Genomic DNA, 72,089 nt, shown 5'->3' on the forward strand with positions numbered 1-72,089 from the left:
TACTGTGTGATTTGACTGCTCCTTAGTGGCCCCTACACGTACTCTCCCTAAGTGTATGCAACAGTCACACGTACACATGGACGCAAAAACATGCGCGACGCCCTAATGCATGCATGTCCGAGCACACGATGGAACACACACGGTCACACTAAGTGCTCAACCTACACGTGCATGCACACACATACTCAGTCAGGGTGAGCTAGTGACCGTATAAACACCGGAAAATATATATATTGAGCGCAATGAGCGTATTATGAAGTCCACTGACCGTATTTTTACAAATATACAGTGACAGACAGTGTATTTATCTCGTTTAAAATTAATCCATATTAACCGGAGAGGAGGCAGTATGGACTAGCATTACTTGCGCGCGGTGGCTCGCGGGACAAGGAGAAACTTTTGACTAATGCAAGCTCTCCCTCGCTCAGGCGGCGGACGTGCAACAGTTAATTCGGTGTCAGATTGCCAGAAGCATACACTATACTACTAGTGCTACTATTGTTCGACTTCCCGAATAGGCGAACAGCCAAGCGCAAAGTTTACTAATATAGTCTATAAAGGTATGTACTATACTAGTACTAGGAACCGGATGGAGGAGCGTCTGCACTCTTATTATAATTTTAAAATGTGATAAAGCAATCTTCAACACATTTGGTTATCTTCGAGGGTTCTCGCATGTGATAATGGAAGTTGATTGCATGGAACACTCGCCATAATTCTCGCTTAATTCTGGCTCATATCCTGTTACAAATAGTAGCGCTCGGTAATATTTCCTCTTTTTTTATTATTCAACATGTAAACAGGTCAACAAACCTTGCGGCGCATCTTCGTGCGAACCGTGCTTGCTGCACTTTGAATGTGGCCGAGAGCTTGCTTGACGAAACACCTCACTTCCTACTTCTTTTTTTGCGGGGTACCTCGCTTCCTAGTGACCAGTGTCTTGGCTGATCGTCCTAAGAATGCTTATATATGAATAAAGTTCTCTCATTTACCCCCAAAAAGGATTGAGCCATATTAACCGGAAAGGAGGGAGTATGGATTAGCACTACTTTTTGGTGTGTCCCGTCAACTCACAGAACAAGGAGAAGCTTGAAGGACAAGGTGAAGCTCGCTTACGCCTTTTGACTAATGCAACATACCCTCGGTGGACATGCATCAGTCCATTCGGTGTCAGATTGTTAGAGACATACACTGTAGTACCCAACATGCGGAGTACCATCATTGTTCGACTTCACGAAGAGGCGAAGAGCCAAGCGCAGTAGTACGAGTAGTACTACTACTAGAACCGCATGGTGGAGCATTTGTACTCTTATTTCTTTTTATCTCTGATAAAGTACACGTTTATTCCGGAGAAGGACGGAAAACGGCAGCCCAACATGGCAACATGTAATGAATGATATCGATCAACCAACCATGCTCGAATATATCTTGGCCTCCATGCAAACCCGTCTGTGTGTTCTCGCTCCTCGTCTCTCTCAAGGAACTGCGGGTTGGCTCTTCGCCGTCAATTGAGATTGGTTTGCTCACACTCCTGTCCCACATGTCAGTGATATGCCAAGAGGAGGTGCGTTGACCGACTGGCCATACGCGTACTTCGTTTTGAACCTTCATACTACCTCTCTCTCAGTTTACAAGGCGTGTGCGTACCCCTATATTGTTAATTTGACCAACCTAATATATGTAATATATTACAAAAACTATACCAATATAAACTTCAGATGTTCTATTTTAAAAAGATATAATTTTTGCGTTATATAGTTCATATTTGGGTGATCAAATTGTCAACCTAGGTATACGCGTAGGACTTGTAAACTGAGATGGAGGGAGTACTACTCCTCCCTCCGTCACAGTTTACAGGACGCGCTTTATTATGATGCATTTCTCTCAATGCATTTTCACCACCAGAGAGACTTTAGACGCGTTTGGTTTAATGCTCAATTAATTAGGGCGTGGTAACCGCAATCAAGTCCACAATTTTCTCTCTATGTAACTACGGAATGGAGTAAATGCATGGATGTGTGTACCCGGGGTGGAAGCACTGCATGCATGTGTGTACGCATTATTCCCTCTACTAGTAATAGACGCCGTGCTATAACTACCAATGCTATTTTTCAGGCCGATCGCTAGTCGCCTTGGTCCCACAGATCTTTTTCCTTTTTCCTGAAGCGCGCTGTATAAACAGTGACGGATGGAGTAGTATGAGCGGATTCAAAGAACAACGTATTAATGGTTGCTTCTTCAGAGCAACTTACAATGGGAAAGGTGGGGCTTACGATTTGACTGCTCATTACTCACTATTAATGCGGCGCAACGACCGGGCCGAGTCTCCCATGCGGTTGTGCACTACCCCCTCGGTTCTTAAATATACTCCGGAGTATATTTGTCTTTCTAGAGATTTCAACGAGTGACTACTCAAATATTTGTCTTTTTAGAGATTTCAAATGGACTGGCACATACGGATGTATATACATATTTTAGAGTGTAGATTCTCTCATTTTGCTCCGTATGTAGTCACTTGTTAAAATCTCTAGAAAGATGAATAGAATATTTAGGAACGGAGGGAGTACACATACGAAGCAAAATGAGTGAATCTACACTCTAAAATATGCCCGTTTGAAATTTGTAAAAAGACAAATATTTAGGAACGAAGGAGTATAATTTTGTGCATGGCACATGGACCCGGATGATGAAGAGGCTTCTGGCAATGCTATCAAGCTTCCATCATTTGTTTACATAATTGACATACTATACAAATAATTTTTCAGCGAGACATGAAATTGTACAATGGTGTGAGCTTTCAGCTTCTGTTTCGCGTGTCTTGCCATCGATGCTCTTTCGGAAACAATAAAAAACTAACTTCCTTGCTAATGCATGTCAATTATTAGCATATCAGAGCTAATAATTACATCACAACTGAAGACAGAGTTGTGAGAAGGTGTTAAATTAAAATTGATCCATGCTTTGATTGGCAGCAACGTCCCCCCAGCTCTGTCTAAATCAACAAGGCATGTTGGGAAAAAAGTAGCTGTCTGGAGCATGCAACATTCCGATCATTTTGTGCAGTTCCACTAAAATAGAGCTGGGCGTCCTTGTTCCAAAGATATTAAGTGTGATTACGATAATAGAGGACTGCCGATGAAACAATAAACACATAAATAGAAGCCGGTCACCTTTGTAGTCTCTTTTAAGACTAACTAGTTGGAGAAGATTAGGCTCGGAGTTGGATGAGGAGGATAGAGCAAAACCAATCTCCCTTTGTGCAGTCGCACTGAAATGTAGAGACGTTGCCCATGTGACATTTTAGTACAACTGCACAAAACACTCTTAAGAAAAAAGTAATTTGTGCAGTTCATCAAAAGGTCGCAATAGCAACAAGGTGAAATGGATAGCCCTGTTTGCAAAAAAGAGGTAGAAAGGAAACAATTACTGGCCAATAACAGTCGATGACACATGCGACGACAAAAAAGAAGCATATTCCTTGCCCTAAGGGAAGATAACAACGCGGTTGTGTTTGTCTAAAACGGTGTGAGGACGAGAATGCAATATGGAAAGTACGCTGGACGAGCTACGTTTTGGGCAAAGAACTATGGAAGATCCACATGCAGCGACGTGGGAAGACGGGAAGTGAAGCAAGGCCGGAGGGCATACCTGGAGGTCGTCGGGATGTAACTAGGTGAGCGGCGGCGGGCGGAATCTGCGAGCAGGTGGCGTAGGCCCTGCCGCACCGGAGCTTGGTTAGAGAGAACGGCGTGTACCGCAGATCGGGACGTGCTGCCTCGGCGCCGTCGAACGGAGAAACTATGCACTTCCTCCCTTTCCCCTGGCAGACGAGATGCGGCTGGATCAGTGACCAACGGTGAGAGAGAGAGAGGCCACTGCACTCCCTTTCCCCCGGCGGACGGGATGCGGCCGGATCAGTGACCAATGGTGAGAGAGAGAGGCCACCGCAGCCTTGTGTGAGATACTCTGAAGAGCGACAAACCAGGCACGCAAGGCTCCATTGTATATAGTGAGCGGACTACCTTTTTCTCCATAAAAATCGTTTTATATTCTGTGTACGTGCCATTGAGCGATATAACTTTATTTAAAAATAACGCGGCAACGCGTCAAGTCGAACTTTGTTTCGTGCAGGCGTGGTACACGACCTCCCTAGGTAAACAACCGCTACTGGCGTTCAAATTAGCACGTGGGCTGCCATTTCATAAAGAAATGAGCTCCACTGTGTACCCGCGCTGGTGTGGCTAGGCACGAAGTGTGAGTACGTGCACGGTGCACCTATTCTCTTCTTGTATACGTACACCACCTACGTGGGGTTGTGTCAGAGAGATACAAACCTAGAGAGATATAGTGTGTGGGTTCTTGAGAGTTTTTTTGGGAGGGGGGGGGGTCAATCAAAAAATGTAACATATGCAATGTGTGTGAAATAGAGTCCTGGATATAACATATATAGAGGGGGCGATCCACGAGAAGAGAGTGGAGGTATCACCAGCTTGAGGTGTCCATAGAATCGAAAAGAGGGATGATGTGTGTGTGTGTGCGCGCGCGATCGATAAAGAGTGCCATCGAATTTGTGTGTGCCCACGTCAAAGATATAGAGTGGCTGGCCTACTGGAACGTGAGAGGGGACATGTGCAGTTTGTCTCTGTGGCATGGATACCTACCTGCAGCGCTCGACTATCGGTGTGTGGTGGGGGAAGAGGGAGGCCCAATTAACTATAGAGGTACAATGGCTGGTATATGTGTGGAGGAGGAGAGAGGCCTACCTCATGTATTAAGGAGATCGATCTGCCTCATGTATTAAGGGAGATCGATCGGCATCCATGCATATGTGCATGAGAGGAATAAGGTTGGGAGAGAGACAGAGCTAGAGTGTTGGAGGGGGTGGTAGTGGAGTTGCTTCTAACAAATGGTGGGATAGGCTTGCTAGACAAACGGAGGGCACGCCTGCAATATCAGTAAGAGAGGAGATGGCTGCTTGTTGTCTGTGCACGTGTGTGTGAGAGACGGGTCAGGAGGCATGCACGAATGATGAGGGGGGACGATGTGGCTGTGGTAAGCAGACATAACTACATAGGAAGATCAATCGCCCTTTGTTAGAGAAAGGAGAGACATAACTTGTGAGGTACATCGATCGATGGAGGGGTAGTTAAAGTCGATCCAGGTATATGTTGGGAGATCGATCTGTATATACATGCATGTAACGCCCCAGATTCGATGCGCTAGGTGTCTGCCAGTTATTCGCCGTCCTTGCCTTGTCATTTGCTTGCGTGTTGCATTTTATCATGTCATCATGTGCATCTCATTTTGCATGCGTGTTCGTCTCACGCACCCGAGCATTTTCCCCGTTGTCCGTTTTGCAATCCGGCACTCCTATGTCCTCCGGTGCTCCCTTTTGCCTCTTTTCGTATGCGGGTGTTAAACTTTCTCGGAATGGCTCGAGGTTTGCCAAGCGGCCTTGGTATAGCACCGGTAGACCGCCTGTCAAGTTTCGTGCCATTTGGAGGTCGTTTGATACTCCAACGGTTAACCGGGTAACCGCAAAAGCCTCTTTTGTGTGCAGCCCAACACCCCTTCCAAAGTGGCCCAAAGCCCAGCAAACTCCCCTCCATGCTCTCGGTCGTTCGATCATGATCGTGTGGGCGAAAACCGCACCCCATTTGGACTCTCCTAGCTCCCTCTACCTATAAAACACCCCCCTCCGAAATTCGGGCGAAACCCTAGTGTACTCCTCCTCTGCGCCACCGGACATGTCCGCCCGCCACCGGACATGGTCCGCCGCCGCCGCCCATCGAATCCCAGCCCGCCACGTGGCACCGCGCCACCCGCCTCCGCCGCCGGCCCGCCAGGCCCGCGCGGGGCCCTCCCGGCCCGCCCGCGCCGCCGCCGCCCGGGCGCCTTGCCCCCGCGCCTGCGCCTCCCGCCGCCCGCCACCGGAGCGCGCCCCCGTGGCCGCCCCGGCGCGCCTCCTCGCCGCGCCCCGCCGCTGGTCGCCCCGGGCCCCGCCTCCTCCGCCGGCCTTCGCTCCCCGCCGCCTCGAGAGTCGCCGACCCCATCCGGCCGAGCTCCCGCCTCGCCCCGTGCCGGCGCCTCCGCCGCTCGCCCGTCACCGCCACCTAGTCCGCCGCCCCGCTCAGCGCCTCGTCGCCGCCCGGCTTCCTCCGGCCAGATCCGGGCCGGAGCCGCCCGGATCCGGTCGCCCTCGTCCGCCCCAGCATCTTCTTCCTCCTCTCCGGCCCTTTTCCGGCGAGGGTCCGGCGAACTCCGACGTGCCTCGACTTCCGTGCCAAAAATCAACCCTAGATCCGGAGGGTAATATTTCACTGTCCCCGAAATATTTTGCATTATCATGCCATGTTCATCGCATCATAACTCCATGCATACTGCTCCGTTTCGTGCGTGTAATATGTCAAATAGTTTGTCTCGACGAGTACTTCATTTCATTCCATTGCATCATGTTCATTTGAGTTCATCTTGATGCCCGAATCATCGTTGCAAGAGTGCATGTTGCGGTTAATCTGCTGAAACTGTTATAACATGCCCTTTTGTCATTTTTGCCATGATTGATGTGTGCATCTTATGAACTTGAGCCCTACATATGTTTTGAACTATGCCATTCCATCTTTACAGGGGTGTATGCCACATATTTTTGTGATCAATGTGATGACTAGCACAAGCATGTAAACTAGGCCTCATGATGTTGCTGATCTTAGTCCCTGTTCTGCTGTTATTTTTATGCCATGTAAACTTGATGCTACAGAGAGATCCATGCTTATTTTGAGATACTTCAGTAAGGATGTTTTGTACATATGGTTATGAGCTATCCATCCATGCCCCTGGTTGCATTTATAGCTTGCTGTAGATTGTTCATATCTTGCTCCAAAGTTGCTAAATGATGTTGTTGTCAGCCTGTTAACATGAAGTTTAGTTTTGCCATGTGATTTCCTAGTGATCCATGCACCCTATGAACTTGTAGTTATCATGATTTGCTTCATAAACATGTCTTCTTACTGTGGGTTGCCTTGCCATGCCATGTATTGCTCTGTGGTGAGTGGTTCAAGCTCACCAACATGCCTACTTATTGTTGTTCCTGCCATGTTTGAATCTGTCATATAACTTGCCATGTTTACATGGGTGCCATCATATTTTATGTTCCTTTTTGGCTCATGGTCAGTAAGGGACTTTTGTTCTATGCAACTAGTAGATTCATGCCATGGCTTTGTTTGCCATGATAAGTTCCTGTAACATGTTGCTTGATAGCTCTAAACATTGCAACCTGATGTTATTTCCTGATAAGTCTGAAACTGTTATTATTTGCAATCTTGCCATGTGTGTTTGAGCATGTTCTACTGATTTCTGGAGATAGCTCAGTGTTCATGTTTTGTTATGCTTTACCTGTACTTCATGCCCATGCCTTTTGTTATTACGTTGAGATGATGTAGCATGTTGTTTTGGTGCTTGCAATATGCCTAGTTGCTGTTTTAGACAGATTGTTATTATAACTTGTTTCATGTGTGTGTGTTGAACCGTTGATCCGTTTTGAGTGTGCTCTATATGAAACTTGCTTGATTTTGCATGTAGTTTCATATTATCATGTTGTATCCTTGTTTGAGGTGTTTGCTTGATGTTTGTATGCATTTTGCATCAATGCCATGTTTAACTTGTTTTGCTCATATCTTCTAGGCCGTAGCTCCAAATCTAATGAACTTTATATGTAACTTGACTGGATTTTCGTGTAGATCATCTTGGTGCATCTTAACTTGCTGTTTAACAACTTGAACATAAGGTTTATTCAGATCTGGACCAATTTCAAAATATGCATATGAGGACTTACCGGAATTGTTATATGTTGTTCCCGGCCTCATTTAAACTTGCTTTGATGTGTTGCTCTTGTTTGCATCGTCTCTAGCTTCATGTAGCTTTGTCATGCATCATGCTTGTTGTGCATCATGTCTTGTCTATGTGTGGTGTGTTTACCATGTTGTGTGTTTCTTCTCGATAGTTCCTGTTTTGTTGCGATCGTGAGGATTCTTTCATCTATGCTTGGTTCGTCTTCGTGGCTTCATCTTCTTCATGGACTCGTTCTTCTTCCTAGCGGGATTTCAGGCAAGGTGACCACTACCCTGGATCTCACTACTATCATTGCTATGCTAGTTGCTTCATTCTATCGCTATGCTGCCTTACCTATCTTTTGCTCCTCAAGCCTCCTAAATTGCCATGAACCTTCTAACCTTTGACACCCTTCCTAGCAAACCGTTTCTTGGCTATGTTACCGCTTTGCTCAGCCCCTCTTATAGCGTTGTTAGTTGCAGGTGAAGTTGAAGATTGCTCCATGGTGGACATGATTTTGTTGGGATATAACAATATCTCTTATTTAATTAATGCATCTATATATTTGGTAAAGGGTGGAAGGCTCGGCCTTATGCCTGGTGTTTTGTTCCACTCTTGCCGCCCTAGTTTCCGTCATACCGGTGTTATGTTCCTGGATTTTGCATTTCTTACGCGGTTGGGTGATTTATGACCCCCTTGACAGTTCGCTTTGAATAAAACTCCTCCAGCAAGGCCCAACCTTGGTTTTACCATTTGCCTCACCACCACCTATATTTCCCTTGGGAGTAATTAACCCAAGGGTCATCTTTATTTTAGCCCCCCCCCCCGGGCCAGTGCTTGTCTAAGTGTTGGTCCGAACCGGGCATACTGCGGGGCCACCTCGGGGCAACTCGAGGGTTGGTTTTACTCGTAGGCTGACCTATCCGGTGTTGCCCTAAGAACGAGATATGCGCAGCTCCTATCGGGATTGTCGGCGCATCGGGCGGCTTTGCTGGTCTTGTTTTACCATTGTCGAAATGTCTTGTAAACCGGGATTCCGAGTCTGATCGGGTCTTCCTGGGAGAAGGAATATCCTTCGTTGATCGCGAGAGCTTATCATGGGCTAAGTTGCGACACCCCTGCAGGGTATAAACTTTCGAGAGCCGTGCCCACGGTTATGGGCAGATGGGAATTTGTTAATGTCCGGTTGTAGATAACTTGACACCAGATCCAAATTAAAACGCATCAACCGCGTGTGTAGCCGTGATGGTCTCTTCTCGGTGGAGTCCGAGAAGTGAACACGGTTTATGTGTTATGTTTGACGTAAGTAGGAGGTCAGGATCACCTCTTGATCATTGCTAGCTTCACGACCGTTCCTTTGCTCTCTTCTCGCTCTTATTTGCGTATGTTAGCCACCATATATGCTTAGTCGCTGCTGCAACCTCACCACTTTACCCCTTCCTTTCCTATTAAGCTTTGCTAGTCTTGATACCCATGGTAATGGGATTGCTGAGTCCTCGTGGCTCACAGATTACTACAACAACAGTTGCAGGTATAGGTTATGCGATGATCATGACGCGAGAGTGATTGTCGGTGTCAAAACCGGTGGATCTCGGGTAGGGGGTCCCGAACTATGCGTCTAGGCGGATGGTAACAGGAGACAAGGGACACGATGTTTTACCCAGGTTCGGGCCCTCTTGATGGAGGTAAAACCCTACGTCCTGCTTGATTGATATTGATATTGTGGATGTTTACAAGAGTGGATCTACCACGAGATCAAGGAGGCTAAACCCTAGAAGCTAGCCTATGGTATGATTGTAATGGTTGTTGTTGGGTCCTACGGACTAGAGCCATCCGGTTTATATAGACACCGGAGAGGGCTAGGGTTACATAGAGTCGGTTACAATGGTAGGAGATCTACGTATCTGTATCGCCAAGCTTGCCTTCCACGCCAAGGAAAGTCCCATCCGGACATGGGACGAAGTCTTCAATCTTGTATCTTCATAGTCTTGGAGTCCGGTCGATGATGATAGTCCGGCCAATGATAGTTCGGCTGATGATGGTAGTCCGGGTATCCGGACACCCCCTAATCCAGGACTCCCTCAGTAGCCCCTGAACCAGGCTTTAATGACGATAAGTCCGGCGCGTATATTGCTTGGCATTGCAAGGCGGGTTCCTCCTCCGAATGATAGAAGATTGTGAACACCAGGATAGTGTCCGGCTCTGCAAAATAAATTCCACATTCCACCGTAGAGAGAATAATATATGCACAAGTTCAATCTGCTGACGTTTTTTGCGGCATGACGTCACGCCACTACCAAGCCATTACTTGAATCGTGCATTTAGCGAAGCGGTTTCCTTGGCACGTCTTGTCGAAGTAGAGATCGTGTTCCCCCTTAATCCGGGATTCTCATCAATACGGCCGTGGGTAACCCAACCACGCCCGTCGCCACGCCCCCTCTATCGAAGGCGAGTCCCAAACGGTCACGGAGACGGCTCTTGGTATTCTCCCTCCTTATAACGGGACCAAGGCTCGTTTCTTTTCTTCACTCCTCCATCGAATCCTTTCCCGCTCCAAGTTCCAGCACCTAGAGCTCCAGATTCGAGCGCTTCGGACCTTCAACGATGTCCGGTTCCGACCTCCAGGGCCGGTGGATGCCGTCCTCCGTCACGGAGGAGGACGTGCTAAAGCTGCGGGAGGCCAAGTACCTGGCTTTATCACAGGTTGCCTGCCGAAGGGCAGGCCATCCCCACCCCTGAGCCCGGCGAGTATGTCGTTTTTGTATCCCACCTCCGTCGGGGTTTAGGCTTCCCGATGGATCCTTTTGTGAGAGGGCTCATGTTCTACTATGGGTTGGAATTCCATGAGTTGGCTCCGGAGTCCATCCTCCATATTTCCGCATTTATCGTTGTCTGCGAAGCCTTCCTCCGCCTGTGGCTGAAGACCTTCAATGTGGCACCGAAGATGATCGGGGGGCGTCAAGCGGAGTGCGGCGGGGCGGCCATAAGTAGGAGGGCCGATGCCCCGTGGCCCGCTGGCTCCTTCCAAGAGGAGCTCAGCCCGTGGCAGCAAGAGTGGTACTATATCATCGTTTCGAGGGGACGCAGACAAAAGCTGCCGCCCTTATTCCGCCCGGGACCTCCACGACGGTTGATGTCATGGGTCAACCAAGGGCTCAACTAGGGGCCGTCAAAGGACGTGCCCCTACTGCAGGGCCGGATTCAAGATCTCCAAACGAGGGAGGTTGATATGGTGGTGGTAATGCAGGTTATGCTGATTAGGCGTCTTCCGCCCTGCAAACGTCGCCCTCTCCGGCTGTGGGAGTTCAATCCGGAGGGCCCACGGATTCTTCAACACTTCATGGGTATGACACCCCTGGAGATGTACAAATTATTCTTCGGATCGCAAGAGGCGCGTCCGGAATTGACCGAGGATGCTGGCCTAAGCTGCAATCGCCCGGATACTCAAGTAAGTAGTTCCAAGTCCGGACATACCGTTTGTTTGCCTTTCGATGATTCACCTTCTGACCAACTTCCTTCTAAACAGGAGTGGATATCGGAAGCAAAATTGATATGGTGTCCGGCCCCCCTCCCCGAGACCGCGCCGGATTCCGTGCTGGTCCGGATGCTTGTGGTTGCACCTCCAGAGGAAGGCGAAGGGGAAAGCAGGAAAGCTACTGCCTCGCCTAAGGAGGCTCTTGAAAGAGGGGGGATCGAAAATCCCTCCCTCCAAGGGGAGAAGAGGACTGCCTCCGAGGACCCGGGGGCAAAAGCCCCTAAATAGGGGAAGAAATCTTCGCCAGAGGGCCCTGCGTCCGGGGAGGCCCCGGCCGCACAATCTCCCTTTGAGAATCAGCCCTCCAACGAGCCGTAAGTAGAAAGAAAGGAGTTTTATAATAAGGGACATCCCTATTTGTGCTTCTGAGGATAACTAAAGTTTTTACCTTGTAGTTCGGATCTCCGTCCTTCGCAAATGAGCTCGTCTTCGGGGGACCTTCGTCCGAAGAAGATGGAGAGCGAGACGCCTCCGTCCGGGGCGCCGTCGGATAGGGCGGACGAGCCTGAAGTGTCGTCACGGAGGGAGCCCCCTGGTTTGGCAAAGCCGGATAGTTTGGCGCCAACTGGTGTACGGCTGAAGGATCTGCTTGAGAAGGCGTCTATCTCAGAAGATCACCACGCATTGATGAGCATGGTGATTGAAAGGATTTCGTCCTCCGAAGGCGGGTTGCATAATGCCGTCAGGAGTTTGCTGGCGGGGTATGAGGTACGTAAAAATGACACACCTTTTAACAGTTTTGCATATAGAATGCGCCCTGCATAGATAGTAGCCCCTGAGACTCGGTAGGTTGTCGAAATCGACAGTGTGCCGAGGATCAAAATCGCAGGTTTAAATTTCCGCCGTGCCGATGCAGGTGGCGGGTCGTCTGGGGGCCAGCCGGACTGATGGAGTTGCTGAACTAAAGCGGCAACTCGCTGTTGCGGATGCGGACATCACTCTGGTCAACAGGCGACTTGATGAGTCGCAAGGTAAGTGTTTCTGTGCGGTCACTTGGTAAGGGGGCCGAAGCCAGCTCCTTACAACATGTGCGTGAAATGCAGATAGTGCCGCTGCTGTGGAGGGCCTTCGGGCCGAACTTGCTCAAGCCAAGGAGCAGGCCAGAAGGAGTAATGCAGCAGCCTCGAGGGCGGCCGAGGAGTTAGCGGCCGAAAGGGCCGCACACTGCCGGAGCAGGGAAGAGATGGCCGAAATGGCCGTGAAGTTAAAAGATGCTACCGACCGCAATGAGGCTCTTGGGAAGGAGCGCCTAGCGGGGCAAGAAGACCTGGAGAAGGCCACCACCGAAGCCAAGGATGCCCGCTCTGCAATGCGGGCTATAAAGGAAGAGCTGCGCCAGGCCGGAGATATTGTAGCTGGCAAGCCTTTTCTGCTGCACCGAAGGTTTACGGATTCAAAGTATGCTCAGCTGGGCCAACTGTGGGGTCTAGAGGACCCTTATATGGACTTAGCAGCGAGTGCGGCGGATGTCGTTGTGCATTTTCAAAGCCAGAAGGATCACAAGACGGAAGAGCTGTTTTGGTCTCAATTCCATAGTCCGGAGCGTTCACTTCCGCTGACCGACCGTTTGGCCAAGTGGGCTGAGCTAAATAGGTTGTCCGGGCTTGCTATGACGGATATAGTGACCCATGTCTGGCCGGATAGGCCCGAGCCGAAGAGTTACTTTGGCTTATTGCAGCGATTTCTTGGAGCGGTACCGCATATTAAGGCGATGAAGCGGTCGGCCTGCATAGAGGGTGCGCGGATGGCACTCGCCCGTGTGAAGACACATTGGACAGAGATGGATGCCACCGCTGTTGCGACCCCGGGTTCGGACGATAACCGGTTACCCGCCGAGCACTATTTTGGCGAAGTGCTGCGTGGTGCTCGTGTAATAGAGTCGCAGTGCTCAAAAAATGTTACGTTCGAATGAACGTTTTTATGATGTAAAACAATATTTATGATGTAAGCGCCTTTTATACTTGTGCATTCAAGTAATAGAGTATCTCCTATGTGGCCGTTCATGTATACGTGTGTATAACCTGAAAGATGGCAGTCGTCGGCTTCAGCCCCCACGCACAAGGTGCGGGGGTGTTCGCAAAAAATAGCGCGTTTTCACACTTAATCCGACGTTTCGGTCCTGTAAAGGAGGTGGTAGCGTAGCAAACGAGGCAACCGGACTATAATGCTTTATCACTTTCACTTAGCCATGGAGTTCGAGGGTGGGGCTACGACATAGCCCCTGGGGGCACCGCGCACTCCGAATTTGGGGCGCATATGTGCCTGACTGGGAAACGGCCCTTAGTCAAAGCGGAGGAATTCTAAACATTCCCATGGTCGATCGAGTGGTTGACCAGTCTCTCGCTGTATCATGACAGTCAGTTTTCGGCTTTCTCTACTGAGGTGCTCGCCCAGCCGAACTGGGGCACAATCGCAGAGTTCTCCTGGTGCCGCGTTAGCCGATGATACGGAACGTAAGGCAGCAAAACACAGGAGCCGGGCAAACCCAACATTTGACCAAAGACATGATTCGAAGCTGATGCATATAAGGCCTAACTCGAGACGCCAAACACTCCCGAAGGTGTTCGGTCTTTACAAAAGCGGGCAAAACAATGCCCTAAGCCCCTTATGTCCAGGTACGGGCAAGTTCTTCTGGCGCGGCCGATGCCAAAACGCCAGTCTCCACTCTGGTTATAATAAGAAACCAGGGGATTATAGCAACAAGAGACAGTAAGAAAGGTTTACGTAGGGTCTTAGTCTGAAAAGAGTCCTTGCAACGGGTCCCTACTGCACGTCTGCGCCTGTGTCTCCGTTGTGCCGTATCCTGGACGGGTGTGCACGTTGTTCATCTGTAAAAAGAGAGGAACTTAGTTTGAAAAGAAATCGTGCGAGAAAGTGCATAAAAATTTGAAATATAGATTAATAAAGCTGAGCCTATGCTAGCTCATCATGGCTTATATGTACAAACCCTTGTGAAGGGGTGTGTGGCTAGGTAGCCCCTAGCTTATTTATTCCGGACTCGTCCAGCCGTGTCCGGGGTCTCAGGCGACCTTTTAATGAAATGATGCCACGTGGACTGGGCATTTTAAGCGTAAGAGACGCGTAATGTGGTATTGCATTGAAGCGGACGAAAGCTTCCCGTCCCAGTGATGCTTGATAGCTACTTTTAAATGGGGTGACATGAAAGGTTAGCTTTTCTCGTCGGAAGTTGTCAGGTGATCCAACACAACTTCTAGTAATAATGAAATTGTGCACCTGGCGTAAGGGCCTGGCACCACTCCTTTGAAGGAAGTGCGGCTATGCCGAATTGTAGTAGGGTCTATCCTAACTTGCGGATTGTGTCCGGATATAGCAGGTTTAAGTCACTGCCGCCGTCCATCAAAACCTGCGTGAATTGCAGTCCGTCTATTATGGGATCCAGTATCAGGGCAGTCTATCCTGCGTTCCGGATACTTCTGGACTAATCCAGGTGGTCGAAAGTGATTGGTTTTGACATCCAATCTCGGTGTTCCGCTGGGGTGGACCGTGCGACACTTGTCTTAGCGAGTGCCGTGTTGGTTTTCCGTACTATCACATGAAGTGAGTTTACTGTTTTGACTTCTTGTGGGAAAGTCTTTTGACTTCCGGTGCTCTGCTGGTGGGGTTCGTCATCGTCCTCGCTTGGCGCATCGAGCCCCTTGTGTCCGGCGTTGAGTCTGCCGTACTGTTTAAAAACCCAACAATTTTGGTTGGTATGGTTTGCAGGCCTTCCGGAGGTACTATGGATTTGACATATCCGATCTAAAATTTTGTTTAAATTTGATAGCTCATCGCTGTTGTCCTTAAGAGGCAGTGTTTTATTGTTTGGCCGCGAGCTTTTGAATCCGGCGTTGACCGCCGTGCCCTTTGGGCTTTTTTCTTTATTCCGGCGCTGATCTTTCCTGCGCTGTGATTTTCCGTTTCCATCTCTGATCTCGGATGTACTCGGGTCACTGGTGCTGCATCTTGCTAGCCAGCTGTCTTCTCCTACGCAAAAGCGCGTCATGAGGCTTGTTAGCGCGGCCATTGTTCTTGGCTTCTCTTGGCCGAGGTGTCTGGCGAGCCATTCGTCTCGGACGTTGTGTTTAAAAGCTGCTAAGGCTTCCGCGTCCGGACAGTCGACTATTTGGTTCTTTTTGGTGAGGAACCTGTTCCAGAATTTGCACGCTGACTCTCTGGGCTGTTGGGTTATATGACTCAGATCTTCTGCATCCGGAGGGCGGACATAAGTCCCTTGAAAATTTGCTCTAAATGCGTCCTCAAGCTCTTCCCAACTTCCAACAGTGTTTTCTGAGAGGCTTTTGAGCCAATGCCGAGCTAGCCCTTTGAGCTTGAGGGGTAGGTATTTTATGGCATGGAGATCATCTCCTCTAGCCATGTGTATGTGTAGTATGTAATCTTCTATCCAGACTCATGGGTCTGTTGTGCCATCGTATGCCTCTATGTTTATGGGTTTGAACCCTGCTGGAAATTCATGATCCAGCACCTCATCGGTAAATCATAGTGGGTGTGCGGCGCCCCTGTATTTGGGTGTGCCGCTGTCTTCGAACACTTGTCGTGTTGTGTTACTTCCTGGGTCCCTCTTTTTTGGCCCGTAGATGGACCTAGTTGGGCCGTCCGTTTTCCCAGGATCATAGGTTGGCTTGTGTGCGGCGTCGCTTGTCGCTTTTGGCCTGTCATCTGGCCGTCTATCCGGCCAGGCGGCCTCTTTATTTTTTGACTGTGAGGGCTCTATGGCTTCCTCGTCGAATTCTGGTAGCAGCTTGCGCTTCGGGTAGCTCTTTGTTTGATGGCCATTGCCATATTTGTCTACGGTCTTGAGTATTTTGCTCCACTTCATTCTGAGGATGTCTTCCGCTGTTTTGAGCTTCCGTTTTTCCTTCTTCAAACTTCTTGCAGTGGCGACGAGTCTTTTGTGAAGGTTCTTATGCTCCGGTAGTGTGTCCGGACTGTTGATTGCTCCGTGAAGGGGTTGATTATCCGGTTCATCCTGTTCAGATGGTTGCTTGGTTGTATGTTCGTCGTCCGCTGGTTTGCCCTGCTCTATCGCTGGGTCGTTAGGAATGCTACTTTGATCGAGGCGGGACTTAGGGCGGCGTCTACGTCGCCGTTTTGGTTGTTTATCGGCGGGATTATCCTCTGCCGCGTCCCGTTGTTCCTCGGTATCGCTTCCCTTTGGGGTGTCCACCATATGTATGTCATGTGACGAGGTGGTCTTCCAGTGTCCTGTAGGCACTGGTTCTTGATAGTCTCCGGCATCGTCGTCCATACCGTCGATGTCTTCGGAGTCGTAGTCGAGTACGTCAGTTAGATCATCGACGGTGGCTACGAAGTGGGTGGTGGGTGGGCCCTGAATTTCTTCGTCGTTCGCATCCCAACCATCCTGGCCGTAGTTCGGCCAGGGCTCTCCGGATAGCGAGAGATGCTTCAGCGAATTTAAGATATCGCAGAAGGGTGAGTGCTGAAAGATGTCCGCAGCGGTGAATTCCATGATCGGCGCCCAGTCGGATTCGACCGGCAGGGGCGCAGGAGGTTCGGAGTCCGACAGGGGGTCCGGCACCTCGGAGTCATGGGCTTTATGCGGGACAAGATAAGTGTTCGGCTCCATCACCATAGAAGTTGCAGCTCCCGAGGCGGTGTCCAGCCATCCGTCCTCGATCTGAGGGATCGGCTCCGGACTATGGGTCAGAGCGGATTCGTGTGCGGCCTCCAAGGTGCTGTCCGGCGGCAGAGTTAGGTCGTGCCCATCGTGACAGCGCGGCACGCTTGGCTGTGGCTCAGATCCATCAAAGATCAAGTCCCCGCGGATATCGGCCGTGAAGTTTAGGCTTCCAAACCTGACCTGACGGCTAGGGGCGTAGCTTTCGATCTGCTCCAGATGGCCAAGTGAGTTGGCCCGTAGTGCGAAGCCGCCGAATACGAAGATCTGTCCGGGGAGAAAAGTCTCACCCAGGACTGCGTCGTTGTCGATTGAAGAGGCCATCAAGCCTATCAGTGACGACACAGAGGAACTCTCAATGAAAGCACCAATGTCGGTGTCAAAACTGGCGGATCTCGGGTAGGGGGTCCCAACTGTGCGTCTAGGCGGATGGTAACAGGAGACAAGGGACACGATGTTTTACCCAGGTTCGGGCCCTCTTGATGGAGGTAAAACCCTACGTCCTGCTTGATTGATATTGATATTGTGGATGTTTACAAGAGTGGATCTACCACGAGATCAAGGAGGCTAAACCCTAGAAGCTAGCCTATGGTATGATTGTAATGGTTGTTGTTGGGTCCTACGGACTAGAGCCATCCAGTTTATATAGACACCGGAGAGGGCTAGGGTTACATAGAGTCGATTACAATGGTAGGAGATCTACGTATCCGTATCGCCAAGCTTGCCTTCCACGCCAAGGAAAGTCCCATCCGGACACGGGACGAAGTCTTCAATCTTGTATCTTCATAGTCTTGGAGTCCGGTCGATGATGATAGTCCGACCGATGATAGTTCGGCTGATGATGGTAGTCCGGCTATCCGGACACCCCCTAATCCAGGACTCCCTCGGTGATGCTTGCTTGCGTTGAGTTCTTCTTCTCCTGCTTCTTTAATCAGGGGATAGGTTCCAGGTCGGCAGCCTGGGCTAGCAGGGTGGATGTCGTTTGAGTTTCTGTTTGTGTTCCATCCGTAGTCGGATGTTGATCTCTTGTAAGATGATGTTGTATTCGTGTGGCATTGTATGCCTTTTGTATGTATCCCCATCTATTATGTAATGTTGATGTAATGATATCCACCTTGCAAAAGCGTTTCAATATGCGGGTCTATCCTTGGTGGGACCTTCGAGTTCCTTTTTGGATAGGGTCGCATATTGGGCGTGACAATGCATGTGTGTGTTAGAAGCAAACGAGGCACGAGGAGAAGGATAGAGATAGAGGGATGCATGTAGGAGGTGGTACGAGAGGCATACTATATCGAGCGGGGAGGAGTGTGCGAGTACGAGAATGATGAAAAGAGTGGTGGGAGTGAGGCATGGACGGTGACAAGAGAAGGGGGGAAGCTTGTGTTTGTGCTAGGCACACCTGGCTAGAGAGGCATATCGATCGATGTGTGCCATAAAGAAGGAGCTGGGGGGCCTACACACACCATGGGTGAACGACCTAAAGTGAAAAGACGAATTTGCATGATGGAGCTAGAGAGTGCTGAGGGAGGGTGAGAGGGATGCGGGCGTGTGCATGCACAAGAGAAAGTTAGCGCTAGCTACAAAGATAAGAGGGTTGTGTGGGTGTAAAAGACGAATAAAAATCATATATACTTCATTATAAAAAGCGAATTCGGATATTTGAAGAATTTATCATAGTGTTTTAAACCGACGTATGTGTGAATATATATAACGGTGATACACATGGTGTGTTTATGAACATGTTATACTACATTTAATATATTTTATCTCTACTCTTATAAAAAACGGAGTTGTTGATGATGGTGTGCCTGCCATCCTACATTATAGGCCGTCCGATTTATATCTGGCGGATAGCAAGGAAATTATGATGGTTGAAGTTGGCAACAATCATGATTGTAGATTCTTATTGAAATAGAAAAACGAATTCAAATTTAGTTCGAATTGCAGCGGTAGTATAGACATTTGGAATGCACTAAAATGTTGGTATGAGTAGGTTACATGCATTATACAACAAAGCGAAAAAAATCAATCGGACATAACATGGATTCATACTCCCTCCTTCCATCTATATAGGGCGTAATGAGATTTTTAAGACCGCCTTTGACTATTGACAAGATTAATAGTACATGACATGCACAATGTGAAAATTATATCATTGAAAGAACCTTTCACAGGCGAAGTTAATGGTGTGCTTTGTGTAAGTTGCATGTCATATATCATTGCTCTAATATTTGGTCAAAGTTAGCATCAAAAAACGCATTAGGCCCTATATAGATGGAAGGAGGGAGTAGCTTTGAATAGCATTTGTATAGTAAAACGGGGCAAGACTCTCTCTTTGTGTGGTGTGAATAGTTTTATTTTTTTCGTTTTCTTTTTGGTTGAGGGAAGTGCGAATTGACTTGGTACGTACAAGTACAATATTACTATGCAGTAAAAAAAGGTACAATATTACTACACGTTAGGCTTGTCCCTAAAATTCAACCCGTGTCTTGTTATATCCCAAAAATTCAGATATCGTGCTCCCAAAACTGGCGCCTTCACAACCCGCGCCTTGCTATCCCGAAATTACAACGCGCGCGAAAACTCCCTCCAGCTGCCAAATCCCGACACGCAAAATTCCCCTTCTAACCCTCAGCCGAAAGGGCCGCTAGTTCAAATCAGTGCGGGGTACTTTTGTAACACACTCTACATTTTGGACAAGCACGTCCCTAAGTCATGCTTCACCCCCTCCCATCGCCCCCTTTTCGCCATTCGAAATCCCAGGCCGCCATAACCTCTCCGCTCCAGCCGCGAAACACCACCCTCCTCCGTCCGCCACGTCACCGCTGCCCAGCCGGAGCCTCTTCCCCGACGACGTCGTCCACCGCAACAGCTCGACGTCCCTCATCCACCTCCCCGGATGAGGATCCATCGTCCATCTCCCCGTCCCACCGGTTCAGCCGCCCCGTCCTCCACCTCCAAGGAGCTGCTCCGATGATCGCCTCATCTATCGCGGCTGCTCCATCCCCACAGCGCCGCCTTAACCTGCTCCACCAAAACCGCAGCATCCTCACCGACTCCTCGGACGAAGCCGAGGCCTACTCGGCGCCACCAAAGAGGTTGTACACTCATCGCATTGCACCTTCTCCTTAACTCGACCTCCCGGCGCTGACGGTGCTCCATCCCGCACCCCCATGGAGCGGCTACCTTGAAGCCAACGCTGCAGGCGACATCTCCACGGCGGCTCTCCCCCAGTGCGAGGCCCCTTCGGCGGCGGCATCCATACCAGCCGAATTTGCTCCTGCTACTACTCCGGCTCTCACTCGCTCGCTCGCGCTGCTGCTGCTGCTCCGGCTCTTGCTCGCTCGCTCGTGCTGCTGCTACTGCTCCGGCTCTCGCTCGATCGCTCGCTCGCCCAGCTACTGCTGCTGCTCTCCCCCTCGCTCGTGCTGCTGCTCTGCTCCGATTAAGCCACACTTCAGTCGACTGAATCGACTTTTGGGTCAGTCGATTTTCAGGGGTTGGGGGGGGGGGGGTTCGCCGGAGTTAAGGAAGAACCACCCGCAGCGGGGACGGGGGCTCGCCGGAGAGGTACGCCACTATCTATCTTAGGGTTCAGAGTGGGGGGCGGGGGGCCTAGAGGGCTGGCCGGGGCAGCGGTGGCGAGTTGTTTCGGGGTGGCAAGGCGGCGCTGGGGCCTGCGGTTCGGCCGGTGGTGGCAGGCGGCTCACGGGTGTGCAGGTTGAAAATGAACTGCAGGCCCTCCGTAAACTACATGTCAAGTGTCTCTCTGCTACCATTGCGTTCAGTTTCGACAGTAGCATTCAGATTCCATAGTTAATTTCAGTTTCGACAGTTAAGTTCAGAGTCAACAGTTTTTACCTCATCTGTTGTAGTCAGGTGGTTTTTGGTGATATTAATTTTACATCCATTTTTCATCATCTATTGGAGATGCTATTAGAATCCCACTTGAGATTGACGATGTCTATCTTGTGCTGCTTCAGCCTTGACATCTTACGGCTCACCGGAGCTGCTCCAACGACAGAACGATCTATCACAACAGAGCAGTGCCCTGGACGCCGTCTACAGATTCCTCAGATCTTCCTCCACACCTCCGACAGCCACCTCTGCCTCAACTACTTCAGTGACCAACCCAATGATGCTGAGGTCGACATGGCTACGGCAAAGATGTTGTACACTTGTTGCATCACTTATTACTATACATTCATGTCGATCCATTAGGGCTATTTTGGTTTAACGGAAAAACGTCGATCCACTGGTTGTTACCATCACTCTAAATTTCTGCATGCTCTCTTACATAATCTCACCATATTTTTTTCGTATGCATGTCAGATATTGTACACAGTCATGCTGAACATGTAGAGAAAAAGAGAAGAGTTTTGCGCGGCAATACAATGTCATGCAGACATCGCTTCATGGTGGGTTCAATGGCAAACCCTCCCCACCCCTCTCCAGATTGTAGTCCAGAGGAAGATATCTGTTCTGAGGCGTATTCAGACGCCGCTGACCACTCCTATTTACCCCCAAGGTGTTTGCTCTACCTTGGCATGATGATGTTAGTCATATCATGCATATGTTGCCTTGCAGTGCCTACTTTTGACATCATATATGTCATCTGCTTAGTTTAGACATGTTTTGTAATGCCATCTATTTAGTTTCTATATCATATATAGGAATTATGTAGTCTCATGTCTTTTAGCCAGCCATAATATATGTGAAATGTGCAATGCCATCCTGTTTAACCAGGCATCATATATTTGAATGATATCTTGCCCATCCTTTTCTTCATTACATTTCCATTTGTCGACAATATTTGTACATTAAACTACTCTTCCTGTGAATCAGCCATTTGGGTGGGAGATGGAAAAATCTGGAGTGAAAACAAGGCCTTCAGAGCAGACATTGCTACCTGTCGAAGCAGATCTCTTGTTGGGTCCCGATAGCTCCTCAGAGATGGATTCAGAGACAAATGATCGGCCCTATTCCCCCCACTGAGGTGTATGCTCTAACTTGGCACGGTTATACTGCTCATATCATGCATACGGTGTCTTGCATTGCATACTTTAGACATCATATACACAATATTCAATACCATGTTCTTAGTTCAGACATCATATCGAATGCCCTCTGTTTAGCATATAAATCACATATGTGAATTAAATGATACGATCCTGATTACTTAGATAACATGTAGGTGAATTATGTCATGCGATCCTGTTTAGTTATTCATCATATCTTTAAATTATGTTATGCTATGCTATCCAATTTAGATAGACATCATATATGTGAAATTATGTCATGCTATCCGTTTTAGTTAAACAATATACATGTCAACTATTTCATGCCCTCTTTTTTCCACACTATCTATTGCATCTGTCTCTCATACAATGTGTGTATATTCAACTATGTTTCCTGTTTATCAGCCATTTGAATTGGAGCGGGTGATGCCAGTATCTAGCGGAATAAAAACACGGTCTTCAAATAAAACCGTGCTACCTCTTGGTGGAGATAGCACCCCGGTTGTACATACACAAGAACCATCCCTACCACACATAACCCAAACTCTTGCAGATTATACCCCTACTGCGATGGACAGAGAACCAGCTTCACCCAATCTAACCCCAACCCCAGCCGATAGTAACCCAGTTTCTGTTGACACATCACCATCTCCACCACAGAGCTCCCAAACAACAGCAGTTAGTAAGGCAGCTCCAGTGCCCAAAGGGCCAGTACTATCACGGTGAACCCCAACTCCACCAGTTAGTACGCCTATTCTTGTGGAGGAAGCACAACCAGCCAGTCGTAGTTTAGCATCTATCGTATTTGATGTTGTTAAATCGTATGTGCGTATCTTCCCATCTTAGAAATATTATACTAAAGATGAAGGAAAATGCCAACTGCAGGTGTTTGTCCAGTAGTTATGTGTAAGTAATGTTATTCATGGCAATTACTTTGCTTCGTCCCATACATCTTACCTTCATGATGGTTATAATACATCAAATTTTCCCATTTTTCTTTATAGAGAAGGACTGATTTGGAAACTCAGGATGAGGTAACCTGTGCTAATACCCCTGCTATCTTCAAGAATGCTTGGTGGCAGTATCGGAATTACCTGAAGAAAACGTACTTCACCGGCAAAGAAACTCATCAAATTCCCTTATGTTCTCCTGAGACACATTTACTGGACGATGACTGAGAACGCCTTGTTCTGTACTGGTCCCGAACCAAGAATGTGATAAGATCTATGAGCTCATTTTCTATTTTTAAGTATTTTATTCTTGCGTCTTACTGTACTCTGTTCATGTAGAACAAGTGCCTAAACCTGAAGAACAATTGTTCTAATTTAATATTCCATTGCTATCATAGTTCAAAAAAGCGCTAGGCGTTAATTGTGCGTTTTGCCACCGCCTTGCGCTTTACTGACCAAAGCGCATGCTTATGCGCAGTTATGCACGGATTATGCGTAGTTATGCGCAATGCGTTTTGCCAACACCTAGAGCCTAGGCGCGCTTAAGCGCTCGCTTAGGCGCACCTTTTTTAACTATGATTGCTTTGCTCTTGTATCACTGTATTTACTGATACGAACTTATTTTTAAATTGAAGGATCCAATCGAAACTCCAATGGCACAACAGGTATGTTCACGCATGTTTCTTTAACAGGTTTGTTCTTATCAATAGCTCTGTTGATTTCAATTTCAATTGTGTATATAGTTGACTTTCATATCATGCACATTACTAGCATCACAACAGAGCCAATAGTGTTGTTGTACATGTAGACCCGTGGTACCCATCTGAAATCTTGTTGTGCCGTGTAGTTTTCCATGCTTTGTATTCTTTCACTGCTGCTTTGTCTTGAACTGATATGATTTGAACCGTGTCTCTATTTTGATTTGGCAAGACAATGCAGTGACCATAGGACATAGATATATGTTTGTTTGATGCTTTTATTATGTACTAGTACTTGGCAATAGAAGACTTGGTAGTTTAATCCTGTCCACCTTACTAATGAACTGGTTCACCGAAATGAGTTTTATATACTAGTACATGCTAAACTTGTTATGTGTCTGCTTGTTTCTTCTTTTAGAATGCTGACGGAATATTGGGGAAGAGTGCCTTATTAAGCAATGGTAAAGGAAGTAATGCAGATAAGGTTCAGGATAGTGACACATCCTTGTTGGTCTCCAACAAAGCTGATAAAACAACTAAGGAAGACTATCTTGAAGACAACGAGACAACCCCAAAGTCCTGTCTTGGTTTAGTGTTCGAGTTACTGGCCACTACCACATGCACAAGCTATTCAAACTCACTGTCTAAATTAGTTCGGTTTCTTGAGTCTCAACTACAAGCTGAAAGACATTGATCAGCTGTGCTGTGATAAGAAGCGGAAGGACTGCAGAAGTCCCTGGAGCATTCAGATGCATACTTTCTGGTGCAAGAGCAAGCGTTGGAGGATTTTAGCGCCAAATAGGACAAAGCTAATCAGCTTGCTAAGCTTATTGCCAGCATGGTGGATACCCAGGATAACGTTTCTTGAGCTCTTCTGAAGTTGTTTCAGTTATGCTCTTGTTTTGCTGCCGCGTTTATTTGCACTGGTGGCCAATTTTGACGGCCAAGTGTATGTAATATGCTGCTTTGTTTCCTATATTTGCACTGGTGGCGAACTTTGATGCCCAGTGGATGTAATATGTGTAATAGCGGTAATAGGCTAGCCTTAATTGCTTGCTTATTTATTTCCTTATTGTCTTGTTTAGTTGTTTGCTTGTAGTCACTGCAGTTCTTTTTCTGTGTTTTTCTAGTGGCCACAATAGCCTATTTTTGGTAACTAGGCCAAAATAATCATGGCAACACACGGACTCTTGTAACCATGGGCCTCCTGCAGGCCGTATGATTCATGGGCCTTCGTTCGGCCGTAGGACCATTGGCCTTCTATACGGGCAGTAGGATCCATCAGCCTTCTATACGGGCCTTAGGGATCAATGGGCCTTCTACGGGTCGTAGGGTCCATGGGCCTTCTACGGACCGTACTATCCATGGGCCTCATACGGGCCGTAGGATCCATGGGCCTTCTACGGGGCGTATCATCATTTTGCCAATCATGGGCCGTACTATTCATGGACCATAATGGGCCGTTAATAGGCCGTATTTGATAACTCTATGAAAACAGCCCAACGTTTTTTTTGACATGAAAATGGCCCAACGTATTAACGGTCCGCAAACGGGCCGACTGTAATGATGGGCTGAATTTGGCCCACAAGCAGAAAAGGACAGTAACGGGCCGTATGTAACCGAATGCTGCAAATGAGCCCAAGAATCAATGGGCCCTGAGAAGGCCGAAAGATAACTTGGGCTGGAAACGGCCCAATGGAATAACGGGCCGTTAATGGGTATAAAGTGATACACTGTTCATTACGGGCCAATTTCACCACGGGCCGTTAATGGGCCAAGAGTTACAAAGGTCCTCATATGGGTCGAAGGAAGTCATGGGTCACACATGGGCCGGAAGTTAAAACGGGCTAAATCATATTGGACGGCCCAGATGACGCTACTGGGCCTAATTCGGATAGGGCGTAACGGGCCCTCGGTTAGCGGACTGTAAATGGGCTATAAGCGAATAGGCCGTTAACAGGCTTTCCGTGGGTCGGCCCGCCACCTTTTGACCAAGTCAAACGGGCCAGCCTTTTCACTGGAATGGGCCTCTGTTGGGCCATGCCACGTGTCGCCGTATCATAGGCGCCTTCGGTCCAATGAGCGGATGACATCTGTCCCAACGGTGAGCCGACACGTGTTTGCTCCAGCCAATGATGATTTTACACGTGGAAAATCTCCATTGGTCGGGGCTGTTAACGGGTTATCGGATCCAAAACCCGACCCGATAGCTTAACAGTGTTCCATTACGGTGGATGCCACGTGTCGGTCACCCTTGACGAAAGCAGTTCTGTGACACGCGATTTATCGTCATGGAAGTGGACACTTCCGTGATGATAATTTTGGTAATGTCATGGAACACTTCTACGACAACACAAGTATGACTATCTTGATTCTATCATAAATTTGTCATTGATGTACATGCATGACAAAAAACGCGACCTACTGTCACAAACACGTATCATCACGGAAGTGTATTTTTTTTGTAGTGATAGGTATGAAACTCATTTGAGCGAGAGTAGTACTAGGATGGGTGACCTCCTGGGAAGCCCTCGTTAAAGAGTTTCATATCTAAGGGTTGTGATAGACTTGGCGAGCCAACGTAAAACTAGCCAGTCTTTTGGGTATGAAACCCATTTGAGCGAGAGTAGTACTAAAATAGGTGACCTCCTGGGAAGTCCTCGTGAAAGAGTTTCATATCTAGCCTACCCCAATTTTTTTGGGATAAAAGGCTTCGTAAGTAAGTAAGTATTCATGTGGAATGGATATGAGCTAACATATCCTAATACCCGGTATCTGGACTACCATCACTTAATGAAATTGATTTGATCCAACTTTTACCGATGTCCAGTTGTCCACATACATGAGTACCATCAGGCATCATACCAAGCATGTTCTTTTCTGGGCATTGCATTCTTGGTTAACTGAACTCTTCTTTTTCTCATTCCTATCATTTAGTGACATGAATGTTTTCTATGAGAAGATGCATGTTTTTCAGTCTTCTTGGTTAAATGAACCTCTCTTTCTTCAAGTTTGGCCATAATGAATATTTATCCATGCTGACTTATAATTGCAAATGCTTTGCGCATAATCGAGCAGAAGCTGCATTGCATTGTCTCGTGGGAGAACAACAAAAAGAAACTAGGGACGAAATTAGAAGACAACAGGATGGTACATTCAAACATACAACCCGTTACTCATCATGGGAGAGCCGGTTGGGGTGTCGAGCAGTCGGTGCCTTCGTCCTCTTCCCTTGGCAGTACTATGTGTGCACCATTAACAAGACATTTGCCAAGCAACGCCATAGGATGGTACATTCAAACATACAACCCGTTACTCATCATGACAATATATTCTGTTCTGCCATGCCCTCACTCATTTTCTCTCTCAGGTGCAGTACGGAGAGAACAACCTGAAGAAATACATCCACCAAGATGATGATACCCGCACATTCAAGCTTGGATACGGCACTGTGGGTTGCGACTGTCGCTTCATGCTTAGAATCAACGAAAGGGCCACCATCATGACGAATTGATTATGGTTTCACAACCACGCGAACATCCAGGATTGTGTCTCTAGACGCACCACCGTCAACTGCAGCTACCATCTATACTGATCCATGTATCGTGTTTAGTTTCTCTTAAGACTTGATTTGCTTGCGTTCTGATAATCCAACGAACTATTCCTCTCTTTGGAGATCGCCCCTTTTTTGGAGGATATTAGACTTTGATTTCAACCGCTCATCGTGCTCTTTCACAGTCATCCACCTCTCTGGTAATATAGACCTATTAGTTGGCTCTGCTCGCTCTGCTTGACGAGTGAATAATTTGTTCCTGCAGTTCCATTCCATGTGTTCTTTTAAAAAAATTGACACTCATTTCGACTGCATATACAAGTTAACAAATGCGCTAGCAAGATTAGTGCGCATAATCACACAGAAGGCGCACCCAGGGTGCGCCCCAGCCACTAGTATTGATCTTTATTAGTTGCTGCCTCACTAAAACCGTCTAGGTAAACTCCCCTTCGAGTTAAAACCCTGATAAGAAAAAGGAGTACAAAGCTACTTATTCGGAAAAGAAAATTACAAAGGTTACAATTATTCTTCTGGTTGTTCATCGTCTAGATAAAGATTTCTGAACGTGGATGACAGATCTTTGTTCTCTGTAGTGTGTTGGGAGAGCAGAGACTAGAAGCTTGCCCTGTCCATTCGACTTCTCCTTCTGCCATTGCTGGCATCGGTCGATCTTTTTCCAGTTTGATCTTTTGCTGCTATAAAGGTTCAGTTCGATCTCCTTGGAGGTGTTTGTTCCTACTGTTTGGAAGAAAAAGACTGCTCCCTGGAGTGTCAAGGGTTTGTAATTCTCTCGTGTCCATAGCGCTTGCAAACTCAATCCATAGCGCTTCAGATAGCCTGGAGGGTCTGAACAAGCTACAACAGCGTTCCGGCATTGGAGGTAAAAAAAAAGTTGTGACGTTTTCTTTTTCTCTCGTGTCAATAAGTTTCAGAGATTTTTTCCATGTTCCATTGGAGTAACTTTTAATGCAATAATCTGAATGTGCTTGGCCCCCCCTCCCCTAAAGCGCAGCGATCCCTATCCTAAAGACTGACTAGGAATTTAAGCAAAGACAGCATAGTCCTGGGAGTCTCACAAGCCGGGCTCTCCAGAGGAAGACCTGGAAGTAAATCATATACACACAAGTTCAGACCAAGGACACAAAATACAGTGATCAAAGTGAGTTCAGCACAAAAGTTTACCAATATAGTGACACATTCCAGGAAATCATAGTTTGCACTTACCAAAATACAGTGACCAAAGTGAATTCAGCACAAAAGTTTACCGACCGAGGCATTTTACTCTATGTGAAAGTACACCATTACAACTAGTGAACTACGCTTTCGAGGCAAGCTTGGTGATGAGCTCATTCAGAACGGATGGGTCAGTGGCAGATATGTGCTGCCAGTCGCTGGTCGCCATGACTCCTGCCAAGATTGCAGCAGATTGGACTTTGAGGAACTCCAGGCAGGCCTCCTTGAGTCCGCGGCAATGGTGGTGTGCTGCCAGACCAAGGATGGACGTCACCGAGCTCAAATCTATGTACTCCGACAGCCTCTCTTCACACATCGACTTGAGCCGCTGGAGATCAAACCTATCCGCTGCGATAAGCAAGTGTTGCAGCCACGTAACCTCATCGGCTCCACCTTCTGCTTCTGCTTCTCCTCCCACCTTTGTCATCTTTTTTTGATAAAACACCGTTGTCATCTTGGGCATCAAATCGGTGTAGATGAAACCAAGCAAGGCGTTGAATACGTTGGGTTCCATGTCTTGTATCTGTATGGCACCCGCCGTGGTCCCCTCCTTCATGGGGCCGAAGAGCTCCGCCATGAAGACGGTGGAACGAGCCGCGAGAATGTTTCGGTGAGCAGCAAAACTCTCATGGCCTACCTCAAACATCACATCGGCGCCAACCTTGGTCGCAAAGAGATGGTTCAGATGCTCGCATAAGTTAGATGGCGGCACCTCAATGAAGGTAGCTGAGACGGCTTCGGCGATGATAAAGTCGCACCGGATGGTGAAACAATCATCCTTGAGATGCTCTGACTTCTCAAGGTCCTCCTGTTTTATGAATTGACTTCGACCCCAGCCATCGTTGTGTGCACAGAAGTCACGTGCTTTCCTTGCACGGATGTGTGCAGGTTGCTGCTTGTCAACCTCATCAATTAAGCTAAACTGGCGCTGCACCTTCACAGGCCGTGCAACATCCTGATCAAGGATGAAAAAAATGGACATGAAGCCGGCAGCATCCATGACATCACCGTTGGGATAGAGTTCCAGAGCCCATTGATATCCTCCAGCTCGGAAGGAGCAACCCTTGATTCTCTCTCCATTGGGCAGCAGGTTTTTGGTGCGGGAGTAACCTTGTACCACAAGCAGGTGATACCACCAACTGCCACTGCTGTCCGTGCCGGAGTAAATGGCCGATGCCGTGGACGGCTGCAGCAGCTTGCCGTCTGCAACGACGGATACACCAGCAAACGACATGATTTCAGCGATCTTGTGGGCTAGCGCTGTGGCAATGAGTTTTGCCGTCCTCTTCCCAATCCGAATACGGCTCAGGTTCTATCCCAACGTTTACCAGATGGAGGGTGTCGGCACGGAACAGCAGGTTAAGTTGAGGAAGGTGAGGCGGGCGGCGAGCCGGTGGCAGGGGAGGACGCAACAAGGGAGGGTTTGCGTTGAGTGGGTGGGGGGAGATTGACGGAGGGGGAGGCGAGGGGGGCGGGAGGGCTTTCGACCGGCTAGTCGGCGGAGGGGAGAGCGGCCGGCGCTGGGGACTAATCGACGGCGAGACGGCGATCGGTGAGGCGGAGGCGTGAGAGCAAGACGGGGAACAAGACGAGCGATTTGGCTAGGTTTTATTTTTTCTTTTGAGACAAGCCAAGCAAGTAGCTAGGTTAAATATAGTGGCGCGGCCCACGAAAATTCCCTGCGTGGGCTGAAAAGTATACCCGGCTGGCCTAAATTTTACCGTGATCTTGGATTACCCACCCACCCAGGCCAACCTTTCGGTGACTCTTTTTTATATACTAAAACACTAGCAAACATGCCCGTGCGTTGCAACGGGAGAAAATAAGTTGACGTGCTTCGTTGCGAAGTAAATGCCAATGATCCTAATTAGGTTAGTCAGATAGGAGATAATTTGATGATGACAAAAATGATGGATCAATTAAGCAATGGAATTCTTTGTGGGTATAGTTCGAAACACATGAATCCTAGTCAATTAATCGGGTGAGCAACTATGTCTTTAGATTACCGTACTGATAATAAAAATATAATACACGCAGTGCTTATTCTGATTTACTGACATCAGACAACAAAAATGTGGTATACTTTGTCAGGCGTCTAAGCATATATGCTTTTGTCGTGTGTGATAACCATAAAGTCCTTGCCGCAAAAATGTTCTAAGTTCATGTTCTGTTACGATATATGCAACAATTGAATCTTTGCTTAGTATATCGCGCCTCAATTCACGGTTAGACGTAATTTGCTTTATTTAAGCTTTTATTTAGTTCTAGCTGCATATTTACATGTTGGTTTATTATTTAATCATATGAACCGGCATAGCAATGCCTAGAGACGATTTATTTTTGTAGGGCGTGTAGGCTATATGGTTTTGACGTATATATTTAAACTTGTGTATATATATTAGTCTTCCAATTTCCGTGTCCTGGTAGTCGGTCTAGTCGGCTAGTATGAGTTCGTGAGAGACACATCCAATCTTGTAACAAAAATATCAAGCATCAAATCCTACTACATGTGCACACAGGTTCGGAGGACAAACACATGCATGCACGCCAACACAGTTCGGGTGCGTGATAGACTCGGAGATGTTTACCCGTCTGTGAATGATCCAAACCCAATCAACTCCAAATAAAACTAAATGCATTTACCAGTGGATGGACATGTGTGCAGGCTGACACGTTATGTCCCAAAGTTTCACGTTCGCTGATTGCTTTTTTCCGTTGACATGGGCGATGACAGTTTCCATCGGCGATGCAAGCACTGATGCTTCGATAGGCTGCCGCCAGCTGCACAAGTCGGCCAGCAATTTCATGCGCCTCCCCTCTTTGATTGGTCCTCTCCAATTGGTAATGGATACATTCGGCAGGTCTCGCCCTCTTTTTTGGTTGCTTGGCTTGTTTGATTCTTGCACCTTGAGAACGTATTTAAATTGCTAGAACTTAATGTAAAAAAGCAGGGTGGGACTATTAATTACTAACATCCAAAATTTTAGGACATAGAGCGACGTTTTTAGCGGCCCATAACAGAAATTAAAATTTAGGCCCATGTAACTTACCAAGCTACAAGGAACGTGCGAAACAGAACAAGCGAGGACGACGTACGAAACTGAACTGGTGCGATGGACAATTAGTACCACCTCGTTTGTATTACGATTTTGTCCATAACAGAAATTAAAATTTTGGCCCATGTAACTTACCAAGCTACAAGGAACGTGCGAAACAGAACAAGCGAGGACGACGTACGAAACTAAACTGGTGCGACGGACAATTAGTACCACCTCATTTGTATTACGATTTTGTCCATACAAATCGTAAAAGCGTATTGTGACGGTGAATCCGGGGACTCAATCCGTGCTTTATTATTAGGGAGAGATATGCCCGTGCTTTACAACGAAAGAAGAAAATACCGCACGTCCTAACCCAATAACCATGACAAAGATCATAATAGGTCTTGCTGATGCGTCTCTCTCTCAGCATAAGATAAGAAATCTATTTTTTTTCATACAAGATTTTGTGAGGTGTACATGCACGGTTCCCGACGGTTTCTTTCGTCTCCAATTTGGCTTTGATGGGTGTTCATTGCAATGTGGGTTGGTATCGGTATGAAAGTAAGATGGATCGTGCGCTATTGATTAAGGTTGCACCCTAAATAGCATTTAAAGAAATAATTAACACATAAAATAACTTCATATTCCACATATTTTCCAATCAAATTTCATATATAACATGTTAAAATTGAAGTTAGGGTTTAAAAGATATGGGTATTTTAAAATGTATTATTTGTTCTGATGGACTACATGTTAATTATAGAAACGACAGGTTTTTTTTGTAAAAATGCCAGTAGTGAACAGGCAGAAGTAATCCGTACTTTATTAGTAGGTAATAGATAAAAGAACTTCAGGCCTCTCTCCAAAAAAGAAAATAGAGCCACCTTTGAGTCATTATATGTCTTCATCGACCCCTGAAAAAATTAATCGAATTAAAGGTGCTTTTTTTATTGTAACTAAAACCCTATTACAATTAGCCAACATGCTATTTCGGTGGAATGATATGATAATTGTTTTGATTATAAAGGTGGAAAATCCCGAAATTATTACCCAATATGACCCATTTAAATGATGTTGGAGTACCTGCATGTCATACCCTGTGTTTTGCATGACCTAACAAAGACTAATAAAGACCAGTAATTAGGGGAAACACTGTGTTATCACACGGCTGGTACAAAGCAAACATCAGACTAATTGCTTGACGTTGGGTTTTATTGAGTGCTTCATTGGGGGTTTAATTCATAAAGACCCAAATTGTCCCCATTGATCATGCCATGTGGGTAAACCCTAAAAATATCATGTTTTTTAATTATTTTGGGCAAAAAGAAATTAAACCCATTTTCTTTTGCAAAACTCCAAAATAGAGCACTGAACAAAAAGTGTTTATTTTTCCAAAACAAAATTTTATTAAAAAAAAATCTCAGGTTTACTATATATAACACCACTATTTCCTTCAAAGATAATAGTTTAAAAGTTACTTAAGTATTTATTTTAAATTCTTTTGAATAGTACCGAAATGCCTTTTAATAGGAAAAATATACTTTTTTTGTTTAAACTTCCCCAAAATTTACCTCTTTGGACAATTTTGGTCATCCTGTAAACTTTTCACCACATGGTCATGTGCATTATATTTCTCAAAATACCATCAAACACCTTCTGGACTTTTCTAGGGTTTGAAATTTTGCTACATGCAAGCTCTTCAATAAATTCCCAAAAAATCTCATAGCCTCACTTTTTTTATACCTTCACTCCAATAAAGTTTCACTAAGTGAATCATGGCATAACTATTTTAAATCTAGAGCAAACACCTTCTTAAAAAAATTCTAGATCATTGTTTTTACCATGTAACATTCTCCAATTTACACCAAATTTTTACCACAACCTCACCTCCACTCTCTCTTCACTCCTCTTGGCCAACCTCAATGATTGCAGGGATAAAATCCAAGCTTTTTAACCCCATGGACAGTAATGGCATAGCTCTCTCTCCCTTCATTTTCTTATCCAGCTAGCTCCCCTTCTAGACATTTATAGGAGTTACATGAATAGTTTGTTTGACACACATGAACAAATGCAAATATTCTACTAGTAAGAAGTACACAAATAAAAATATTCAACATGATAAAAAACTATGTTCCACATATATAAAGTCCATTATTTTATATAAATAATAAAGAAATACTATAAAATAAAAAATATTGTTAGGAAAATAATTTATTCATATTTTATTAATATAATTTAAAAACTTATATGTTTTAAGATTAACGAAAAATAAATTAAAATATAATGAAGACTAGAGGACCATCCAATAAGAAACATAAAGAACATATAAAATTCAAAAGTATAAGAAGTATTAAAATAAAGTAAAAAGGAATAAAAATACAAATACAAAAGGAAAACCCCATGCTATTTGAAATACATTTTTGAATTCACAGATTTTTTGTGATTTTTTTGTTCGAAAGTCGACAGTTGACCGGTTAACCGTGACCAGCAGTGAACCCAGGCGACCAGTCAAAGAGCAGCAAATCGAACGCACGCGTTTTGGGCCGCGGCCAATAGCCTGCCTGCTTGAGCGCCAGGACCCCTAGTTGACGCCAAAGGCGCTGACTAGGAGCTCCCTGTTTCAGACCCCGTGTGTTGACCATATACAACCTGTTATTTACACATCGCTAAAAAAAATGTTCGTTACACTCAAAATTGGCATCACACGTTTAGGTGTTTATATGAAAAGGCCAAATGTTGTATATTATGTACTTACAAAAAAATATTGAAAAAAACATTTAAATACTTGGGGAGGGAGAAGTCTTCTTTCTCTTGGGAAAGTCGGGGGACCAAGATATATAACCAAGCTATCCACTCCACATGATAGCTTAACTTAGACAAACATGCAGAAGGAAACACTAGACCGGAAGAACCAGATCGAAGGAGACACCATCTCCCACATGCCTCCCACCAAAACAAATAAGTATCATCGGAAGTAGGTCGAGCCGAAGAGACCTTAATTACTCTACATCGACACCATCATGTCACCACCATAGAGCAGAGACAAGCCCTAAATTTATTCCTAATCCCACTTGACCGAAGCCATGGCTCCCCACCCCCTATCGTCGCCAGAGTGACAAACGGAGGAAGAAGGGGGCCCTCTGACTCGGTAGATAAGTTGTAGCCGCCTGTCTCCCAGGTCAGAGAGAGGGATAGCGAAAAGAATGACAATGAATGTCGCTTGCCCATGGAGTTCATAGTCGGCGTGTGTTGCTGCAGAGTGTCCATTGTCCCTTGATTGTCACTTTTCCTACCACTTAAAAAATCACACATTGTTTTACGAGATTATCACCTTTTCAACCACTTAGAAAATTGCATAGCTATCGAGTGTTTCCTCTGGTCTCCGCATATCTAAATGTCTCCCAAGTGTTCCATATAATTTTCTACCACTTGAAAAATTAGCTGCAGAACACTCAGGTGAGCTCTGGACCCTAGAAATTTATGGTATCGGCTGCTTCTATATTAGAGACTAGGTGACACCCTGTGTGTTCCTGCGGAAGTATGTGCAAACAATTCGGTGTGGATATGAGATTTTTTTTTAGCAAAAAGGAAGAGATGTACCTAATCCAAATAAAATGCATGTTTCAATCATGCTAATCATGTGTTACACATAGACAAACTCAATATATAGTTCCTTGGAAAATATTCCCTCCGTAAACTAATATAAGAGCGCTTAGATCACTACTTTAGTTATCTAAACGCTTATATTATTTTACAGAGGGAGTAAATAGCAACAACCCTTGATGTGCGAAGAAAGAATATGATTAAATTGTAAGAAGATAATGACTTCTCTGGTTGTTTGGTGAAAATAGTTAACAATTCTGTAATTCGGGATCACCTCTGGCCTTACGAGGAAGCAGGTACAATACAAAAAGATGTCAACGCGGGGGGGGGGGGGGGGGGGGGGGCTGCTTACAAAAGAGAGAATGAAATTAAGAATTGGCATATATACCAGAAAATCTGGAGTGCAGCGTACATTGAGCCAAAAAGATACAAATGACCCTACAACTCACGAGTAACAATTCCATAAAGAAAGAATAATCAAAAGCTTATGAAAATGCTTTGATTCGCATCATGGTAATCTGATGGGAAGGAATATGCATGACAGAGCAGTGGAGTGTAGCGTACATTGAGCCAAAAGGATGCAAATGACCCCACAACTCACGAGTAACAATTCCATAAAGAAAGAATAATCAAAAGCTTATGAAAATGCTTTGATTCACATCATGGTAATCTGATGGGAAAGAATATGCATGACAGAGCAGTGGAACCTGAAGAATAATATAAGGTCAAGTTCAGAATAATACACACCTTTACTTTGCACCATACCTTATAGTACAAAAACAATTTCAAATTGATTTTACCTTGGTAAAAACAATACGGTTGCGGAAAGTCAATATTTGTGAGATATTTATTCCTCAGAAGCTAGATCTGCAACCTCAACATGGCAACATGTCAGAGTTGTATCGACACCATCTTCTTTGCATGCCCTTTCAATGCTCAAGGCGATTCAGAGAGAAAAAAAAAACAGAAAATACTATGATCATGACTTCCTTTTGGGGATTAAAACCCGACATCCAAGAAGTGTTAGTTATTTTGTTGCAGTTGAATACCAGAGGAACACATGTGAAAACTAATCATAGAAGTAGTAACATTCTTAACTCCACTGAACTTCTTACAACATTCTTTTTAGCAAAGCTCACATTCAATCTAGTGCTTGCAGATGACGTCTATATCATTCTCTGAGTTGTTATGTCAGAATTTGCTACAAAAACATGGTGCAGCAATTTGCATAATAAAACTCTGCTGCAGTATCAATATCTATTACTACTATTTACTACTCCCTCCGATCCAAAAAAAGTGTCGTGGTTTTAATTCAAATTTGAACTGAAACCATGACACTTATTTTGGAGCGAAGGGAGTACCTCACAAGAGAACATTGTTCATATTTAATTGCTAGCTGCACTCACCTCATTGATCTGCAGATGGATTTAATTAAGTTGAGGAAAACAGAATTGTATTCTCAATTGCAGACCCAGGGTCAAAGAATATGTAAAAAAATAAAAAAGGTTGGGATTAGTATCTAAGGCAACTGAACAAAACTGGGGAAAAAACTCACAATATGTTTAGTGGAGAGGTTGACTATCCGTGTCCTAACAGAGTTCAGCAATAAAAGTAAATACCAACCATAAATTGCTTCTTGCTTTTAGCTGCTTGTTGATCATAAAAGAGTTTTTTTGTTTCTCACCATCTTTGACTAGATGACCAGATTCTTCTATTAAACTGCAAGAATCCTCAACAAATTATTTAAGACATCATATAAGAATGCAGTATTGCTACAAATATTCAGCATGCCACATACTGAAGATCTGAAACTGCATGTTCAAGTAGAAATAACACCGTGCATTATTAGATCAGATCACATGGCAATGTTTGGCCAAACTTAGCGCTTGCACTCCCTCATCTCCCTAGTGTGATTCTCTTGTTTGCAAACTCGACATATGGTTCTTCAGATGGCCTGGAGACATTGAGCCAAAGCTACGACAGTGTTCAGCCATTGGAGGTAAAATGGTTGTGAAGTTTTCCGTTTCTCCCCTGTAAATAAGTTTCACAGATACTTTCCATGTTCCTATCCAACTTCGGATGCAAGGATCTGAATGTGTCATTGTAGAACTGCTACCATTGACACTCCACTCGGTTGAACACTTGAACTGTTGTTTTTGTAGCTGACGCCCAAGCTGTCGCTGCAGCTCAAGCTCCACACCTTCCTCCTCTGGTCGTCGGTCGGCTTCCTGATGCCGGTTGGTGTGCTGCTGATCAGGTTCTCGAGCAATGTGAAGAGCTCCAAGACCGTCAGGGTCCTCTTCTACTGCCATGTCGCCACACAGGACGCCGGCGTGGCCCTGGCCACCGGGGGCACTGTCGACCAACTTCAAGAACGCGCTCAACAACATCCACCAGAGGATCTGGCTGGCTCCAGCCTCTCATCGGCTTCCTCAGACCCCACAGGTAAGAGCACATCGACGACGAACAAACACATGATCCACACGCTTAGATTCTACTATCAAACTTTGAGTATTTTCCCCCTTATCATCTCCTTGATGTTTCTTGTTTGGTTATTTTGTGTTTCTGCTCAGGGGCGTGAAGGCGAGGAGCGTGTGGTACCTCACTGGTTGCTGGGGGGTGGCGGTACCCGTGACACGTACCGGGAGAGGACTGGCAGGAGTGTCCGGCTCTGGACGCGCTCCTCACCGCTGTGGCGCTCGTCTACCTCATCCAGGACTGGTGGAACAGTGTCGTGCGGCAAGAAGAGGCGGCCGCCAGTGGCGGAGACATCGTACGACGATGGGAGGTCGCTTGGCCAAATGCAACACCAATCTGTACAGTTCATGAACTGGAAATAAAAGTAGTTAGAAGAGGAAGATCAGAACTATAACTCGTGTGGTTAACTGAAGATACAAACACGCAGTGTGGCATTTTGCCCAGCCAGTGATTGCATGATTAAGAGATCTATATTCTACACAAACTCAAGATCAGAAGCAAGTAGGCAACCATTCAGCTGGCGGTACCCATACAGTGAGACATTTCAGGAACCACAATAATAGTTTGCACAAGTTCAGCTACCGACGCATTTTAGTCTAAGGGAAAACACACCATTACAACCAACGACCTACGCTTTCGAGGCAAGCTTGGCGATGAGCTCGTTCAGAACAGAGGGGTCAGTTGCAGATATGTGCTGCCAGTCGCTGGTCGCCATGACTCCTCCCAAGATTGCAGCAGATTGTACTTTGAGAAACTCCAGGCAGGCCTCCTTAAGTCCGCGGCAATGGTGCTGCGCTGCCAGACCAAGGATGGCCGTCACTGAGCTCAAATCTATGTGCGCCGACAACCTCTCTTCACACATCAACTTGAGCCGCTGGAGATCAAACCTATCCGCCCCAACAAGCAAGTGTTGCAGCCACGTAACCTCACCACTGGCTTCCCCTTCCGCCTCCATCTCAGGCATCAAGTCGGTGTATACGAAACTGAGCAAGGCCTTGAACACGTTCGGTTCCATGTCTTGTATCTGTATGGCACCAGCTGTAGCAATCCCCTCCTTCATGGGCCCGAAGAGCTCTGCCATGAAGACGGCAGAACGGGACGCGAGCACACACCGGTGCACGGCGAATGTCTCATGGCCGACCTCGAACATCACGTCGGCGCCCACCTTTGTCACTAAGAGATGGTTCAAATGCCCGCTTATGTTGGATGGTGGCACCTCGATCAAGGGCGCAGCAGCAGCTTCGGCGATGATGATATCACAACGAATGGTGAAACAATCATCATTGAGATGCTCCGACATCTCAAGGTCCTCTCTTTTTATGAAACAACTACGACCCCAACTAATGCAGCCACCGCTGAAGTCAACTGTTTCGGTTTCACGGATGTATGCAGGCTCTTGCCTGTCAAGCTCATTAATGAAACTGAACTCCAGGAACGCCTTGACTGGCTGTGCAAGTGCAACATCCTGGTCAAGGACAAGATAAACAGAGATGAAACCAGCAGCCTTGAAGGTATCACCATTGGGATAGAATTCCAGAATCCATCGATATCCTCCAGCTCGGAAGGACCTTCCCTTGATTCTGTGTCCATTGGGCAGGTGCTTTACGCGGGAGTAACCTTCCACCACAAGCTGGTGATACCACCGGCTGCCACTGCTAGCCGTGCCGGAGTAGATGGCCGACGCCGCGGACGCTGGCTTAAGCAGCCGGCCGTTGGCAACTACGGATACGCCAGCGAACGACATGATTCTTGCGATCTCGCCGGCTAGCACTTTGGCGATATGGAGCAGCAGGGGTTGCTGGGCGAGAGATGAGCCGGCGGAAGGGGAGGAAGTGGCGTTGAGCGAGCGGGGGGAACAGCCGCACGGGGGCAGGCGAGTCGGCGCAGTGGAGTGGTCGACCGCGAGACGACCCTGGGGAGATCTGAGCAGGGGAGTGGTCTATGGCGAGGCGGCGGTGGGAAGTGACCGACGGCGGTGCGGGATTGGGGACGGCGGCGGTGCGGGAGGCGCGCGACTGGGAACGAGACTAGGGATTTGGCATTGGGGAGGACGGCGGCATCTTTTTTTTTCTTTTGAGGGATTGGGACGGCCCAGGAAAATTCCGCGCGCTGGGCTGAAAATTTCCACCCGGCCCAAATTTATATGTTTTTTCTGGCGCGGACCCGTCACCCGCCAACGTTTCCTTCCCCGAGCGCGGACCATTCGAAGCTGTTTCTTTTTTAAAAAAAAGCCAAAAGATCTTATATCAAATACGTTAAATAGCACAAATTCTTAAAAAACAGCTTCACTGAAATTTTAGAAAAACTAAATAGTTGGGGTGTCGAAGTCTTCTTCCTCCTGCATTCATTGACTGCACGTGGTTTGCCAGCTGCACTGTATGGGCGAATTAGTTTCTGCCCACACAGCCACCACCTAGTCCACGCGCGTGTGGGCAAACTGCTTTTCGCCCACACAACACTCGTACATTGTTGGATGACAACTGCAGTTACGCGTACGTGGCAATTAGGTAAACACACATGACAACTATGATTCGTTGCTAGACAGCAACTGCAGTTGCGCGTACGTGGCAACGAGATAAACACACATGGCAACTGTGATTAATCATAAATGGCAACTATGGTTGGACCACACATGGCAACTAGGTAAACACACATGCCAACTATTGTTTGACCATATGTGGCAATTAGTGAATCACACAAGGCAACTATGGTTTGATTACACGCGGGAACTACCATAAATTAGACATGACAACTATAGTTAATCAAAATAGATAGAGTTGCCATGCTTTTACAACTACATTTGCCAGTCTGGATAACTACATCTGTCATCCTGGATGGCAACTAATCGTCATACCGCGGGTACCTAACGTAGCTGCGCCAGGACGTGTGGGCATTTTTGCTTCGTGCCACACGCGCGGGGTGGAGATGAGTAGTACTTGTTGAGCGTGTGACACGAAGTAGCCGCGTTCACACGTGTGAGCAATTCTAACGTTCGCCCACACACAACCTGATGTGGAGCATCCCTCGCCCATCACCATGGACGTCACACCACCACCGCAAGGACGAAGAAGACCGATGACAAGAGCACACGCACCGTCGAAACCGAGGTTAACTCTTTCCTCTTCGAGTTTCTTTCGAATTCACACGAGAGTCGGGTTCTACCTCAAATGGAAACATTATGCATTCTTAGGTACTTCGGAGATTGTCACGAGGAAGCACGGAGGAGGAATCACCAAGTTCACCGGCGACCCAAGAAGAAGGGGAAGCATCAAGACGTGCGAGGAGACGGAGTTCCCGGACACGAAGTCGCGGGAGGGACCAAGTCCCCTGGACACCCCGGGTGCCCGGCCGCGTCGCCCCCGGGTGCCCGGCCACCGCCTGGGCATCGCCCCAGCCTGGCCCGGGTGCCCGGCCTTTCCCCCAGCCGGCGCCTAGGCCGCACCCTGGGTGCCCGGCTACTTGAGCCCGGGTGCCCGGCCTCCTGCCTGAGCCGGCCTAGCTTGCCCCGAGTGCCCGACCGCTCACCCCTGGGTGCCCGGCCTACCCCGCGCCAGCCACCAGCCCCGCCCTGGGTGCCCGGTCCTCCTCCAACCGGTGCCCCTGACTGGTCCGGGTGCCCGACCGGTTTGACCCCAGGTGCCCGCACCACTCCGTGGGCCTGCGTGCCTCTTTGAGTTTTTCCCTTGTATGCCCCCTCTCTCCCTCTATTTGGTCCCTAGACTATATATACCCCTTCCCTAGCTCATTTAGAGGATAGCAAAGTATTGGATAGACAAAGAGAGAGCGTTGCTCATCTTCCTCCCATGGAGACCATGACCTCCTTAGGGAGAAGATCCTCTTGTGGATATCAAGACCCGACCTCTTGTGTGTTCTTGGATCTAGCATATATGTGATTGGATCTAGTCAATTTGAGTGTTTCCCCTTTCTTGTGTTCTTCATGTTCTTGGGGATTTCCCCTCCAATTCGTGAAAGATCTCCACATAGGGTTCCACCCTTCAACATCTTGGTATCATGAGCCATGGTTTCTCATGAAATTGGAGCCCCCACCTTGTTCTCTACCCTAATTTTGTGTGTTCTTCCCCAATTTCGAAAATTCCCCACCAAAAATAGCCCCAATTTTCTTTTGTGATTTGTTGGTTTGATGAGATTTTGTTGGATTTGATCCATGGATTTGTTTGATTTCGAGTGGATCTAGCATTCCCCCATCCATCCCCACCTTTCCATCCACGAAATCCACAAAAATCTTGCATTTTCCACAATTTTCGTCCAAAATCCGACACCACCGGGTGCCCGCACCTCAATCCCCGGGTGCCCGCACCCCCGGGCTGTTTGCCCCTGCCCACCCCGGGCACCCGCACCTCCCCCCCCCGGGTGCCCGCACCCCCCCCCACGAATCAGCCCAACACCATCACTGTTTCGGCCATAACTTTCGCTCCCGGAGTCCGATTTTGACGTTCTTTATCTCATTGAGTAGCTATTGACATCCCCCATCCATCTAGATAGGTTCAAACACCATTTGACTCCATCAACAATTTGGAATTTTGGCATCTTTGCATAGGCCATCCACCATATCATCCGCCAAACCACCATAGCTTTCCGCAACCTAACCCATTTTAGTTCCATATAGCATTTGTGGTTGCTTGAATGGTGACATGAGTCTCCTAAGGTGTTTAGGCTACTTAGGTATGGTTGCTTCATCATCAACCACCACCACCACTTCCGCATTGCTAACTCCGGAACCACCAATGCATTCCGCTACCACCATTTGGACATTTTCCTTTGAGATTTTGAGTTTGCGGTTTTTTCCGTTTCCTAGGGTGTTTCGGCTAACTAGGAACGGTTCGACATCGACACCACCACCGCTCACATTCGACAAGGATTCGACATTGACCACTTCACCATTTTGACACCCTAACCGTAAGCAAGAGCGGTAACCTCTATATCACCTTGGTATCGTGGTATCCCTTCATTGTACATTCTTGCCATTACATTGTTAACCGCCTAGCCCATTTCGCGTCACTTGCCTATCGAGACTAGCCATTTGAGTATTGCCGGCAACGTTACTTGTGCACATTAGTGATCCGTACCTCCCATTGCATATATACCATATCATATTGGTATCATCTTGGTATCATCATATCATCCGTTTTGTCACAAGATTGTTCCCGCATATACACAATTTCTATCTTGGTTTGTGCATTTCGCATAAGTGGCCATATTAAAAAAAAGAATAATCTTTTAAGCAAAAGAAAAAGAGAGCAAAGAGCTTGTAAGCAATAGCTATAGCATCATACCACATTGCACATAAGATTGTCATATCCGATCATCTTGGATCATCTTGAGAAGAACACCGGGAACATCATACACATAGCATACTTGGGATAGAAAGCTCATATATTTTGCATCTTATAGGTTGTGCACAAGTGTCGTATCCGCCTATTGAGCAATTGTGCTAGCGTCTCTCTTGAGTTGTGCAACACGAGCGTTTTCCATGGATTCCAGATTTTGTGCTCATTCCTTGGTTGCACGACCCCATTTATCTATCCGTGTGTGTTTTTTCGTGTGCCACATCTTGCTATTAGTCTACTTGTTTCACTTGCGAATTTGTGAATCTTTGCCAACATTATTGACTCTTGCTAACATTTTGCATCAAATTTTTGTGCCACTATCCTCACCGAGCTCCACCATAAACCTTACTTGTGTAGGTGTGAGAATTGACAAGATCCGGTACCAATTGTGCTATTTCCTTGATACATTATTGAGTGATCATTGATCCATCTTCAACATTGGATAAGGTACATTGTTCTAGTTATTTCCTTTCTTCCACTCACATTTGCTCGAGTCTTGTGATGGATAGGCAAGGCATTTCATCTCTGGTCTTCCATGACAACGATGGCGCGAACAACTACATCACCCAAATGCCCATCTTCGGACTACAACGAGCAATGCGGGGCATTGAGCGACTCACCATCGACATTCACCAACGCGAAGCACGGACAAGGGACTACATCGACACCAAGTTGGATGCACAATTGGATGACATCCGACACGTGTGGGTGAACTACAAGTCTTCTTCCTCTTCGTCATCTTCAAGGCAAAGATGCTCAAGTCGCAAGTCTTCGGAGCGGCCACAAGATGCAAGTACCACACGGCAACATCATCATCTTCGAGATGACCGCAAGCCCAAGGTGTATGGAAACGAAGAGCACCATCGACTACAACAACACCGTCACCACCGAGAGGAAGCTACGGCTACTACCACCACTTCCGCATCTTCGCCAAGTGTTATCAAGGCATCTTCGCCTTTGGACGTACGACATCTTCGCCTACCTCTGACGAGTACGCCTACATCAGCCTTCATCCACTACGACGGTGACGAGATGATCGAGCATGGGATTTTCCCTTCGGTCATGGAGGAGAGCGATGATGTGCCATCTTCGGCCTTCATCCACGGCGACGACGACGAGATGGTTGAGCATGTGATTCTCCCTTCGACCACGGGGACGTAGATGACTTGAGTGACTTGTGCCACCATATTGAGAGTGAGAGTGACTTCACCACTAGCCCCATATATGATGAGTTGCCACAATTCCCATGTGAGGAGAGGCACCACCACCACCACTTGAGTGATTTGAGTGGCTCCACCATATGTGACATTGAGTGCACCTACCTTGAGGGAGCGAGTGAGCCACCACCACATAGAGAGAGTGAGGTCATTTCGATTTCTAACAACTTAACCTCTACCTCCATTGTGTCTTATCATTTGGTGCTAGGTCCCATATATGATGATGCACCGATTCACGATGACTTTGTCCTTCCTTTGGACAAGACGATGGCCATGGTGTAATATGATACACCCCCACATGGTTCCATCAAGATGAAGATGATGACCACCATTTGGTCTTTGCCACCTCACCTACACCACTTGAGTGGAATGAAAAAGGTAACATAGGTGAAGGTGATGTTCTAGTCCCACTAGTGGGCATCCTTGGTATTGATTTCTTGCATGATGTTGATCCACCTATTGGCATGCTTCATTCTAGTTCGACTTCCCCATGCGATGATTTACCCATTTATGATGAGTTTGATGATTGCCATGTGGAGTCTATTAGTTGTGACGCCATGTTACATAGGATTTCTTGTGATAATTCTCTTGGTCACATCATATTTGACAATCCGCTTGACTTGTCATATGCTATGCATGAGATCAACCATATGTATTATTTGCAATTTCTTCATAGTGACTATGCATATGCCATTAAAATAAACCTAATTTTTGCACATATGGCATAGATGACAAGCCCGTGGTTATTGGCATTTGTTTTTCTTATGATGATATTGATATGCTTTCTTTGCGTCATTTATCTCATATGCCATGCCATGACCACCTAGCTTCGGATATGCATTGTTTTGGATGTTGTTCATATTCTCCATATGATGTTTCCACTATTGCTCATGAGGAGTCCCCCATAGTTTCCTCATACATTTTAGGAGATTTTGGTTCATCCTATCCATTGCATGATCCCAATACTTGTGTGCACCATATGCTCCCCATGAATAAACATGCTAGTGATGTGCCATATACTTGCATTCTCGATTTGTGTCCCCATCGTGTCATACATAACAACTATTCTTTCATGATGGATGACATGTTCTTATACCATGCATCAAATTTCTTTGAGCAATGCTTATCTTGTCCTAACTCACATGTGCACTGCTACATCTTGAGCTTGCGTTGGTTTTCCTTGAAGAGGAAAGGGTGATGCAGCACAATAGCGTAAGTATTTCCCTCAGTTTTTGAGAACCAAGGTATCAATCCAGTAGGAGGCTCCTCAAAAGTCCCACGCACCTACAAAAACAAACAAGAACCTCGCAACCAACGCGATAAAGGGGTTGTCAATCCCTTCACGAAAACTTGCAAAAGTGAGATCTGATAGAGATAATATGATAAGATAAATATTTTTGGTATTTTTATGATATAGATTGGAAAGTAAAAGATGCAAATAAAAGTAGATGGAAAACTTATATGATAAAAGATAGACCCGTGGGCCATAGGTTTCACTAGTGACTTCTCTCAAGATAGCATAATTATTACGGTGGGTGAACAAATTACTGTCGAGCAATTGATAGAAAAGTGCATAGTTATGAGAATATCTAGACATGATCATGTATATAGGCATCATGTCCGCAACAAGTAGACCGACTCCGCCTGCATCTACTACTATTACTCCACACATCGACCGACTCCTGCCTGCATCTAGAGTATTAAGTTCATAAGAATAGAGTAACGCATTAAGCAAGATGACATGATGCAGGGGGATAAACTCATGCAATATGATATAAACCCCATCTTTTTATCCTCGATGGTAACAATACAATACGTGCCTTGCTGCCCCTACTGTCACTGGGAAAGGACACCTCAAGATTGAACCTAAAGTTAAGCACTTCTCCCATGGCAAGAAAGATCAATCTAGTAGGCCAAACCAAACTGATAATTCGAAGAGACTTGCAAAGATAACCAATCATACATAAAAGAATTCAGAGAAGATTCAAATATTTCTCATAGATAAACTTGATCATAAACCCACAATTCATCAGATCTCGACAAACACACCGCAAAAAGATTTACATCGAATAGATCTCCAAAAAGAGGAAGGAGAACTTTGTATTGAGAATCAAAGAGAGAGAAGAACCATCTAGCTAATAACTATGGACCCGAAGGTCTGTGGTAAACTACTCACAACTCATCAGAGAGGCCTTGGTGGTGATGGAGAGGCCCTCCATGGTCGATTCCCCCTCCGACGGAGCGCCGACAAAGGCTCCAAGTTGGGATCTCGCGGATACAGAAGGTTGCGGTGGTGGAAATAGTTTTTTGTGGTACTCCTGGATGTTTTTGGGGGTACGTAGATATATATAGGCAAAGTAAGTCGGCCAGGGGAGCCATGAGGGGCCCACGAGGCAGGGGGCTCCCTCACCCTTACTGGGCGCGCCGGCCACCCTCGTGGACACCTTGGCTGCTTCTTGACGTCCACTCCAAGTCTCCTGTATTGCATTTGTCCAAAAAGATCGCTCCCGAAGGTTTCATTCTGTTTGGATTCTGTTTGATATTCCTTTCCTTCGATATATACTGAAATAGGCAAAAAAACACAATTCGGGATGGGCCTCCGGTTAGTAGGTTAGTCCCAAAAATGGTATAAAAGTGTAAAGTAAAGCCCATAAACATCCAAAATAGGTAATATAATAGCATGGAACAATCAAAAATTATAGATACGTTGGAGACGTATCAAGCATCCCCAAGCTTAATTCCTGCTTGTCCTCGAGTAGGTAAATGATAAAACAGAATTTTTGATGTGGAATGCTACCTAGCATATTTCTCAATGTATTTCTCTTTATTGTGGCATGAATGTTCAGATCAAATGATTCAAAATGAAAGTTCATATTGACAAAAGGATAATAATACTTCAAGCATACTAACTAAGCAATCATGTCTTCTCAAAATAACATGGCAAAGGAAGTTCATCCCTACAAAATCATATAGTTTGGTCATGTTTCATTTTCGTTACACAAGAATGCTCTCATCATGCACAACCCCGATGACGAGCCAACCAATTGTTTCATAGTTTAGTAACTCAAACTTTTTTCAACCTTCACGCAATACATGAGCGTGAGCCATGGATATAGCACTATGGGTGGAATAGAATATAATGATAGGGGTTATGTGGAGAAGACAAAAAAGGAGAAAGTCTCACATTGACGAGGCTAATCAATGGGGTAGGAAGATGCCCATCTATTGATGTCAATGCGAGGAGTAGCGATTGCCATGCAACGGATGCACTAGAGCTATAAATGTATGAAAGCTCAACAAAAGAAACTAAGTGGGTGTGCATCCAACTTGCTTGCTCACGAAGACCTAGGGCATTTTGAGGAAGCCCATTATTGGAATATACAAGCCAAGTTCTATAATGAAAAATTCCCACTAGTATATGAAAGTGACAACATAGAAGGCTTTCTATCATAAAGACCATGGTGCTATTTTGAGCACAAGTGTGGAAAAATATAGTAGCATTGCCCCCCCCTTTTAGGCCTTTTTTTGGCCTTTCTTTTTTTATTTGGCCTTTTTTTATTAGGGACAATGCTCTAAAAATGATCATCATCACACTTCTGTTTAATTACAACTCATGAATTACAACTCGATACTAGAACAAAGTATGACTCTATATGACACGCACCGTCGAAACCGAGGTTAACTCTTTCCTCTTCGAGTTTCTTTCGAATTCACACGAGAGTCGGGTTCTACCTCAAATGGAAACATTATGCATTCTTAGGTACTTCGGAGATTGTCACGAGGAAGCACGAAGGAGGAATCACCAAGTTCACCGGAGACCCAAGAAGAAGGGGAAGCATCAAGACGTGCGAGGAGATGGAGTTCCCGGACACGAAGTCGCGGGAGGGACCAAGTCCCCTGGACACCCCGGGTGCCCGGCCGCGTCGCCCCCGGGTGCCCGGCCACCGCCTGGGCATCGCCCCAGCCTGGCCCGGGTGCCCGGCCTTTCCCCCAGCCGGCGCCTAGGCCGCACCCTGGGTGCCCGGCCACTTGAGCCCGGGTGCCCGGCCTCCTGCCTGAGCCGACCTAGCTTGCCCCGACTGCCCGACCGCTCACCCCTGGGTGCCCGGCCTACCCCGCGCCAGCCACCAGCCCCGCCCTGGGTGCCCGGTCCTCCTCCAACCGGTGCCCCTGACTGGTCCGGGTGCCCGACCGGTTTGACCCCAGGTGCCCGCACCACTCCGTGGGCCTGCGTGCCTCTTTGAGTTTTTCCCTTGTATGCCCCCTCTCTCCCTCTATTTGGTCCCTAGACTATATATACCCCTTCCCTAGCTCATTTAGAGGATAGCAAAGTATTGGATAGACAAAGAGAGAGCGTTGCTCATCTTCCTCCCATGGAGACCATGACCTCCTTAGGGAGAAGATCCTCTTGTGGATATCAAGACCCGACCTCTTGTGTGTTCTTGGATCTAGCATATATGTGATTGGATCTAGTCAATTTGAGTGTTTCCCCTTTCTTGTGTTCTTCATGTTCTTGGGGATTTCCCCTCCAATTCGTGAAAGATCTCCACATAGGGTTCCACCCTTCAACATCTTGGTATCATGAGCCATGGTTTCTCATGAAATTGGAGCCCCCCACCTTGTTCTCTAGCCTAATTTTGTGTGTTCTTCCCCAATTTCGAAAATTCCCCACCAAAAATAGCCCCAATTTTCTTTTGTGATTTGTTGGTTTGATGAGATTTTGTTGGATTTGATCCATGGATTTGTTTGATTTCGAGTGGATCTAGCATTCCCCCATCCATCCCCACCTTTCCATCCACGAAATCCACAAAAATCTTGTATTTTCCACAATTTTCGTCCAAAATCTGACACCACCGGGTGCCCGCACCTCAATCCCCGGGTGCCCGCACCCCCGGGCTGTTTGCCCCTGCCCACCCCAGGCACCCGCACCTCCCTCCCCGGGTGCCCGCACCCCCCCCCACGAATCAGCCCAACACCATCACTGTTTCGGCCATAACTTTCGCTCTCGGAGTCCGATTTTGACGTTCTTTATCTCATTGAGTAGCTATTGACATCCCCCATCCATCTAGATAGGTTCAAACACCATTTGACTCCATCAACAATTTGGAATTTTGGCATCTTTGCATAGGCCATCCACCATATCATCCGCCAAACCACCATAGCTTTCCGCAACCTAACCCATTTTAGTTCCATATAGCATTTGTGGTTGCTTGAGTGGTGACATGAGTCTCCTAAGGTGTTTAGGCTACTTAGGTATGGTTGCTTCATCATCAACCACCACCACCACTTCCGCATTGCTAACTCCGGAACCACCAACGCATTCCGCAACCACCATTTGGACATTTTCCTTTGAGATTTTGAGTTTGCGGTTTTTTCCGTTTCCTAGGGTGTTTCGGCTAACTAGGAACGGTTCGACATCGACACCACCACCGCTCACATTCGACAAGGATTCGACATTGACCACTTCACCATTTTGACACCCTAACCGTAAGCAAGAGCGGTAACCTCTATATCACCTTGGTATCGTGGTATCCCTTTATTGTACATTCTTGCCATTACATTGTTAACCGCCTAGCCCATTTCGCGTCACTTGCCTATCGAGACTAGCCATTTGAGTATTGCCGGCAATGTTACTTGTGCACATTAGTGATCCGTACCTCCCATTGCATATATACCATATCATATTGGTATCATCTTGGTATCATCATATCATCCGTTTTGTCACAAGATTGTTCCCGCATATACACAATTTCTATCTTGGTTTGTGCATTTCGCATAAGTGGCCATATTAAAAAAAAGAATAATCTTTTAAGCAAAAGAAAAAGAGAGCAAAGAGCTTGTAAGCAATAGCTATAGCATCATACCACATTGCACATAAGATTGTCATATCCGATAATCTTGGATCATCTTGAGAAGAACACCGGGAACATCATACACATAGCATATTTGGGATAGAAAGCTCATATATTTTGCATCTTATAGGTTGTGCACAAGTGTCGTATCCGCCTATTGAGCAATTGTGCTAGCGTCTCTCTTGAGTTGTGCAACACGAGCGTTTTCCATGGATTCCAGATTTTGTGCTCATTCCTTGGTTGCACGACCCCATTTATCTATCCGTGTGTGTGTTTTCGTGTGCCACATCTTGCTATTAGTCTACTTGTTTCACTTGCGAATTTGTGAATCTTTGCCAACATTATTGACTCTTGCTAACATTTTGCATCAAATTTTTGTGCCACTATCCTCACCGAGCTCCACCATAAACCTTACTTGTGTAGGTGTGAGAATTGACAAGATCCGGTACCAATTGTGCTATTTCCTTGATACATTATTGAGTGATCATTGATCCATCTTCAACATTGGATAAGGTACATTGTTCTAGTTATTTCCTTTCTTCCACTCACATTTGCTCGAGTCTTGTGATGGATAGGCAAGGCATTTCATCTCTGGTCTTCCACGACAACGATGGCGCGAACAACTACATCACCCAAATGCCCATCTTTGGACTACAACGAGCAATGCGGGGCATTGAGCGACTCACCATCGACATTCACCAACGCGAAGCACGGACAAGGGACTACATCGACACCAAGTTGGATGCACAATTGGATGACATCCGACACGTGTGGGTGAACTACAAGTCTTCTTCCTCTTCGTCATCTTCAAGGCAAAGATGCTCAAGTCGCAAGTCTTCGGAGCGGCCACAAGATGCAAGTACCACACGGCAACATCATCATCTTCGAGATGACCGCAAGCCCAAGGTGTATGGAAACGAAGAGCACCATCGACTACAACAACACCGTCACCACCGAGAGGAAGCTACGGCTACTACCACCACTTCCGCATCTTCGCCAAGTGTTATCAAGGCATCTTCGCCTTTGGACGTACGACATCTTCGCCTACCTCTGACGAGTACGCCTACATCAGCCTTCATCCACTACGACAGTGACGAGATGATCGAGCATGGGATTTTCCCTTCGGTCATGGAGGAGAGCGATGATGTGCCATCTTCGGCCTTCATCCACGGCGACGACGACGAGATGGTTGAGCATGTGATTCTCCCTTCGACCACGGGGACGTAGATGACTTGAGTGACTTGTGCCACCATATTGAGAGTGAGAGTGACTTCACCACTAGCCCCATATATGATGAGTTGCCACAATTCCCATGTGAGGAGAGGCACCACCACCACCACTTGAGTGATTTGAGTGGCTCCACCATATGTGACATTGAGTGCACCTACCTTGAGGGAGCGAGTGAGCCACCACCACATAGAGAGAGTGAGGTCATTTCGATTTCTAACAACTTAACCTCTACCTCCATTGTGTCTTATCATTTGGTGCTAGGTCCCATATATGATGATGCACCGATTCACGATGACTTTGTCCTTCCTTTGGACAAGACGATGGCCATGGTGTAATATGATACACCCCCACATGGTTCCATCAAGATGAAGATGATGACCACCATTTGGTCTTTGCCACCTCACCTACACCACTTGAGTGGAATGAAAAAGGTAACATAGGTGAAGGTGATGTTCTAGTCCCACTAGTGGGCATCCTTGGTATTGATTTCTTGCATGATGTTGATCCACCTATTGGCATGCTTCATTCTAGTTCGACTTCCCCATGCGATGATTTACCCATTTATGATGAGTTTGATGATTGCCATGTGGAGTCTATTAGTTGTGACGCCATGTTACATAGGATTTCTTGTGATAATTCTCTTGGTCACATCATATTTGACAATCCGCTTGACTTGTCATATGCTATGCATGAGATCAACCATATGTATTATTTGCAATTTCTTCATAGTGACTATGCATATGCCATTAAAATAAACCTAATTTTTGCACATATGGCATAGATGACAAGCCCGTGGTTATTGGCATTTGTTTTTCTTATGATGATATTGATATGCTTTCTTTGCGTCATTTATCTCATATGCCATGCCATGACCACCTAGCTTCGGATATGCATTGTTTTGGATGTTGTTCATATTCTCCATATGATGTTTCCACTATTGCTCATGAGGAGTCCCCCATAGTTTCCTCATACATTTTAGGAGATTTTGGTTCATCCTATCCATTGCATGATCCCAATACTTGTGTGCACCATATGCTCCCCATGAATAAACATGCTAGTGATGTGCCATATACTTGCATTCTTGATTTGTGTCCCCATCGTGTCATACATAACAACTATTCTTTCATGATGGATGACATGTTCTTATACCATGCATCAAATTTCTTTGAGCAATGCTTATCTTGTCCTAACTCACATGTGCACTGCTACATCTTGAGCTTGCGTTGGTTTTCCTTGAAGAGGAAAGGGTGATGCAGCACAATAGCGTAAGTATTTCCCTCAGTTTTTGAGAACCAAGGTATCAATCCAGTAGGAGGCTCCTCAAAAGTCCCACGCACCTACACAAACAAACAAGAACCTCGCAACCAACGCGATAAAGGGGTTGTCAATCCCTTCACGAAAACTTGCAAAAGTGAGATCTGATAGAGATAATATGATAAGATAAATATTTTTGGTATTTTTATGATATAGATTGGAAAGTAAAAGATGCAAATAAAAGTAGATGGAAAACTTATATGATAAAAGATAGACCCGTGGGCCATAGGTTTCACTAGTGACTTCTCTCAAGATAGCATAATTATTACGGTGGGTGAACAAATTACTGTCGAGCAATTGATAGAAAAGTGCATAGTTATGAGAATATCTAGACATGATCATGTATATAGGCATCATGTCTGCAACAAGTAGACCGACTCCGCCTGCATCTACTACTATTACTCACACATCGACCGACTCCTGCCTGCATCTAGAGTATTAAGTTCATAAGAATAGAGTAACGCATTAAGCAAGATGACATGATGCAGGGGGATAAACTCATGCAATATGATATAAACCCCATCTTTTTATCCTCGATGGTAACAATACACTACGTGCCTTGCTGCCCCTACTGTCACTGGGAAAGGACACCTCAAGATTGAACCTAAAGTTAAGCACTTCTCCCATGGCAAGAAAGATCAATCTAGTAGGCCAAACCAAACTGATAATTCGAAGAGACTTGCAAAGATAACCAATCATACATAAAAGAATTCAGAGAAGATTCAAATATTTCTCATAGATAAACTTGATCATAAACCCACAATTCATCAGATCTCGACAAACACACCGCAAAAAGATTTACATCGAATAGATCTCCAAAAAGAGGAAGGAGAACTTTGTATTGAGAATCAAAGAGAGAGAAGAACCATCTAGCTAATAACTATGGACCCGAAGGTCTGTGGTAAACTACTCACAACTCATCAGAGAGGCCTTGGTGGTGATGGAGAGGCCCTCCATGGTCGATTCCCCCTCCGACGGAGCGCCGACAAAGGCTCCAAGTTGGGATCTCGCGGATACAGAAGGTTGCGGTGGTGGAAATAGTTTTTTGTGGTACTCCTGGATGTTTTTGGGGGTACGTAGATATATATAGGCAAAGTAAGTCGGCCAGGGGAGCCATGAGGGGCCCACGAGGCAGGGGGCGCCCTCACCCTTACTGGGCGCGCCGACCACCCTCGTGGACACCTTGGCTGCTTCTTGACGTCCACTCCAAGTCTCCTGTATTGCATTTGTCCAAAAAGATCGCTCCCGAAGGTTTCATTCTGTTTGGACTCTGTTTGATATTCCTTTCCTTCGATATATACTGAAATAGGCAAAAAAACACAATTCGGGATGGGCCTCCGGTTAGTAGGTTAGTCCCAAAAATGGTATAAAAGTGTAAAGTAAAGCCCATAAACATCCAAAACAGGTAATATAATAGCATGGAACAATCAAAAATTATAGATACGTTGGAGACGTATCAAGCATCCCCAAGCTTAATTCCTGCTTGTCCTCGAGTAGGTAAATGATAAAACAGAATTTTTGATGTGGAATGCTACCTAGCATATTTCTCAATGTATTTCTCTTTATTGTGGCATGAATGTTCAGATCAAATGATTCAAAATGAAAGTTCATATTGACAAAAGGATAATAATACTTCAAGCATACTAACTAAGCAATCATGTCTTCTCAAAATAACATGGCAAAGGAAGTTCATCCCTACAAAATCATATAGTTTGGTCATGTTTCATTTTTGTTACACAAGAATGCTCTCATCATGCACAACCCCGATGACGAGCCAACCAATTGTTTCATAGTTTAGTAACTCAAACTTTTTTCAACCTTCACGCAATACATGAGCGTGAGCCATGGATATAGCACTATGGGTGGAATAGAATATAATGATAGGGGTTATGTGGAGAAGACAAAAAAGGAGAAAGTATCACATTGACGAGGCTAATCAATGGGGTAGGAAGATGCCCATCTATTGATGTCAATGCGAGGAGTAGCGATTGCCATGCAACGGATGCACTAGAGCTATAAATGTATGAAAGCTCAACAAAAGAAACTAAGTGGGTGTGCATCCAACTTGCTTGCTCACGAAGACCTAGGGCATTTTGAGGAAGCCCATTATTGGAATATACAAGCCAAGTTCTATAATGAAAAAATCCCACTAGTATATGAAAGTGACAACATAGAAGGCTTTCTATCATAAAGACCATGGTGCTATTTTGAGCACAAGTGTGGAAAAATATAGTAGCATTGCCCCCCCTTTTTAGGCCTTTTTTTGGCCTTTCTTTTTTTATTTGGCCTTTTTTTATTAGGGACAATGCTCTAAAAATGATCATCATCACACTTCTGTTTAATTACAACTCATGAATTACAACTCGATACTAGAACAAAGTATGACTCTATATGAATGCCTCCGGTGGTGTACCGGGATATGCGATGACTCAAGAGCGACATGTATAAAAATTATGGATGGTGGCTTTGCCACAAATACAATGTCAACTACATGATCATGCAAAAAGCAATATGACAATGATGAAGCGTGTCATAATAAACGGAACGGTGGAAAGTTGCATGGCAATATATCTCGGAATGGCTATGGAAATGTCATAATAGGTAGGTATGTTGGCTTTTGAGGAAGATATAGGGAGGTTTATGTGTGATAGAGCGTACCGTATCACGGGGTTTGGATGCACCGACGAAGTTTGCACCAACTCTCAAGGTGAGAAAGGGCAATGCATGGTACCGTAGAGGCTAGCAATGATGGTAACGTAAGAGTGCGTATAATCCTTGGACTCAACATTAGTCATAAAGAACTCACATACTTGTTGCAAAAATCTACAAGTCATCAAAAACCAAGCACTACGCGCATGCTCCTAGGGGGATAGATTGGTAGGAAAAGACCATTACTCGTCCCCGACTGCCACTCATAAGGTTGACAATCAAAGAACACCTCATGCTTCAAATTTGTCACACAACGGTTACCATATGTGCATGCTACGGAACTTGCAAACCTCAACACAAGTATTTCTTAAATTCACAATTACATCAACTAGCATGACTCTAATATTACCACCTTCATATCTCAAAACAATTATTAAGCATCAAGTCGATCATAGTATTCAATTCACTTCCTATGATAGTTTTTATTATACCCAACTTGGATGCCCACCATTCTAGGACCAATTTTATAACCATAGCAAATACCATGCTGTTCTAAAAGACTCTCAAAATAATATAATTGAAGCATGAGAGATCAATAATTTCTACAAAATAAAACCACCACCATGCTCTAAAAAGATATAAGAGAAGCACTAGAGCAAAACTGCATAGCTCAAAAGATATAAGTGAAGCACATAGAGTATTCTAATAAATTCCAAATCATGTGAGTCTCTCCCAAAAGGTGTGTACAGCAAGGATGATTATGGTAATCGATAAACGAAGATGAAAGAGGGGATGACATCCCCAAGCTTAGGCTTTTGGTTGTCCTTGAATATCTTGGAGTGCCATGGGCATCCCCAAGCTTAGTCTTTTGCCACTCCTTATTCCATAGTCCATCAAATCTTTACCCAAAACTTTAAAACTTCACAACACAAAACTCAACAGGAAATCTCATAAGCTCCGTTAGTGCAAGAAAGAAAAACCACCACATAAGGTACTGTAATGAACTCACTCTTTATTTATATTGGTGTTAAACCTACTGTATTCCAACTTCTCTATGGTTCATACCCTTACATACTAGCCATAGATGCATCAAAATAAGCAAACAACACACGAAAAACAGAATCTGTCAAAAACAGAACAGTCTGTAGCAATCTGTAACTTTCGAATACTTATGGAACCTTGAAAATCTTACCAAAATATGACGTCCTAGGAAATTTGTCCATTGAGCTACAGCAAAAAGAATCAACACAAAAGCACGTTTCTGTGATTTATTGAATTTTTTCTCTTGCACGTAAAGTTTCTGTTTTTCAGCAGAATCAAATTAACTTTCACCCAAGGTTATGCTATAGGTTCTACTTGGCGCAAACACTAATTAAAACATGAAACACATCTAAACAGAACCTAGATGAGATATTTATTACTAAACAGGAATAAAAAGCAAGGAACAAAAATAAAATTGGGTTGCCTCCCAACAAGCGCTATCATTTAACGCCCCTAGCTAGGCATTAAAGCGAGAATAGATCTAAGTATTGCCATATTTGGCATTCAATTCATAAGTGGCTTGCATAATAGATTCATAAGGTAATTTACCTTTCTTTCTAGGGAAGTGTTCCATGCCTTTCCTTAACAGAAATTGGAATCTAATATTCCCTTCCTTCATATCAATAATTGCACCAATCATTCTAAGGAAAGGCCTACCAAGAATAATAGGACACAAAAGATTGCAATCAATATTAAGAACGATAAAATCTATGGGCACGTAATTCCTATTTGCAACAATAAGAACATCATTAATCCTTCCCATAGGTTTCTTAATGGTGGAATCAGCAAGGTGCAAGTTTAAAGAGCAATCATCAAATTTATGGAAACCTAGCACATCACATAAAGTTTTTGGAATCGTGGAAACACTAGCACCCCAATCACACAAAGCATATCATTCATGATCTGTTATTTTAATTTTTATAGTAGGTTCCCACTCATCATAAAGTTATCTAGGTATAGAAACTTCCAAATTAAGTTTTTCCTCATAAGATTGCATCAAGGCATCAACGATATGTTTAGTAAAAGCTTTATTTTGGCTATAAGCATGAGGAGAATTCAACACAGATTGCAACAAGGAAATACAATCTATTAAAGAACAATTATCATAATTAAATTCCTTGAAATCCAAAGTGGTGGGTTCATTACTATGCAAAGTTTTAATTTCTGCAATCCCACTTTTACCAATTTTAGCATCAAGATCAAAATAATCCAAATTATCGGAACGCTTTTTAACTAAAGTTGATTTACTTCCAGTACCATCATTATCAAGATTCATATTGCAAAACAAAGATTTAATGGGGACACATCAATAACTTCTATATCTTCATCATTATTTTCATGAAAACTAGAAGAACACGCTCTAACAAAGCAATCTTTCTTAGGACGCAACCTACCGGTTCTTTCTTTGCACTCATCAATGGAAATTCTCATAGCCTTGAGAGACTCATTGATATCATGCTTAGGAGGAATAGATCTAAGTTTCGAAGAATCAACATCAAGAGAAATTCCATCAATGTTCCTAGCCAATTCATCAACTTTAAGCATTTTTTCTTCAAGCAAAGCATTTAAATTCTTTTGAGAATTCATAAATTCTTTAACACTATTCTCAAAATCAGAGGGCATCTTATTAAAACTTCCATAAGAGTTGTTGTAGGAATTTCCATAATTATTAGAGGAATTACTAGGGAACGACCTAGGATTAAAGTTTCCTCTATACGCGTTGTTACCAAAATTATTCCTACCAACAAAATTCACATCCATAGATTCATTATTATTCTCAATCAAGGTAGACAAAGGCATATCATTAGGATCAACAGTGTCACTCTTAGAAGCAAACAATTTCATAAGTTCATCCATCTTTCCACTCAAAACATTAATTTCTTCAATAGCATGTGTCGGTGTACAAAACTAGGGCCCATCCTTTTGACCCCTTTACCTGTGCACGGGCAGTCATAGCCACGCGCCACGACCACGCATAGTAGGGCGAAGGAGGGGAGCCAGAGAGAAGTCGAAGGCATGAGACAAACAAAGCAACATAAAGGACCAAGGCCATAGAGATCGGATGGACGAAGCAGGTTTCCCCGACAAGGACCCTTGCCGGGGTAGCTCGCCTACACCAACGGAGAAAGCCACCCTCGAGCCCACGGTCTCCAATGCCAACAACCACGTTGGGGCAAGGCTTGGGAGGCACCTCCATGGTGGCATGCAGATCTTTGTGAAGACAAAGAATGTTCAAGATCAGATGAGGATTGGAAGGCAACGATCCTCGGCAGGGTTCTTGCCGAGGAAACCCACAAGACCCCCGACAAGGTCCTTGCCGGGGACAATAGTGCGCCACGGCAAGACCCTTGCCGGGCCACCTGGCAAGACCCTTGCCAAGGGCATCAACGGGGCCACTGCCAGGCCCGTACCAACCAAATCTCCACCGCCGTTGACATGCAGCTGCCAGCCCAACCAGCTGGGCAGGCACCTGCGTGGCAACACGCAACTTCTAGGCCGACTCAGCACACACCTGTGTGGCGGCATGCAGATCTTCGTGGAGGCTCCGCCACCGTGCCACCTCAGCTGCTTGCCTGCCTACATGGCACCGCATGCATCGCCGACCAAGGCGCGTGTCGAAGCGAGGAGGAGCGGCGACGGACGGGACGGGCCTTGCCCCCGTACCTGATAAAGTGGAGGGACACCTAAGACACACATTAAATGCGCCTTATCCTGTAATACGAGCGATAAGCTCGCAACACTGTAGACCTTTCCACCTCTTGTGTGCCACCGTGCAGCCCCTCTCGCCTATAAAAGGAGGCCCATGGCGCACTGGAAAAGGTTTCAGCTCTTTGGAACCACGCAACACCCTTAGCTAGTTCGAGAGCTCAGGAACACTCAATACATCCACCAAGCAGGACTAGGGTTTTACGCATCCTCGCGGCCCGAACCTGGGTAAACGATCTTTGTGCTGGTTACTAATCCTGCTCTTCTCACGACCCCGCGCCCCACAACCGTAGTAGGGATTCTTGTGATCCCATAGGTGTCATTTTCCACCGACATCTTTGGCGCGCCAGGTAGGGGGCGCAATTGTGAGAATCTGGTCTAGTAGTTGGCCTGGCAGTTCTTCATCGCCATGACTGCCGTGGAGAAGGAGGCCAAGAGAGCGGCGCTGCCTGCTAGCACGAAGGACGCCAGGGCGGCGACGAGAGAGATAAGTCATGCCAAACTTTAAACTCTTCTCCTTAATATAAAGTTACCATCCTCGAAGGTTCTGCCTATGTATGGAAAACCTGTACGCAGAGGGGCCCTCCCGTGATTAGCAACGTCCTTGTTCTGTTTCGAGTGTGCTCAACAGTTCAAGCAGTTGCGTCAAGAGCGGTAGGGTAGCCTTCCGCCCTCAGCAATGCCCTCGACTCTGACTCGAGTCAAGCTCGATAGATCGAGCGGCCGCGCTAAGGGCGGTAAGGTGGTTCGCCCAGCAGCAAGCACGCCCGACAGGCTAATGGGGATCCATCCTCAAGACGCCGCCTTGGGTTTACGCGCCAGCAAGCCTACCCTGTTAACGTAGGGTGGACATACAAAGGAAAATCGAAAGGAAAATAATATGCATAATGTCAGGAGTAGTGCAGAGTTATATTACATAAATTTCCGCCACGGTTCTAACTAAAGATAGCAATTGTCTTGGTCATGAACCTGCAGCGGCAATAAGGAACGTGGTTCCTAGTCCCGGCGCTGGCCCTCCAACCTCTTGATTTTGTTGATGCGGCTGAGGATGGGCTTGATATGCTCACTGAGCACCGTGATATCAGCATCCTCTGGCAAGCTCTACAACGCAGCTTCGAAGCCGAGGTCAGGGTACCAGTGCGCTATCTTGGTGAGCACCTTGGTCATGACATCCCGGCAGAGCATCCGAGACTCTTCGGCCAGGGAGGCCACCCGGTTGGAGTGAAGACGCTCCAGGGCGTCGACGACCCTTTCAAAGTAGAGGGTCAGGTTGGCATTGGGGCTCAGGCTCGTCTCCGGGGCGTACCTCATGTCCGGCATCCCCATGGTGCCCAGCTGCGTGGCGGCCGAGTCCGCAACGACGGCAAGGCGTCCGAGCCAATGCTTCTTGCCCACCACGTGGTCGTTGAGGTTGGCGGTCTCGTTCAATCGCAGCTGCTTCTCGGTCTCCAGGTCCTTGGTCAGGATCCCCTCTCGGGCTTTGGCCTCTGACAACATCTTCTCGAGATCCCCCAACTTCAGCTTGAGGTCTCTGATGGAGTTGTTGGCTTTGGAGAGTTCTCCGGCCTTGCTGACGAGCGTGCCCTGCGCCTCCACCAGGGCATCGTTGAGCGTGTCCTTCTCCCTGGACAGCTTCGAAGCTTGCTCCTCCAGCTCCTTCACCTTGCCGGCGTGGACCAGAGCCAGGGCATCGTGTGCCTCCTTATGCCTATGCTCCAGATCTTGGGTCGGCTGTACGACGAGCTTGTCCACCTCTTCATCCTTGTCGTGGAGCGTGGCGGCAACCTTCTCCTCGTGCGCGGCAAGATCCTCCTCCTGGGAGTTCAGTGTGGCCTCGCGCTAGGCCCGGACGGCTTTAGCTTCGGCGGCCAAGTTCTTCGCCGTATCTTGGGCCTTCTCGATGTCGGCCAGCTTCATGGTGAGCTCCACGTCGCGTTTGGCCAGCTTGCTTTGGGCGGCCTTCAGCTCGTCTTGAGCCTGGCGAAACCAGTCTTGCGCCTCGGCGACACGCCCCTCGAAGTCCACCTTCGCCTTCTCCACCACCGCCGTCCTGGACTTGGCCTTGTCCAAACGAGCGCGGTGGAGCACCCAGCGTTTCTGGAAGCTGGCGCCCATGGCCTGGAGGAGCCGCTCCTCCTGGGAGCCGTCACCACCAACGCTCGGCTCGTCGACGACCTCGAGCCCGGCAGCGGCAAGCACCTCGTCATCGAACACCTCCCCCTCGATGGGAGCCCTAGTGCTCGATGCGCCTGGGATATGGACAAAGAGGTCATAGCTCACCCTCAGGTACTCGCCGGAGCCGGAGGCAGCGGAGGAGGAGGGCTGGTCGTCGACCACCACCTCCTCGGCAGCAGCCTTGTCGGCCTCCCCGACAGGCCCCTTGGTGGCGTCCTCGGCAGCGCCCTTGGCGCTCTCCTTAGCGACGATCTTCTCGTCCTGCGCCGCGGCATCCTCGGCGACATCCTTGATAACGGTGTCGACGTCCTCTGGGTCCATCGAGGAGAAGTCTGAATGCCAAGAAGGGGACAGGGCGGAGCCAAGATCAAAAGCCAGTGAAGGGGAAAGAAAGAGCGCAAGCGGAAATGGAAGATGAGTGGCTTACCCGTGCCAGGCCGAGAGGTGGAAGTCCCTTCCCTGCCAAGGTTTGGCATCAAGGCAAAGCCACCGGCGCCTGTGTTCTCCTCCTCCTCCTCCGTGTGCATGGCCTCGGTGCTCAGTGCCCTTGCCGGGGACGCCCCTCAGGGCGGCGTGGTCGACGGGGGCGGCACGTTGGGAGAATCCCTCTGTGGCACCCCTTGGTGCTGCTCCCCTCCTACACCCACGGCATGGTCAGTACCGAAGTATTGCTCATGGCACATGTTTGATGAAGGACGGGTGATGAACTCACGCTGGGGGCTGGGCCGGGGGCTACTGTCTGGGCTGCTCAACACCACCAGTGGCGTGCTGGAGCTGCCTGCCGGGGGCTGGCCGCTCGTCGAAATCCTGGCCCTCTTCACCCTTTGGGCCAGTGTCTCCACATCCCTGTGGGATGAAGATGACTCAGAGTAAGCCGCACCATTTGAGGAAATAAAAAAAGAGAGAAAAGGAGGGGAAAGCAGAGCTTACTCTTCATCCTCCTCCTCGTCCTCCTCCTCTGCTTCCTTCCTCTTCCTCTCCGGGCTGAGGGGTCCCAAGTCAAAAGTGATCCCTGCGCCAACATCTGCCGGCAAAGGGGGTGGGCGGTGGCGTTTGGGCACGCTTGGACGAGAAGAACCAGATGCCTTCTTCTTCGCCGCCACGGTCTCCACCGCCTTCTTCATCACCACATCCTTTGTCTGGCGTGCAGACATCTGCTGGGCCTGTCGCAGCTGCGGGGCTCGGCCGGGACGGACCGGCTCGCCGGAGGCGGCCGGCCGCAGGACTCGTCCCCTTCTAGTGGCTGGAGGGTCGGCTGTCGCGATCTCCTCCCCCTCGTCCTCCTCCTCCGATGACTCGTCGACCACGTCCTCGACGAGGGGGCCCCAGTGCCGGCGCCGCTGGCCTCCCCAGCGGCTGCCGCCCACTGGGCGAGCTCTTTTTCCTCCGCCTCCGCCGCGGCCTTGTCCTCGACACCGCCGGTGCTGCCGGCCTCCTCGGCAAGCTTTGCCTCCTCCACGGCAAGCCACGCTTCCTTTACCCTGGCGTCGATGTAGTCCAGCTCCACCGGGGAGGTGTCCTGGATAAGCCGTGGCTCGGCGGTGACGTACCCATCATGCAAGGTGTCGAAGAATTCCTGCACCTTGAGCTCGTCCAGCTCGGCCCAGCTCGGGTCAAGGCCGTGCGCATTGAAGAGCGGCATCATGGCGATAATCTTGGACCATCGAGAATTGTTGCAAAGCGGGACCACTCCCGCCGGCAACTTGAAAACAGGCTCCTTGGCAACCTTGCCGGCCTTCGCGGGAGCCCTTGCAACCTTGCCGGACCGCTCAATGTCGCCTTCGTCATTGACCTCGAGCTGGAAGATCCGTTGTCAGAGATGAGCGTGCCTCAGCACCGTCAGATTTTGGTCGAGGCCGGGGCGGAGCCTCATGATGTCAGCGGAATTCACAAAAAGCTAGGCCGGCCTCCCCTTGTCATGCAGAGGAGCGATTCGGCAGCGGATGAAGTCCGCCCCGATCATTTCGAGGGTGAGCCCGGCCTGGGTGAGCCGAAGGATCCTGGTGGTGGCAATCGTAAGCTTCTCATCGTCAGCATTGACATCACCCCAGTCTTTTCCATGGACCGGCGGCTTCCGGCGAACCTTGCAGAATGCTGGCGGGTTCTCCTCCTCGATCCAGCACCACCAGCCCCTCCACTCTTCCCACCTCTCCTTCATGGCACCCTCCGGATACGTCCCCTTGGCCCTCGGGATCCAGGAGACACAGCCGGAGATGGCGCCCCCTTTTGGATTCGAGGGGAGAAGTAGTGGCGGAAGAGCGCCATGCTGGGGTGCACCTCGACAAATCCCTCGCAAAGGTGTGCGAAGAGAGCCATGCATGCCACGACATTCAGAGTGAAATCCAGAAGGCGGAAGCCGAAGGTCCGCATGATGTCCTTTAATAAATTAGAATAGGGGGGACAGAGCCTGCAGGAGAAGTAGTCGACGAAGAAGGGGTACCAATTTGGAGCGGCCCCGACGCAGGCGGGGACGGCGCGCGTGGCTGGATGCCCCATCGTTTCTCCCCCCGTCTTCACCCCCACAGAAGTTTGAAGAACTCCCGGAGCTCGGACACATCGACCGTCGAGGGGAAGTAGGCGAACTGCGCCCATCGCGCCACCAGCTCGCTCTCCGGCTGCTCCGTCGCCCCGACATCTTTGGCCACTCCCTTGCCTGTGGTGGATTTGGGCGCCATGGCGGCTGCGAGAAGCAAGAGGGCAGAGGATGGTCTAAGCGCGGCGACGGTGGATGAAGATGGGGGGCTCGAGAGGGAGGAAGAAAGGAGGCGGCGGTTTCTAGATTGGAGAAGACGCAGGGAAGGGATAAAGTGAGCAGCGCGCCCACGATTATTCCTTTTTTATGGGGAAGGCGCGGGCCGCCTCCTTTCCCATTAATTGCGATACGACGCATGCGTACGGGAACCGTCCAACGCATGCCTCCCACGTCACACACGCTCCCCCATGACGCGTATCCAATGCAAGACGTGGGGAAGCGCAGCGGACGTAGCAATTAGCGCAGTAAAATCTGCCCCGCCTGCTCGCGCACCGTTTTGGGCCTGGCCCAACAACGTGTCGCGCTTATGTGTGGCCCAGGCCCGGGGGCTCCTGTCGGTGTACAAAAGTAGGGGCCCTCCTTTTGACCCCTTTACCTGTGCACGGGCAGTCAGGGCCACTGATACGTCTCCAATGTATCTACTTTTCCAAACACTTTTGCCCTTGTTTTGGACTCTAACTTGCATGATTTGAATGAAAGTAACCCGGACTGACGCTGTTTTCAGCACAATTACCATGATGTTGTTTCATGTGTAGAAAACAAAAGTTCTCGGAATGTCCTGAAAATCCTCGGAGGCACTTTTTGGAAAATATAAAAAATACTGGAGAAAGAATCAAGACCAGGGGGCCCACACCCTGTCCACGAGGGTGGGGGGCATGCCCTCCCCCTGGGCACGCCCCCCTGTCTCGTGGGCCCCCTGAGGCTCCGCCAACCTCAACTCCAACTCCATATATTCCAACTCGCGGAGAAAAAAATCAGAGAAACTTTCATCGCGTTTTACAACACGGAGCCGCTGCCAAGCCCTAATCTCTCTCGGGAGGGCTGATCTGGAGTCCGTTCGGGGCTCCAGAGAGGGGGATTCGTTGCCGTCGTCATCATCAACCATCCTCCATCACTAATTTCATGATGCTCACCGCCGTGTGTGAGTAATTCCATCGTAGGCTTGCTAGACGGTGATGGGTTGGATGAGATTTACCATGTAATAAAGTTAGTTTTGTTAGGGTTTGATCCCTAGTATCCACTATGTTCTGAGATTGATGTTGCTATGAGTTTGCTATGCTTAATGCTTGTCACTAGGGCCCGAGTGCCATGATTTCAGATCTGAACCTATTATGTTTTCATGAATATATGTTTGTTCTTGATCCTTTCTTGCAAGTCTATAGTCACCTATTATGTGTTATGATCCGACAACCCCGAAGTGACAATAATCGGGATACTTCTCGGTGATGACCGTAGTTTGAGGAGTTCATGTATTCACCATGTGTTAATTCTTTGGTCCAGTTCTCTATTAAAAGGAGGCCTTAATATCCCTTAGTTTGCACTAGGACCCCGCTGCCACGGGAGGGTAGGACAAAAGATGTCATGCAAGTTCTTTTCCATAAGCACGTATGACTATATTCGTAATACATGCCTACATTACATTGATGAATTGGAGCTAGTTCTATGTCACCCTATTTTATAGCTATTACATGAGGAATCTCATCCGACATAATTATCCATCACTGATCCATTGCCTATGAGCTTTTCATATATTGTGCTTCTCTTATTTACTTTTCCGTTGCTATTGTTACAATCACTACAAAACCCGAAAATATTGCTATTACTATCTTAACCTTTTATCACTGTTACCATTACTATCATACTACTTTGCTACTAAATACCTTGCTGCAGATACTAAGTTATCCAGGTGTGGTTGAATTTACAACTCAACTGCTAATACTCAAGAATATTCTTTGGCTCCCCTTGTGTCGAATCAATAAATTTGGGTTGAATATTTTACCCTCGAAAGTTGTTGCGATCCCCTACACTTGTGGGTCATCAAGACTAATTTCTGGCACCATTGCCGGGGAGCATAGCTCTATTCTCTGAGTCACTTGGGATTTATATCTGTTGATCACTATGAAGAATTTGAAAGACTCTAAAACCAAGATCTATCCCTCAACTACGAGGGGAGGTAAGGAACTGCCATCTAGCTCTGCACTAGATTCTCCTTCTGTTATGAATAAGCTGGCGACACCTAAACCTGCTACTACTATGAATTCTGATATGTCGCATGTTATCGATGATGCCTCTTCTGCTTTGCATGATACTTATGATGAAACTACTTCTGTGCGTGATACTACTTTGCCATTAGGTGAATTTCTTGATGAACAACTTGCTAGGGCTAGAGAGAATGAAATTATTGAAGATGCTATTATTGATGATAGAGATGATGAAAGATCTCCACATGATTATGAATTGCCTGTTGTTCCTGAGGGTTATGTTATGGATGAAGAAACTGCTAGAGATTTTCTTGCTTGCAATGATATATATATCAGATCTTAAGAAATTGTTAGCTAAGCTGAAACAAAAGACTCTAAATGCTAGAATGAAACATGACCCCGCTTTTGCCACTTCACCTATCTTTGTTACTGATAAGGATTATGAATTCTCTGTTGATCCTGAAATTATTACTTTGGTAGAATCTGATCCTTTTTATGGCCTTGAATCTGAAACAGTTGTGGCACATCTTACCAAGTTAAATGATATAGCTACCCTGTTTACTCATGATGATTAATCTCGCTACTTTTATATCCTTAAGATATTCCTGTTCTCATTAAAGGGTGATGCTAAGACTTGGTATAATTCTCTTGCTCATGGTTGTGCGCGTAGTCCCCAGGATATGATTTATTACGTCTCTGCCAAATATTTCCCTGCTCATAAGAAACAAGCTGCCTTGCGGGAAAATATATAATTTTGTGCAAATCAAAGAAGAGAGTCTCCCACAAGCTTGAGGGAGGCTTCTCTGATTACTTAATGCTTTGCCTGACCATCCACTTAAGAAAAATGAAATACTTGATATCTTTTATAATGGACTAACCGATGCTTCCAAGGACTACTTGGATAGTTGTGCTGGTTGTGTTTTCAGGAAAAGAACTATCGATAAAGCTGAGTTATTATTCAATAACATGTTGACTAACGAAAATAATTGGACTCTCCCTGAGCCAATTCCTGAGCCAGTTCCTGAACCAATTGAGCCAACTCCTGAGCCTATTCCTAAACCTACTCCTAAGAAGAGAGGTGTTTTATTTCTCAGTCCTGAAGATATGCAAGAGGCAAAGAAATCAATGAAAGAGAAAGGTATTAAAGCTGAAGACGTTAATAATTTACCTCCTATTGAAGACATTAAGAATTTACCTCCTAGTAATAACAATGATATAGAAATTGAACCTGCGGTTGGTCTTGATAACCCACAATCAAGAAACCAACGTTATGATAAGAGAGATTTTGTTGCTAGGAAGCATGGTAGAGAAAGAGAACCATGGGTTCAAAAACCCATGCCCTTTCCTCCTAAACCATCCAAGACAAAGGATGATGAGGACTTTGAGCATTTTGCTGAAATGATTAGACCTGTTTTCTTACGCATGCGCTTAACTAACATGCTTAAATTAAATCCTTATGCGAAATATATGAAAGATATCATCACCAATAAGAGGAAAATACCTGAAGCCAAAATTTCCACCATGCTTGCCAACTATACCTTTAAGGGTGGAATACCTAAGAAACTTGGTGATCCCGGGGTACCCACTATACCTTGCTCTATTAAAAGAAATTATGTTAAAACTGCTTTATGTGATTTAGGAGCCGGTGTTAGTGTTATGCCTCTTTCCTTGTACCATAGACTTGAATTGAGTAAGTTGACACCCACTGAGATATCCTTGCAAATGGCTAATAAATCAAATGCTATACCTGTCGGCATTTGTGAGGATGTGCCTGTTGTTGTTGCGAATGTTACTATCTTAACAAACTTTTTCATTCTTGATATTCGCGTGGACGAAAGTATGTCTATTATCCTGGGTAGACCCTTTTTAAATACTGCAGGAGCTATTATTGATTGCAACAAAGGCAATGTCACCTTTCATGTTAATGGAAATGAGAATACGGTACATTTTTTGTGGAAGCAAATCCAAGTTCATAGCATAAATACTATTGAGAAAATTCCATCAATTATTATTGGAGGTTTTGAATTTCCTCTCCCTACTGTCAAGAAAAAGTATGATATTCTTATTGTTGGGGATTTTCATATCCCCGTTGAGGTAACCTAGAGTCACTTCGAAATTTCTCCGGTTCCGTGTTATTCGGAATGAGTTTGTTAACAAGACTTGATCAACCTTGTTACTAGATTCATTTTGATGATCATGAGATGGATGAAACTAGAAGGCACAACCTTCTGTACTTTCTTTTTTACTTTCTGTCATTTACAATAAGTAAAGCAAAAATAGTATTATCCGTCTGTTTTCTGAATTATCCATGCAATAAAAAATATCCCGAAAATAAAAGTGCTCCAAATGCCTTGCAAATTTTGTATGATTTTTATGGAATATTTGAGGATTTTAGGCACTGAAATCACTGCAGGAGGGGCAAGCACCAGGCCACGAGAGTGGAGGGCGTGCCCCCCTGTCTCGTGGGCCCCTGGTCGCCCCCCTCCACTTATGCCAGCACCCACACACTCCATCTTGTAGCCAAAAAAATCCCCATCCAGCTCAAGCACGAGTTCTAGCTCATTTTGCTGCGATTTTCGATCTCCTTGCTCAAAGCTCCACTCACAAAACTGCTCTGGGAGATTGTTGCTTGGTATGTGACTCCTCCATTGGTCCAATTAGTTTTTGTTCTAGTGCTTTATTCATTGCAAATCCTTGCTGCCTTGGTGACCCTGTTCTTGAGCTTGCATGTTAAATTAATGAGGTTCCAAGTAATTCTAATGCATGATATAGGCTCTAGGCACTTGTAGGAGTAGTTGCTACCATTCTTGTGAAGTTTTATTCATTTTTTTTGAAGTTACTAAAATTTCAGAAATTTTTCAGAAAAAGAATTATGTCTAGGAGAATGTATAAAGGTGGTTCCTCGGTAAAGAAAGGGCCTAGGATTTCTATGCATGAGCAAGATGTTGAATTACCGAGGGATGTGGATGTACGAGCTTGTGAGTGGCCATCCGATGATTTTATGGTCAAAGCAGGCTTCAAGGAGGAATTTGTCGCGTATGTACGTAATGCTGAGCTGGAGGACTTCTTACAAGATAAGTGTCTCCAGTACTATCAATTGACTGATTCCTTTGTGCGAAGGTTTAAATATAACTGTACGCGTAATTCTCCCAGTGTTCTATTTGATATTTATGATACATCTTATACCATGGACTAAGAGGATTTTACAATTGCTTGCAAACTCCCACAATGGGGTAATATTAATGATCCTCACAAATCTGAATTTAGAGATTTCCTTGCTAGTATTACTGTGGGCGAATCCAGGGACATAGCACAAGCCACCATAGGGAGCATTCATTTTCCTGCTATACATTATTTCGCTCTCTTCATTGATAGAAGCATTAACGGTAAAGATGAAGCATGTCATATGTGTGTCCCTGATCTCTGTGTCCTCAAGAGTGCCGTGTTAGGTTATAAAGGTTATAACTTAGGGGCAATAGTTGCACGTAGGTTGCAGAACAATAGTAGAGCTGGAGATTTATTTGGATGAATTTATGCAACCCGTGTGGCTAACTATCTTGGTATAGCCCCACGAGAGGGGGATATGATGATACCTCCTGCTTATTTAGATTATGACGCTATGGTCAATCACCATTTTCTTAGGAGGAATGAACAATACCTTCTTTATCGACTAATCTATAACAGACGCAACGTCGTCCATGTTACTCTTCCTGCTCCTCTCCTTTTTGATTATCAGGCAAAAGGAAGACATGTTGTTACTAGGGAGGAAGCAGCTGAACACGAAGGGAGAACGGAGGCGTCTCGCCAGTATGCCGCAGCTCAGGAGGCATTTGCTGATGCATCTCAGTACGACCCCAGATACAACTACGAATATCAGCCAGGCTACCCTTGGCATTAGACCAACTTAGGCCAAAAGCCTAAGCTTGGGGGAGTACGTATTTCTCACCGACTTTACATTCATGTTCACACACTACACTAGTCGTCGGTGCTCATACTCTTTCATTGTATTATCCATGCTAGTTTGAATTTCTTTTTCTAGTTTTCTTCTTGTGTGTTTGATAAACCTTAAGAAAAAACCAAAAACTTAGTTAGTTTAATTTCCATGCTTGTAGTAGAAATTAAAATGAAAACCCAAAAAGATTTATCGTTCTTCTTTTTACTTGTTGGGAGCTTTCCCGTGTAAATAGTTTTATTTTCTTTTCTTTTCTTTGGGGGTCGAGAAGACCATATTGAAAATGTTTAGTGGCTCTCTTATGCATGATTGTCAATTTAATTTAGAGCCCATATTACTTTGTCTTCTCTCTTTGAGTTGAATGCTTGTAGATTCCAGCTTAGTCCAATGCACGTGCACTCTTATTATTATACACATCATTCGGTCGCGCAAGTGAAAGGCAATAATGACGATATATGATGGACCGATTGTGATGAGAGAAGCTGGTATGAACTCGACCTCTCTTGTTTTTGTAAATATGATGAGTTCATTGTTCCTGATTCAGCTTATTATGAAGTAAACATATTTGCAATAACATTTAGAGATTATAGTTGCTTGTGCCATGCTTGATTAGCTTTGAGTTATAATGGTTTACCTTGCGTGCCAACATGCTATTAGAATGATTATGATGTGGTATGATGGGATGGTATCCTCCTTTGAATGAATTGAGTGACTCGACTTGGCACATGTTTATGCATGTAGTTCAAACAAAATCAACATAGCCTTCACCGTATTTATGTTCATGGTGGATTATATCCTACTCATGTTTGTACTCAATATGAATTAGTTTTAATGCATGTTTATGACTGTTGTCGCTCTCTCAGTTGGTCGCTTCCCAGTCTTTTGCTAGCCTTCACCTGTACTTAGCGAGAATACTGCTTGTGCATCCAAACTCCTTAAACCCCAAAGTTGTTCCATATGAGTCCACCATACCTTCCTATATGCGGTATTTACCTGCCGTTCCAAGTAAATTTGTATGTGCCAAACTCTAAACCTTCAAATGAAATTCTGTTTTGTATGCTCGAGCCGCTCATGTTTCCACTAGGGTTGCCTATATCTTCCATGCTAGCTGGGTTATTCTCAAGAGGAGTGGACTCCACTCCTCATTCACGAGAAAGGGCCGGTAACCGGGATGACCAGTCCCATGATCCAAAAATATCAAAGCAAATCAAAATAATTAAACAAAACTCCCCCAGGATTGTTGTTAGTTGGAGGCACTTGTTGTTTCGAGCAAGCCATGGATTGATTCTTGTTGGTGGTTGGGGGAGTATAAACTTTTACCATTCTGCGTGGGAACTGCCTATAATGCATGTAGTATGGAAGATACAGCCATCTCATAGTTGTTGCGTTGACAGCGAAAGTATGCCGCTCAAAATGTTATTCAATCTCTATTTTAAAATCGAGCTCTAGCACCTCTACAAGTCCCTGCTTCCCTCTGCGAAGGGCCTATCTATTTATTTTTATGTTGAGTCATCACCTTCTTATTAAAAAGCACCCGCTGGAGAGCACACTGTCATTTGCATTCATTACTATTGGTTTATATTGGGTATGACTTGACTGGATCTCTTTTACCATGAATTGCAATGTTTAGTCAGTCCTTGATGTTTAAAGGTGCGCTGTATTTATGTTTTGCGGTCTTAGAAAGGGTTAGCGAGATACCATTTTGTTATATCATGTTATGATTGTTTTGAGAAAGTGTTGTCATTCGAGTTTTATTATTATCGCTCGCTAGCTGATTATGCTATTGATATGAGTAGTTGTGAGACCTAAGTGTTATTGTGAGTATGGTTAGTTTATAATATTGTTGAAACCTGAATGATGGCTTTGCATGTTTACAACAACAAGAGCAAACAGAGTTTGTAAAAGTTTTTCTTTATCACTTTCAGTTTATCAACTGAATTGCTTGAGGACAAGCAAAGGTTTAAGCTTGGGGGAGTTGATAAGTCTCCAACGTATCTACTTTTCCAAACACTTTTGCCCTTGTTTTGGACTCTAACTTGCATGATTTGAATGAAACTAACCCGGACTGATGCTGTTTTCAGCAGAATTACCATGATGTTGTTTCATGTTTAGAAAACAAAAGTTCTCGGAATGTCCTGAAAATCCCCGAAGGCACTTTTTGGAAAATATAAAAAATACTTGAGAAAGAATCAAGACCAGGGGTCCCACACCCTGTCCAAGAGGGTGGGGGCGCGCCCTCCCCCCTGGGCGCGCCCCCCTGTCTCGTGGGCCCCCTGAGG

General features: G+C 46.2%; 2 protein-coding genes and 1 pseudogene across 2 annotated transcripts; 1 reads left to right on the plus strand and 2 right to left on the minus strand.

Annotated features, from left to right (window-relative positions):
• Nucleotides 1-28,552: 28,552 nt before the first annotated feature.
• LOC123081847 (BTB/POZ and MATH domain-containing protein 3-like) lies at nucleotides 28,553-29,704 on the minus strand. Its single transcript, XM_044504364.1, has 2 exons — nucleotides 29,183-29,704; nucleotides 28,553-29,131 (listed from the first exon to the last, which is right to left on the minus strand). Exons 1-2 carry the CDS (start codon nucleotides 29,702-29,704, stop codon nucleotides 28,553-28,555), a joined length of 1,101 nt encoding a protein of 366 aa, XP_044360299.1.
• Nucleotides 29,705-31,197: 1,493 nt separating this feature from the next.
• Nucleotides 31,198-38,043, plus strand: LOC123081858 (cytochrome b561 domain-containing protein At2g30890-like; annotated as a pseudogene).
• LOC123099079 (BTB/POZ and MATH domain-containing protein 3-like) lies at nucleotides 37,842-39,609 on the minus strand. Its single transcript, XM_044521217.1, has one exon. It carries the CDS (start codon nucleotides 39,334-39,336, stop codon nucleotides 38,221-38,223), a length of 1,116 nt encoding a protein of 371 aa, XP_044377152.1. The 5' UTR covers nucleotides 39,337-39,609; the 3' UTR covers nucleotides 37,842-38,220.
• Nucleotides 39,610-72,089: the final 32,480 nt, after the last annotated feature.

This window comes from Triticum aestivum, chromosome 1B (genome assembly GCF_018294505.1).
Source record: "Triticum aestivum cultivar Chinese Spring chromosome 1B, IWGSC CS RefSeq v2.1, whole genome shotgun sequence".
Taxonomy (NCBI): Eukaryota; Viridiplantae; Streptophyta; class Magnoliopsida; order Poales; family Poaceae; genus Triticum; species Triticum aestivum.

Coding starts and splice junctions, on each gene's coding strand:
- LOC123099079 (XM_044521217.1), bottom strand. CDS start 39,336: ATGTCGTTCGCTGGCGTATCCGTAGTTGCCAACGGCCGGCTGCTTAAG.
- LOC123081847 (XM_044504364.1), bottom strand. CDS start 29,704: ATGTCGTTTGCTGGTGTATCCGTCGTTGCAGACGGCAAGCTGCTGCAG. Junction 29,132..29,182: donor TCTCAGCTACCTTCATTGAG/GTGCCGCCATCT, acceptor TTTGCGACCAAG/GTTGGCGCCGATGTGATGTT.